The 71,101-nt window shown below is 49.9% G+C and overlaps 2 long non-coding RNA genes and 1 other non-coding gene across 3 annotated transcripts in view; 2 read left to right on the forward strand and 1 right to left on the reverse strand.

Annotated features, from left to right (window-relative positions):
• LOC141413669 (uncharacterized) overlaps window positions 1-1,914 on the forward strand; it is a 13,190-nt gene extending 11,276 nt beyond the window's left edge. Inside the window, exon 3 of the long non-coding RNA XR_012438418.1 lies at window positions 913-1,914. This is a non-coding gene — a long non-coding RNA (uncharacterized lncRNA). The remainder of the gene's footprint in view (window positions 1-912) is intronic.
• An 11,406-nt stretch (window positions 1,915-13,320) lies between these two features.
• Window positions 13,321-13,508, reverse strand: LOC141414467 (small Cajal body-specific RNA 16). The gene has a single exon (XR_012439495.1).
• A 5,380-nt stretch (window positions 13,509-18,888) lies between these two features.
• LOC141414031 (uncharacterized) lies at window positions 18,889-30,997 on the forward strand. Its single transcript, XR_012439135.1, has 4 exons — window positions 18,889-19,029; window positions 23,931-24,031; window positions 29,693-29,734; window positions 30,831-30,997. It is a non-coding gene; the product is annotated as an uncharacterized lncRNA (long non-coding RNA).
• The last annotated feature ends 40,104 nt before the right edge of the window (window positions 30,998-71,101 follow it).

Consider the following 71,101-nt stretch of genomic DNA (forward strand, 5'->3'; position numbering starts at 1 on the left):
GATGGGTTTTTTCAAGATAGAATCTTGCAAACTATTTGTCCAGGCTGGCTTCCAACCAAGATCCTCCTGATCTCTGCTTCCTGAGTAGCTAGGATTACAGGTGTGAGCCACTGGTGCCTGGTTTCAGAGATTCTCTTAAGGAATTAATTTGCTGCACACATGGCCAAGCACCATCCAGACTGTGCCAGGGAAGCCAATCACCTGGATCCTACCCCTCTACCTGCCTGTCCTTTCTCGCTCATACAGGATGAGCCAACACCCCTGATCTGCAGGCAGCTGGCCACTGGTCTGTAGACCTGGTCCAAGGGTTCACTGAGCCTTGAAATCCCCCAAGAAATGTGGATCAAACTATTTGCCCAGGCTGGCTTCGAACCTCGATCCTCCTGATCTCTGCCTCCTGAGTAGCTAGGATTACAGGTATAAGCCACCAGTGCCTGGCCCTACAGTCACATTTTCTGTGAACTCTTGTGTACTTGAATTTAAAAAAAAAATCAAGTCTTCTTTCTTGCTAATGTCTTTTGTCAGTTTAATTGACAGGCCCCCCAAACATTACCTTTTCCTCCTTGACCAGAGGGATCACCCCCATTTAATCCTTTGGAGTTAATCTGAATGTTCTCTAAAACATGGGAGAATGGGAAGATGGTATAACAAAAAAGAATGGTGAGCACAATTTGGTTAGTTAGTTAGTTAGTTGGTTAGTTATGGCGCTGGGCTAGAACCCAGGGCTGAGCAAATACTCTATCACTGAGCTACACCCCCAGCTGGTCCATATAATTTATTATAGGCCAACTGGGTACCAAACAGTTGACAAATGTTACCTCCTTGAACCCTTCACTTCACATGGGGAACGGACTCAGTCAAGGGCAGGGACAGCCCAAGGTCATGGTCTGGTGTTCACTTTCTTATTCACAGACACCGTGTTGGACACCAGGGACACTGGTGACTAAGACACCCACCACAGCCTGAAGTGAACTTTCTAACCGAGGGAGACCAAACCAAAACAAAGCAAAGACACAAAGAAGATGCCTCAGGCTAAGGCCCCTGTTCTGCTTTTCATGGGACTGTGTGAGGCTGGGCTTCCTGCTGTCAAGTAAAGTTGACAGGCGGCCAGTTTATCTGAGTGGCTGCCTGGAGCCCCAGAGGACCCAGGCGAACTTGACTCCCCCATCCGTGCTAAAGCTTCCTGTCACTGTGCCAAAACTAAGTTGTTATCTGACCTTCAGAGAAATCAGACAAGAGATAAGATCGAGTTCCCAAGAAGGCTAATCTGACCTCTACAAGGAAAGCGACTTTGACAAGAGACTGCTTGCTTCTTCCAGCTGGAGGCATTCACTGTTCTCCCAGTCACTTCCAAAGAGTTTGGAGGGGCGCTTGAATCTTGACCATTCTTTGCTCAAACAATCTTTTAAATTTATTTTGTCAAAAGCTTTTTTTTTTTTTAATTGCTGCTTTAGGTTGGGAGGAAAGGGAAGACCTCACTGGTGTTGTAAGGGGAGGAATGACAGAGGTGACACCATTTTGGATGAGGGAGGCACTTTAGAAGCAGACATGTAAACAGGGAGTGAAAAGCAACAGGTTTCTCAAAGAAATAACAAGTCTCTCACCAAAACAAAATGCAGCTGCAAGATGTGGGTTCCAAGGCCAGGACGAGCTGACCAGTCCTTCTTGGAATGCCCAGATCGATAAGGAGAAGGACAGACAGGTGGCCAAGTTCACTGAGAAGCTGACTCAGCACCAACCACTTAGCACCAACCAATCGCAAACGTAGTTTCAAGGTTCACTAGTTGAACCCAAGCCAGTCACTGCCCTATATCATCTCCTAGACTTCAGCCATTGTTCAGCTTAGCTCTTTCACTAAGACCCATTCATCAGAGTGCTTTGCTATCCTTTCAATAAACTTTGTGCTTGCATTACTCTTAACTCCTGGTCTGGCATCATGAACTCAGGATCAACAATCCAGTATCAGTGTCTGAGCTGAGATGAAGTGCATGGAGAATGGAAAATGCCCTCAGATGGCCAGGACACAATCAGAGGTGGCTAGGGGACCCAACCCAGCACTGCCTAACTACCATGTCTGTTGTCTTTCGGCCCTGTGCTGAGGCCTCTGGGCCTGCAACCCCAACACAGCATGGCCCTTTTGCTGCCCATGTCAGAAAACACATCCAGGGCTGGTGGAGCAGCTCCGTGGTGGAGCACTTGCAAGGTCCTGAGTCCAAGCCCCAGCACTGAAAAAAAAGAAAACTTGCTGGGTGCCAGTGGCTCACACCTGTAATCCTAGCTACTCAGGAGGCTGAAATCATGAGGATCATGGTTCAAGGCCAGCCTGGGCAAATAATTCCAGAGACCTCAGACAAAATGGCTAAACTAGCTTCAGCCTGGGCAACCCCATTCCCGTGAGAGCCTCTAGGAGGGGTTGTGTGCTGGCTCACATGGAGGCTGAGCCCAAGTTCAGGATCTGGGGAAAGGGGAAGTTTCACAAGCAAGTATTTTGTCCTCATCAGTCAGTGTGGACAAGCAGTTCCCTGAATGATTTTGAAGGGTGATAAGCGAGTAAGCAGGTGGGCACATGGGTATCTTCTAAATCTCAAATCACAGAACTGTTTCTAGAAGCCCGAGGGCAGAGAGGTGTTTCCTGACCACCACCCCTTCCCAGCCCCAAGACAAGTAAGATTCACTTTGGCCAGCCCTCTATCTGTTCCAGGGGAACACTGTGAGCAACTCAGAGCAGGGCAAAGCTGTTCTCAGACCCATGTGAAGCCGAGAGCAGCAATTCCTCAGAAACTTTGAAAATCATTTAGATTTCACTGAGTTGGTGTTGCTGGCTGAAATACAGAACCAACCAATTAGATTTTAAATCTCAGATAAATTTTTCAAATATAGGCATGCCTCCTACCATATTTAGGACTTACACTACAAGAATTACTCATTGCTTATCTGAAATTCAAATGCAACTGCATGTCCTGTAATTTTGTTTGCTAAATCTGACAATCCCTCACTGAATTTGTGACAGTTATCCCCAAACCACTTTTTAGCCTTCTGTTCCTGACAGCCCTCTCCTCACACTACCATCCCCAGCCCACCCTTCCAACCCTACAGGACCCCAAAGCTCCTTCCTTCCCGGCCCCTGGAACAGAATGGGGAGCCCTAGCTCCTCCTTCACAGCCTCTTCCTACTTAGATCAGGCAGTCAGGGCTTTGTTTTTGGTGGAATACCTGTTTGTTTTGTTTCGTTTTTTGAGATAGCATCTTGCTCTGTAGCCCAGGCTGGCCTCAAACTTGTGACCCTCCCATTTTACCTCTAGCATGGGCAACTACTCCTAATTTGGGAGAATTTTTTTTTATTGGTGCTGGGGATTGAACCCAGGGCCAAGGTACATCCCCAGCCCCTCTAATGGAAAGATTTTAGGGAACATAAATGAATGTTTTACCTTTTTTTGTGCTGGGGATGGGACCCAGGGCCTTGGGCACGCTCAGCAAACACTCTACCACTGAGCCACACCCTCTGCTCCTTGCCTTTTGCTTTTCTGAGAGCCCCACCCCCTTTGGTAAGCATTCCACACATTTTATCTTCGAAGTTCTCACAATAACTGTTGAAAACCAGGGACACTGAGCCCATCTCACAAGTGAAACGGAGACTCAGGTTCTGTAGCTCAGGGTTTCTTATCTGGATCTGTAGCAAAACCAATATTTGAACTTGGACTAGACTATTGTAGAGTCTATCATAATCTGGTTAAAATACAACGCATATATGTTATCCACAGAACTAGTCCTAGGGGTGATCGCAGTGACACAGGCCCTTGCAAAGTCCCTCCACCTTTCCTGGCAACGTTGCTACTTACATAGGCTCCATGACAACTGCCCTCCTTCTTACCAGGATATAATTAAGTACATCTAATCTGTATCCTTGTTTGTGCTATAAGTGTCATGCTGGGGACAGGACTGTACTTCAAAGAGAAATCCTGGGTCCCCAGCCTGACAGATAGTTATGTCGCTTCTGGCAGGCCAGGGATGGCAGTGGTTCATGGACTCAGGGGGTAAAAGGCAGGTAGGACAAAAAACACCTACAACAATTCTGTCTTCTAAAGACTTTACTCTGGCTTTAGTAATCATATTGTGTAAACCTGAAAGGTTTCATTCTCCATGTTGAGCCTAAGGGGAAGACCCCTCTCCATTCCCACTTCTTTCTTTCAGAATTCTCTCCGTCCTTGTCAAATTTGTGTAAATTTTTTCAGTGGCTAAGATGACTCTCTCAGGCTCACCACTCAGAAACTGTTCCTCCAGGACCCTAGAGCCACCTCTGACCTGCTATCCCCAGAAAGTCATTCCCTGGGAGAAGGGCACAACTTCAGCTGTCATCGGACTCCAACTGACACACTGAATGGCTGTGTCCACTCAACCCCTAGGAGGAAGTCTCTGTCTCTGCAGTCCCTGTAGTGGGTTGCCTGTGACACGTTTTTTTTTTTTTTTTTTTTTTTTTTTTGTAGTACTGGGGCTTGAACTCAGGGCCTTCACCTTGAGCCACTCCACCAGCCCAATTTTTTTGTGAATAGTTTTTCAAGATAGGATCTCTTGAACTATTTGCCTGGGCTGGCTTCGAACTGCGATCCTCCTGATCTCTGCCCCCTGAGCAGCTAGGATTACAGGTGTGAGCCAACGGTGCCCAGCTCCTGTGACACTTCTTAATGTTTATTCAGCAATAAAGTTTTCTTTCTCGCTGACCTTTGTGGAGAGGTTTTCTGGGGTGGGAGGAGATTTTGTTAACGCTATTTCCCTGACATGACACTCCAGCTTATTAAGTAAACAGCAGGAGGTCTTTACATGTTCATCCTTGCCTCTTGCTGTACCTATGTGAACAGAAGCCCAGGGAACTCACTGTGTGTGAAGCAGAAGCCAGGCAGACAGACTACAAGGAATTGTGGCCACACAAGGCCTCTGCTGGGAAACTCTTCCCTAATTCAGGAAACATCAATGTGTCCATCGATAGGATGAGCGGGCAGGGTGCTACATGTGTCACACCTGAGAAAGTGCCACCACCTATCAGAAACAACAAGACAATCCTGGTTCTGAGCATGGCCCAGAGGCTGGTAAGAAATGCAGAACCTTGGGCCCACCCCAGACCTAAGCAAAAGCTGTGTTTCAGTGAGGTGCCAAGGGCATACCTTTGCACATTCTATTGATAACACAAGATGGACCGCTGGACCAAGACAGATTTAACCAAGACAGTTATTAGATCTGGCTAAAAAAACTAGAGAATAAAAGACTGGTTCACACCAGGCTTGCAACAAAGTATGTCCTACCTGGTACCTGATCTGATTCCTAACTTCTTCTGGGAAGAGACTGGCCAGATGTGAAAGTTTTCAAAGAAACTGTGAGGACAGTAGCCGGGGATTGTGTTTGTATTTAGCCTGACAAAGCAAGTCCAGCCTTTATAATTTCCTATTAAATATTCTCGTCGAAAAACCAGCTTCAGCATTGTTCTACAAGAGCCATGCTCCTTGCACACAAGGCTGTAACAAAGCAAATCTTTTGACACGTACCCATAACTAAATTGTCCGAAGCCTTCTTTCACACACCTAAGAAAAAACTGTAGCCGGGCTCCAGTGGCTCACACCTGTTATCCTAGCTATTCTGGAGGCAGGGATCAGGAGGATTGCGGTTCGAAGCCAACCTGGGCAAATAGTTTGTGAGACCCTATCTCAACAAAACCCTTTACAAAAAAGGACTGGTGGAATGGCTCAAGTGGTATGTGTGGCTGACCTTGTAAAAAGTTAGGCTGCAAGACCACTGGGAAATGAGGGAAGAATGAGGAAGAGGGTCAGAGAAAGCCCAGCCAAGAAAAAAGCAAAACGGAATGGGAAATGAGGAAGGAAAATAAGAGGAAATGCAGTGTGCGCTGCTTTGGTAGGGGGCTGGTAATTTTTAAATACACAAAATAACCTAAACACCAACAGCCTTTTGACAGAAAGCCTAAGCTCCTGGGATGGCTGCATAGGGAGGGTGGGAAGGGGAGCCCTGGGTGGTCAGGAAAAACTCAGGCCAAACCCCCCAGAAAGGAAGTTAACAGGTGAGGGCAAGAGTCAGAAACAGAAGGCATTGCGTGGAAATAAAAAAGAAAGAAAGGCCAAGTCAGAAGTGGAGACTTTACTTCATTTTGACCTCTTAATACTTCCTCATTATTTTCCCCATTAACATTTCAGAGCCCACAAGTCATCGTGGGAAAACATGGCAGCCCATCTTCCAGCAGGTTCACCCATCTCAGGCACATGCCCAGAAGGGAGAATGGGGTTCACAGAGCCTCTCCTGGAGCCCACACTAAAAGCCCAACCCACACTAAAGGCCTGGTGAGGAGGGGGCTGTTGAAAGAAGGCAGGAGTCTTGTTTTGACTGAACGCAAAAATCTCAATGTTTTTCCGACCGACCGTGGCTGCAGTCGACCAACATTGCATAACCATTACATAACTCTGCAGCTGACAGTCTGGGGACAAGTGACCTTCCAATGACTTACACGGATCTACTTTAATTATACTTGTAATAACAGAACTATTTTCTGCTGTAGCTGCATAATTGATCTGGAAGCAAAAAACAGAGCAAATAACTGTTTCATGTGAACCACGCAAAGCCCAAACAGGCAGATTCTAAGAGAAGGTGGGGTTTTTTTGTTTTTTTTTGTTTTTTTTGTAGTCTTCCTGTTAACAATTTAAACAACGATTTAAATGAAACGAACAAATCTCTTCTTTGTTGAAAAGCCAACCAGCCTTCGAGGGGCTGGTGCAGAGGTGGGAACCATGACAACATGTGGGGCGAGTTCTAGGATGGTGGCAGGAGGTCTCTGGTTTTGTACATATGGTGAAGGGACTGGGTCTTTACATGGACTCAGCTGTCCTAAGAACTTCACCGTCTTGTCCACGTTTGGTACCGTATCAATCATCTCACGGTCAAGAGTGAGCTGCCTATGCACACATGGGCCTGGGGAATTCTCAGCAGGCAAGAAAGGCTTTCAACATAAAACTGCTTTAACAGGGAAACGTTCGGCCCCTCAAAGATGAGAGTAGAGGGAAGTCTGACCTCCTGATGTCACTTGAGGAAAAGGTTCAAGCCCTCCATTTTTCTACCCATTAGGACCTACAAAACATGATCCTCCAAAGCCTTTCTCATTAGCTGGGCATAGTGGTATATGCCTGTAATTCCAGCTCCTCAGGAGGCAGAGGAAGGAGGATGGCCAGCTCCAAGCTAGACCAGATAAAGTTAGTGAGACCCTGTCTCCAAAACAAAATATAAACAAAGGACTAGGGCATGGCTCGAGTGCTAGAGCATTTGCCTAGCTTGTGAGGCTCTGGGGATTCAGTCCCCAGCATGGCCATCCCCAAGACTACAAAGCCCTTCTTGTGCCTGCTGCATTGTATGGCCATCCCTCTAGGGGACACTCTTCCTGCCCCCTCCAGGCTTACTCCATGACCTTAGGATTTTGCTGAGGGTCACCTCCCTGGGCATTTCCTGGCCATCCTATCCCAAATTGCCAACTGTCCTGGTTGCTTTAGTACTCCACACAGTCTGACCTATTTCCTGTCTTCCCTGCATGCAGTCGAAGCTCCCTGAGGGCAGGGAGTTTGTTTTGCTCTGGCTATAGCTTATGCAGCCAGCAGTAAGTGTTCAGTGAAACGTTTGTTGACTCCATCAGAAAGCTTTACCCAGGCTCTGTGGATATCCAGTACTCTACTTGAAATGACATTTCAGAACTATGACCCCCCACACAATTAAACAGCATTTTCTTAGTGGGTACAAGCCATCAGCCATCTAAACCACACTGGCTCTGTAGAAACTTCACTTTCAAGCTCAAGCAGTGTTCTGGCCACAGACGCACCCACAACCTTGCACACTGTCGGGGGCTTTGCGTGCTGGCACGCGTGGCAAGGGACCCCTCACTGACGAAGCTTCCTGAGGAATAACCGGCCAGCTGGCAGCGTTACTCATCGGGAGCAGCTCTGCGTGGAGGGAGGGCTTAGAACCTGCTCTCCTTCCCAAGTGTGAGTGCCCAGGCTGCGATCAGCTGCTGGAGGACAGACAAGCACCTCCCAGAACCCTGTACAACTGGGACCAGGGACAGATTCCTGAGCAAGAGCCCTGCCCTGCAGCTGTACCTCCGGCATAACTTTCTGGTGAAAAACGTCTTGGCTAACAAAAGAGAAAAAAAGAAGAAAAAGCACTTTGAAGTTACAGAAGAGCAGTCTGGTGTAGGATTACACCCTCTAGTGTACAAAGACAGAAGTTCAAAATCTTACAGGCTGTAACTTACTCTTTTTCTGAAATAGGCATTTGTGTCCCACAGTGACCTTGAACATTTAAAAGGGCCTAACCACAGACTTCATGTTCCATCCGTGCCACTGAGAATACGATTCCTTTTAAAGACAGGGCTCCACCCACTTCCATCCTTTTCCATAATCCAAAGGAAAAGTCGCAAAGGCTCAGGACCAGCTAGGACACACAACAGCCTCTTTTTTTTTTTTTTTTGGCAGTACTAAGAATTGAACTGAAGGTCTCACGCTTGCTAAGTGAGCACTCTACTGCTTGAGCCATGCCCCAGCTCTTTTGCTTTCAGTCTGTTTTTCAAATTGGGTCTCAGGCTAAGTGGGACCCTCTTGCCTCCGCCCTTGCAGTAGCTGGAATAACGGGCGTGTGCCACCGCACGAGGCCTCCACAGCCTATCTTAAACATGCATGTGTTCTCTGGTGTAAACAAGTCCACTATCACCACATTCAGGTCAGCAGGGGTGGAATCCATAAAGGAGCTGGAACGGAACGGCAGAGCAGGGGTTAGCTTCACAGAGTGTTCTCGGGTCTCCTTTAGTAAAGTCTCGATTCCTCGCCTTTCACCCAGCATGCTACAGTCACTGCAACCCATATCTGTGCAGAATTGATGAAGACTATTGTACAGTTACAGTATGGTGACAGAGCAAGGGAGAGGCAGCTCAGTGTCAAGAAACCACTGGGGGCCAGCACTTTGGCAGATGGGAACAGGACGGAGATAGAGGTTGCAGGCACCTGTGGGCCACAGGATTCTCAGCTCCTGCCACCTTCACTTTGCCTTGCCATTATCACTCTCCAGTACAGTCTCAGCACAACCAGAGGCCTCAAGACCCTCAGGCTGCCTGGAGGAAGACACTCCAGCGGCCCTACCAGCCTCAGCTGCTTCCCAGAGGCTGCTTGGAGGAGCGTAGGAGCTGGTGCCCCATTAAACACCAGACCTATGGAACCAGCTCCAGCAGCTGGGCCCACCAGCAGACTTGGGTTCTGAAGACAGACAAGGCATTGCCTGGAGCCAGGTGGGGATGTCACATTCTGAAAGCCAGAAAAACACCCCACATCAGAATGAGGCACGAGAAACTGGCCACCAAAACGGTCCGTTTCAGATATATATATATTTTCGCATCTTAACATTAATTTCGACAATCAACACATGCCTTCCCTCTACACACAGGCACATACAGGATGATGGTCAGTGTTCTTGAAAATGTCCTGAATGTGACCCTGAGGACATAGCTCCCACCTCAGCCCCCTCCTTGGTGGCACGCGGGCACCTTTCTGTGACAACAGTGCTTGCTGAGACTCCAGGACTTTCCCAAACTGCAGCTCCCCAGAATCTCACAGCTGGAAACACTGAAGATGCTCTGAACACCAGGGGAAAGTGTAAATGACAAGGACAAGGCTAGCAGGCATAGGGCCCCAGCCCCCATTCTGAGTGCTTTATAGATTGTTTTTAATTTTGGGGGTATTAGGGATTGAACTCATAGCTTCCTGTTTGTTAGGCAGGTGCTTTATAGTTGAAGCCTCCAGCCCGTTTTCAGGTAGGATCTCACATTTTTGCTCAAGGCTGGCCTCGGACCAGGGGCCTCCTGTCTCCCCTGCAGCTCCAAGAGCCTTACAGGATTTTTTCACTTCACCCTCAGGAACAGCCACACTGGGAGGGTGAGGACTCAACATCACTGTCCATGTGACTGAAGTACTTCCCGTACAAACAGGGAAGTGACCCACCCAAGGTCACAGGGCAGGCTGGGGCGGGAGCTGGAGATTTAAGTGGGAAATGTGGATGCTTCCACCTCTGTGTTGAGGAAGCCCTTCCTGGTCACCTGAACTGAAGGGCTGTGTGCACCAAACTTCCACGGTGGCCCAGTCCCCCAAAGCGGTAGGTCCTACTGGCTGTCAACACTCCGTTGTGTCCAAATTACTCCCCTGGCTTTCAGAAGAGATGGGCTAGGCTAGGCGAGAACATGAAAAATAGAAACACAGCAGTGACAGGCAGGTGGAAATACCAGACAGCCTTTCTGTGGCAGCCTAATCATACAGCACAGACATAAGTGGCCAGATGTTTGTGCGCCGTGAAAACCACGTGTCAGATAGAACACAGGCTCCAGGAGGCACATCTGCTTTGTGCACCTAAGTAGATGGCCAAACATTCCCAAGCTCCATGTCCCTGATCTCCATGACAATGTCCCCTTGGATGTGTGCATCTGGGGGGGGATGGAGATACTGGCTGTCCCTGCTGAGGACCTTGGGCCCCGGGTGGAGGGACCTTATGGGGACAGGGTAGCAAATGCATGAAGGACCTGAGACCACTAAACAGTCACAACCTGACAGCTCCCCAGGAAGGGGGTCACTCATTCCTGCAAAAGGCTGGCAGGGCTCCCATTGACACGTGGATCCCCAGCTAGCAAGCTAAAGATGCCCATGTGGAGCTAGAGACCTAAAGACCTGGGGCAGCCCAGTACCCACAATGCATGCTGTGTGACCAGACTCGAGAGGAAGTCATTTTCTGGCCATTCCTATCCAAAGTGAAGCACTAATACCACCCAGAAGTGTGGGAGCCACTCCTTCCTGAGGATCGCAGAGACTCAGCCCCTCCCCACTCATGCTGACATCTTCTAACAGGTCGCACTGCTTGAGGATTGACAGTGCCCCCAGCGCCACCCTTCCCACAGAGCTGTGCAGTGGCTCTGCACGTCACTCCAAAGCTGGAAGCAGCACTGCCACGAGTGTCACGCAGTGGAGGCCATCCATGGCTGCTGGGCACAGGAACCATAAAGAACACAAGAGACTCCTCGGGGTCACTTCACATTTATTTACATCCACACAGAACAGACTTCAGCAGGCCAGCACTCAAAGAGCACATGGGTAAGAATTAAACCAGCAGACCTGGAAGTGCCTAAGCCACAGCAATGACATACCAACCACACAACCAGCAGAAAGGAAGTCAGCCTTCACCCAGCACACAGATCTTCTGGTCAAGTGACCTGCAAAGAAAGCACACACATCAGCTTTCACCCCATGTCACCAAGTACCAACATGTAAACTGCCAGCCCCAAAACTCTCCCAGTCTACTTTCCACCCAGAATGCAAAGTGCACGGTGCCCTGGGATTTTCCCTGTGGGGACCCTGCTTCTGTTCATCCTCTGTCTTTCCAACTCTATAGGCTGTGCCTGAGCCCAGGGCTGGTCACCTATTTGAGGTGACCAGAGTGGCTTCCAGACCACCTCTCTTCAGGCTGTAACTCAGAAACCTGCTGGAAACAGCATGACAAACCTGACCTCTGTCATCCAGAGCCCCTACCCCATGACCTAGTCCAGTCTGCTTGTTTTCCTTCTTTCCCTCCAGTTATCATGTCCTCGGCATAGACCCCCGTGGGAGTGCCTACATCCCCCCGCCTGCCCCAAGTTGTCTCATTTCCTCATTAAAAATAGCCCTTCCTCCCTTCACAGGGTCACCCCCCAGCCAGGTCCCCTGGAAATGCTCCTTCCTGTTACTCCACAGAGCTTACTGCCAACTGCACTGACAGACTCTAAACCTCTCAACACCAGGGGCCTCATGCGTGCTCAGCACCTACCCACCACTGACCACATCACACCCCGTCAGCACCACACTATTCTTTATGTCCCTCCAAGGCATCTGACACAGGCTTGGACCACTGTACGCCCTGTCTTGGATGTCACTTCTCTGCATTGATAACGAAATGGACAGATGCTGAGGGGAGATCAACAAAGATTTTCCTGAAAGCAGACACTATTCTTGGCCTTTACAAAGAGGCACAGGTGCAGATTTGAGAAGGCACCTGTGTACCAAGTGTCATCGCCACCTTAATGTGTGCTAGATCCACGCTGCCTAACACAACGACCACTGGCTACATTTACATCTCAGTTAAAGTACAAAACCCAGTCCCTCAACTGCAAATGCTCAATGACCACATGCAGCTTGTGTCTGCTCTGGACAGCCTAACTGGCCACTTCTATCATGGGAAGTTCTGTTGGCCAGCAGTGTTCCATAGATGATCTTTTGAAACTGCAGCTTTACGCACACCTTCCTTTAACACCCATAATGAAGGGCCAGGCACTGTGGTGCACAACTGTAATCCCAGCCATGAGGGAGGTGGAGGTGGCGGGATCTTGGTCTAAGGCTGGTCTCAGGACAAAAAGTGGAATAGCCTACCTGAGCAAAAAAATGTACTGGATGTGTGGCTTGAATGGTAGAGCACCTGCCTAGCAAGCGTGAGGCCCTGAGTTCAAACCCCAGAACACTGAAAAAACCCAAACGAAGCAAACAAAAACCCCCATAATGATACCCTACTATTCTTAAGAGAAAAACCAAAATCCTTACATAAGCCACAGGGCCCTGTGTGGGCTGGCCCTTCCCCACTTTTTCAGCTGTTTTACCCCACCCTTCAGCCTGCTCTCTGGGATACAGTGGTCATCCTTCAGTTCCTCCACTAGCTACACTTGCTCAGCCACTGGGCCTTTGCACATGCTGTTTCCTGTATTTCCCAGCAAACTCTTACTCATTCATCAGTCCAATTCAAGTGTCTCATTCTTGTGACGTGTATTCTTACAGGACTATGCTTTCCATCAGTGTTCATCACCTTGGTTTGAATTACCTTTTTTTTTTTTTTTTGGTGGTGGTACTGAGATTTGAACTCAGGGCCTCATACTTACTAGGCAGGCACTCTACTGCTTGAGTCACTCCACTAGCCCAGGACTGGGGTTTGAACTCAAGGCTTCCTGCTTTGCAAAGCAGGCCTCATCGACAGTCCATTTTGCTGTAGTTATTTTGGAGATAGGGGTCTTGCAAGCTACTTATTTGCTGAGGCTGATCGCAGCCTCTCAAATAGCTAGGATTACAGGCATTAGCCACCAGCACCCAACCATCTTAAGTGTGGTTACTTAATCTTGTCTCCCCAACAAGGCTGGTGCTCCCTGAGAACAGGAGCCACCACTGTTGTGTTCATCTGTGTCCCTACCACTTGGTCGGGTGTTCAACGCGGCGTATAGTCTCTTGGCAAGTCCTGTTTGCAGTGTCATACATGACCATCAAGCTGCTGCTGGAATGCTCACACCTGTTACTGCAAATCCAAACCCCGGGAAGGACTTCCCTGGGAATTTACTTTAGGTCAAGGTCGGGCTACCTGGTTACAAGGCTGCACCCACCCGCTGGGCAGGTTCAACAACACAGGAGCTCTTCCCCAGACCATCGTCGCCTTGGGACCCTTGGTTTCTAAGATGCTCTGACATACCTGGGTCACCCGAATTGAGGCCACTTTGAAAACACTCATCAGAGGTCGGGAAGGAATCGACGCGTGCCTCCACCCAATCAAGATCTCATTTCCTGGGGGAAAGCGTAAAACAAAGTGCATGGGAGGTTTACCCGTGCAGAGGGACGCCAGGGCCACAGTGTCCTCTCCCACCCCAACCCCCTCCCGCCGAGGTCGGCGTCTGCGCGCGGGCCACCTCCCTCGCTCTCCTCCCGTCCACGCCCCAGTGGCTCCTGGAACAGATTCTAACGGAGGGGCGTCCGGCCCTGGGGTCCCGCGGGCCCGAGCTGGGGTCTCAGCGCTTCCGGCCTCCCCACCCCGGCAGAGTTTCGCCATCACCGCGGCCAGGGCCACCTCGTGTCGCCCCGCGGGCCAAGGACCCGCGGCCAGCACGAGGCGAGAGCGTTTCCTCTCCCACCGACGAGGACGCGTCTCCACTGGCTTCCCCGCCCCCTGAGCGGAAGCAGCTGCGCAAACGCACTTCCGGCCGGAAGTGACGTTTACCATCGAGACGACAGCTAGAGCGTAGCCCGCGACTTTGAGGCTAGGTCCTCCAAGCTGTCTTAAAGGGGCCGCGGCCGGCGAGGTATGGTTTAAGCGGACAAGAATCGTGGCTGGAGGGTGAAGGCCCTAGAGGAAGGGAGAAGGGACATCCCATTTCTTACCAGACTGCTAGAGGTCTGGAGCCATGCATGCATTATTCCTTTCATCTTCATGCAGCCCTGTGAAGGAAGTAGGTCCAATGTTCACCCCCTTTTCAGATGAGAAAGCTGGGGCTCCAGCAAAGCCAGCCAGGAATCGCAGAGGTGGGTTCAAATTCAAGTCGTTCTGCCCCAAATCCAGGGCTCTTTTCACCACCCTAGGTGGAAGGGAGTAGAGAGGCTACATGAAGATGAAGGTCACAGAGCCTATTAGGGCATCCACGGGGAAGGTCCTGGGACAAAAGATGAGAGATCACGGGGAGTGAGCTGCAGAAATGCTGCCCTGGGTCCAGTCCCCCAACCAAGAAAGAATTTGCTGGATCTGTGAAAATGACAGACCCTGGGAGATGTCAGATCACCGTCCTCTTTGACTCACAAGTGACGCCTCTACTGCAGTGAGGGTCACAAGCCAGCAGTCTGGCACCACTTGTCAGAGGGGCATCTTTGACCCACACAGTGTTGGGTTTTTTTCATGCATTAGGCAGGGCATGCCCTTTGTTGTCTAACCCACCGCTTTGGACATGTAGAGTATCTCTGTGAGTTAGTCAGCTTTCCCTTGCTGTGACAAAATACCTGAGACAAACAGTTTAAAAGCAGGAAAGGTTTATTTTGACTCATGGTTTCAGTTCATGGTTGGCTGGCATCATTGCATGGGCCCAAAGTGAGGTAGAACATCATACTTCAGGGGGACCAAGAAGGAGAGACAGAGAAAGATATGGGGAGAGAGGCTGGGGACAAGATAGAGTCCCCAAGGGCACACCCACAAGAGCCCACTTCCTAAGTTTCCATCACCTAATAACCTATCAAAGTATGAATCTATCATTGGATTAATCCATTGATGGGTAGAAAGCCCTCATGATCCACTCACTTCCCCAAAGCCCCACCTCTGAACACTGCTGCACTGGGGACCAAGACTGCAACCTATGAGTCACTTTACATCCAAACCATTACTCTGTGGTCCTGTGAGCAATTCTGGGGTCTCTGGGCTAAAAACCCCTCCTTCCTAAGTCATATTCAAACTCTTCAGAGAGCACACTTATCAGGGCACACTCCACTCCCAGTCCAAATATGAAATTCCATGAAGAGCTCGATCTCCCAGCCTGGGCTATGTCACCCCATAGCTGGGGCGTGTTACAGTACAGTTCTGCCCAACTCTGATTGCAAGCAGGTTTATCCCCAAATCAGTTAAGGAAGGAATAAACAAACAAACAAAAAAAGCAGATACTATATCCATTTTATTTTAGTGTAAAGTGGGGAAAACCTTCATTCACCAATCTTTTTATATGAAGTGAAGGTTTTTCTTTTCATTTCTTTTGGGCTGAGAATTGAAGCCAGCTCTGCCTCTTAGCTACATCTCCCAACCCTAAGCCTTTTATTTATTTATTTAGTAATTTTTGTGGGCCTAGGGTTTGAACTCAGGACTTTGTGCTTACAGAGCAGGCACTCTACCGCTTGAGCTACATCTCCAGTCCATTTTGCTCTGGCTATTTTGGAAATAGGGTCTCGAGAACTATTTGCCCAGGTTGGCTTAGAACTTCATCCTCCTGATCTCAGCCTCTCAAGTAGCTAAGATTACAGGCCTGAGCCACTGGCGCCTACCTAGGTCTTTTACTTTTAGTGTGAGTCTATCTGATGAAGTCTTGAAGACACTTGTAAAATAATAGAGAGAAAACTCATTTGGATTTTCATGACTCCTCCCCTTCTTTCTCTTTAGAGCTGACCTGCTCACACCTAATTCAACAGTGAGTATTCTTAGTTGTATCTATTGTGCAATATTCAACTTAGGTTTTTTTGGTTGGGTAGGAGCAACAATTCTGTATTGTCTTACCCTATTTCATCAGATTATATAATAATTAATTAGGCTGTATAATGACAGAACAAGTTTAACCAGCACAAACAGGTTTGGTAACAACACAAGTGACTTTTGGCTGGCATTGGGGTCACTTGGTAGGAGCCACAGACACCAGTCATTGAGCTTCCTGGAGGGGATGGGGCCTTCCCCAAGCTGAACACCAGAAGGTGGACATCTGTAAAGACAGTTTTGTACCGGTTTGGTTTAGTTTTGTTTTTTGAGACATAGTAGGGTCTCACTGTGTTGCCAAGGCTGGCTTCACACTCCTGGGCTCAGTGATCTTCCCGCCTTTCTCCTGAGTTCATACAGATGCATCCCGGGGGCGCCTGGGTCTACCGACCTGTTTCTGCCACTTGTGGGGTTGGGGAGCTACCAAGAAGCAGGGACTGGGTCTGCTCCATGGCCCCACCTGTGCCCCCTGGTGGTGACTCTTAGCAGTGCCGCCAACAACCTGGGCAGAAACAAACCAGACCCACACCTGGCAGTTTTCTTTTTCCGGGCTGAATAGACTCCAAACTATTGCTTTCCATCCTCTTTTTCCATTTCTACTTCGCTAGAAAGAAACAAAACCCAACGCGTCACACGATCCCAGTGCGTCCAGCAGCCATGGAGAGGCGTGTGAGAAGTTCATAGGTTTTCCCAGCCCATTGAGGCCAAGCTAACTGGTGCAGCAAACACACCTGAGGCACCTGCTGCCCTAGTGTCATTTCCACATCCACTCACCTGCCCTGTTCTTCTGACCGCCTGTGTCACCACCTTTGTGTCCTCGCAGACCCCTACTGTGGCCATTCTGGTCAGCTCTGCCTGACACCCTGCAGGTTCTCACCTTAGCAGAACCTACCTGTCTTCCAGGTCCCCTCTGATTGCAGGTGAGGGTTTTCCCTGGGACATGATTTAGTGCCAATTTCCTGTCCTGCTTACCTGACACATCCCACAATACCTAGGGCTGTTTGTTGCACTTTTTTTTTTTTTTGGAGGTACTGGGGTACCTACTCAAGGTAGGCACTCTACCGCATGAGTCACTCCACCACCCCTTTTTGTGTTGGGTAGTTTTGAGATAAGGGTCTCTTGAAGTATTTTCCCTGGATGGCTATGAACCATGATCCTCCTGATCTCTGCCTCCTGAGTAGCTGGGATTACAGGTGTGAGCCACCAGCTCCCAGATTGTTACATGTCTTTTGATGAGTCCCCTGCTGAGTGGGACTGTCCTCTATAAACAGAACAATATGAGATCCTCAGCCTTATAGAGAGGGGAGCTGTACCCCAGGAGAATCTCCTGGATTGGGGGAAGGGCTGCAGGCACTGAGGCCCCATGTCTCATCCCTGATCAAACCGCAGACTCACCCTGACACCGCCACCAGAGAGAATGTGGTATGAGGGTTCTTGAGAAAGACTTCACAGATGTCCCTGAGGGAGGGGGGTGGTGCATGCTGTCACCTGGGGAATCCCAAGGCTAGGGTCTTCTTCAGTGTCCTTTGTCTGGAACAGATACCATGGGTCTGGGAGCAAAAGGACAGCTGCTGTTGTGGGCTCAATAATGGTCCCCAAAGATGTCCACACCTGTCCTTGGAACCTGCCAATATGTCAGTTATATCACATATGATGGTGTTAAAAGCATTGAGAAGGGTGTCCAGGTGTCTCAGGGTCACCAGGTGTCCTTAGAAGAGATGTAGAAGAGATGGGGGAGGTGGAAAGATTGGTAGAAAGAGAAAGAAGTTTGAAGATGCTGAGCTGCTGAACTTGAAGGTGGAGGACAGGGCCCCAAGCCAAGGAGTGCAGGTGGCCTCACGAAGCTGGAAAAAGCAAGGAAGCAGATTTTTTTTTTTTTTTGGCAGTTTTGGGGCTTGAACTCAGGGCCTACACCTTGAGCCACTCCAGAAGCCCACCCCAACTTTTTTGTGATGGATTTATTTTAGATAGGGTCTCACAGACTATTTGCCTGGACCGACTTGGAACTTCGATCCTCCTGCTCTCTGCCTCCTGAGTAGCTGGGATTACAGGCGTGAGTCATGGCACCTGGCTGGGAAGCAGATTCTTACCTGGAGCTTCCAGAAGGAGGCAGGCTAGCCAGTGCTTCAGTCTATGACACCTAGCTATGGAAGGGCTCTATCCAGCTGAACCTGTAACTATGTCACCTCAAAGGTGACAGCAGGGGAGTTCCCACAGGGAACACCCTGCCCCAAATAATCCTGAGATGGGGCCAGTGGGATTCCAAAGAGAGACGCCTTCAGTGCCAGAGTTATCAGAAAAGACATGTGCCACCCACGTGCATCTACATCCAGGGGTTGCAGAGTTGAAGGAATTTGCCCTGGGGCTGGGGCTGGTTTCTCTCTTTCTCTGTCTTTTTTGTTTTGTTTTGTTTTTGGTCTTGCTATATAGCCCAGATTGGCCTCAAACTCACAATTCCCCTACCTCAGCCTCCAGAGCACTGATATTGTAAGTGTGCACCTCCACACTTGGTGGGGATGGGGTTTCTATATGTTTAACAACATGTTTGATTGTTGTTTCAATCAATTATCTAAGCAAGGCCCTCACTTGGGTTGAAGACTGCAGCTCACCTTGCAGCCGGTCAGGTCACAGAGTGGTCAAAGCACCCGTTTCTCTGTCAGGACAGAGAAAGCAGGGTGGAAGCAGGGTCCCTGTTTCAAGGAAATGGAGGTGCTGTCTCTGCCACAGACACGGAGTGCCGCTGTGTGGAAGGGACGAGGTCCAGGCGTCAGCTGGGCTCCTGAGCACTGCCCACTGGAGGGCAGATGGGGCCTTTTGTGCCTTTTCAAGGCATCGCTCTGCACACGGAGCACATGCACACTTGTAATGGGGACTCTGCAGGCTGGCCACGGTCCACTGGTTAGGGACCCTTCACTGCGATGACAGATGACATCACTGAGCAGTGCCACAGCAAGCACAGGTAATGACTGAGAGCAGGAGCTGCCCCAGAGCGGGCTCGGGGCTGTCTAATCGTCCTGGGAGATTCTGCTCACCTCCATGAGGGCTCTTCATCCCCCTTTAGCCGAGTGGCTCAGGGAGGCCCAGGAAGCCTCTGGCAAAGCCCTTTTGTTCCTCTGAGTGTCCTCATTCAGTAATGAACAAGCCCTGAATTCCGATGAGAAGGGAGGGAGAAGGGACTAGACGCTATCTTCCCCAGCTGGCTAGGAGCCTGGCTTTGTGCTGTGCCTATCCTCACTCCATCTCATTTCCCTTCAAAGCAGCCCTGAAATCTGGGGGTGAGTGGCCTGTGTAGCCCAGCCTGGTCAAATTTCTCCTCCTGCCTCAGCCTTCCAAGTGCTGGCATTACCCAGGCACCAGCTGTACTTGTTTTTTCATAGGCTCAGTGTTGAGGTCATCCAGCGAACAAGAAATGGTAAGATTTCAAGCTTCCATCTCCCGTGGTGTGCTGGGCTCAAGGTCATCATTAAGGTCATCCGAGAGGCCAGACTCCAAATTGGCCACAGCTTCCTATCCCCTAACCCCCTCTGATGCATGAACTTGCTCAGGGTTTGGATGCTAGAAAAGCTGACCATTTCTAGCGAGTCCTGACTGCCCAGACTCTTCTCCTGAGGCTGCTCCTTGGGGTCGGGCTGGGAGGCTGAGGGTTTGTGCTTGCAGCTCTCCCCAGCTGAGAGCAGGGACATCGCTATTCTTCCTGTAGAAGAACCCCCGGAACTGAAGCCCTCCCTCTGCCCTCCATGGTACCTGGATTTACCCTCTTGCCGGGATGCACATACGGAAGCCCCAAAGTCCGCCCACGTCCTGGTTACAAGCCTCCGGGCCGCCAGCTGGCTCCTTACCATTAAACCTGTTTATTTAGCTGTGCCCTTTAAGAGGCCTCTGTGATTACTGTCACTCTGCAGGACAGCCGGATTCAATTTTCTGAGGATGATAAACTTCTCATTTGTTGCTGTCAAGCTATGGGTTCCTTCTGTGTCCTGGAGCAAAACTCCGTCAAAAGATGTCATCTGCTGGGCATGGTGGGGCATACCTGCCTGTAATCCCAGCTACTGGGGAGGCAGACAGAAGGATAGCTATTCCAGGCCAGGCTGGGCCAAAGCAATCAATCAATCAATCAATCAATCAATCAAAGAAACAAAAAATTAGCCAGGTGTGGTGGTTCACTGCTGTAATCCCAGCTACTCCAGAGGCAGAGGTAGTAGATTTAGGTCTGAGACTGGTCCCAAGAAAAAGCATGAGACCCTATCTGAAAAACAAACAAAAGGAAAAGGACTGAGAGAGTGGCTGAAGTGATAGAGCACTTGCCTTAGCAAGCACAAGGCCCTGAGTTCAATCCAGAGTACTGCAAAAAAAAAAAAAAAGCCAAAGATGCCATTTCCATCTCCTGGGATGTCCCTTTGGGAAGAGGTTGCCACTCCAATCCAGCCACTCCCACAAACTAGTAGGGAAATTTCCAGAAGCCCCAGCAGCTACAGCACCATCCACTAGGGCCTGGAGGGAGCAGAGCCCAGAGTAGGACTGTTGGCTACTTAAGCCTCTTCTTTATAAAATACACAGCCTCAGGTAATTTGTAACAGCAACAGGAACCAGACTAATACAGATGTCCTCAGAGCAGTGGTTTTCACCTTTGGTTGTGCATCAGAATCACCTGGGAACTTTAAAAGACACTGAACTGGATACCACCCACAGAAATTCTGATTTTATGGATCTGGGGCATGCCCTGGGAATCAGGATATCTGGGAAACCTCTGAGTGACTCAGTGCACAAGATTCGAGGTCCACTTCGTGGTCCTACAGGTGTGAACTGACCAAATTAGTCCCTGTCAAGAGAAATCCAAGACTTGCAAATGAGCAAAACTGGAGGACTGGATTTGCTTTTGTACCTGGGAGTCTTTTGCTGGTACTAGAGTTTGAACTCAGGTCCTTATGCTTGCTAGGCAAGCATTCTACCACTTGACCCACTCCACCAGCCCTGTTTGTTTTTTAACAGTACTGGAGTTTGAACTCAGGGTCTTCACCTTGAGCCACTCCACCAGCCCTTTTTTTGTGAAGGGTTATTCAAGATAGGGTCTCTAGGAACTATTTGTCCAGGCTGGCTTTGAACCACAGTCCTCCTGGTCTCCGCTAGGATTACAGGTATGAGCCACCAGTGCTCGGCTTTGGTTAGTGTTTGAATAGGGTTTCACGTTTATTCCCAGGCTGACCTGGAAGGGTCCTGTTTATGCTCCCTGAGTAGCTGGGATGACAGGCACAAGCCACCATGCCCAGTTTTATTGGTTGAGATGAAGGCTCAGGCTGGCCTGGATTCCTGTCCTTTGATCTCGCCTTCTGAGTAGCGAGTGTATCTACTACATCCCAGGTGACAGCACACTGAGTGACAGCACCTTATCAGTGCCTTGGGTGTGCTTTAGAAGGCCATTCTACCTTCCTCTGAGTTCAGATGTTTCCAGATAGTGGAATATAAGGTAAAACCAATGGATCTCAAAGTTATGTGCCCATGTCATACCTAGGCAATTTCCTGAGAGAGCCCAGCTCCTAAGTGACAGAGATTCTGCCGTGGAGGCTTATTGGGACACGGGGAAACATTTTGGGGTGATAGTCATACAGTATATGCATTTGTCAAAATTCAGTGAATAAGCAGTAAACATCTGGGTCAGTCAGATGTAAATTTGATCTCCAAAAATGCAAATTAATGCAGAAGTCTAGGTAATGATAGGCATTTGAATTATTTAGGGGAGCTGTCCTGATGAGAGCAGTTTATTTTGAAATGCATCAAAAATAAGGTCCATGAGGCTGGGCGTCGGTGGCTCAAGCCTGTGAGCCTAGCTACTCAGGAGGCAGCGATCAGGAGAATCAAAGTTCAAAGCCAACCTGGACAAATAGTTCATGAGACCCTATCTCAAAAATACCCTTCACAAAAAAAAAAGGGCTGGTGGAGTGGTTCATGGTGTAGGCCCTGCAAAAAACTAAAGATTAAAAAAAATGAGATGCACAAATGATGACTAGATCTATGATAAAACAAGAATGGTGGAATGGTAACGTAGAATCCAGCTGGAGGATGTAAGTGTTTCCTGTCAAATTTTCCCAACTTTGCTGTGTAACTGAAAATATTCACAATAAAATATTGGCGGGGGGTAAGAGTGGGAAACAGTTGAGGGCAGCATCAGTAGGGTTGATTTGGGCTATGCCAACCCCCCCACCCCCGGAGGGTCACTGTGAATGTGGTGGCTGCAGGCAATCATCACTGGGAGGACTTTTTGGTCTTGCAAAGAAAGTTCTGAAGCAATATAAATTGGCTGAATTATGTCCACTTGGAGATAAAGTGTTTTAACCTACTCTTGTGGGAGGCCGGGAAAGGAATGAGAAGCAGAGTGTGGGCCCAGACAAGTGCAGCTTCCATCCTGGCTTTGTCACTTAGGAGCTGGGCTGTCTCAGGGAGTTACCAAACCTTTCCATCTCTGCCTCAGTTTCCTCCTGGGCAGCACGGGCACAGCTACACCTGCCTCACAGGAAGGTCAAATGGGATGTCTGTAAATGTCCTGTGGATATTTGGTACAAATGTGTTCTACAAAGGCTGGTTCTTATTCCTCTTAAGCAAAGACATTTGCCCAGAAACATTTGATTTTATTTGGAGCATCATTCAGAATAACACTAGCCCTAGGGGTTCGAACCCAGAAAACATGGCATCCAGCACAATATTTCTACTTTTTTTTTGTGGTTCTGAGGTTTGAACTCAGGGCCTCACACTTGCTAGGCTGATGCTTTACCACGTGAGCCACTCCAGCAGCCCGAGTACAATATTTCTGACAAGCGATTATCCAGAGCCACTGTCTCTTAGCTGCTCGGATTGCCAGTGACCCTGAAGAGAGAATTTATTCCACCCCACACGCCACAACATGTCAGAGCTACTGTATTATCTGCTGCGTTTCTTTTCTTCCCCTGTCTTTCTTGGAGCACTGCAGCTGCAGGATGTGTGGCACGTCCATGTTTTATGACTCTTTCCTCTCTCCCGTTGATTTCTTGGCAAGTGTCTGGTTTCATTATGACATGGACAGGGGCCGGTGGAGTTGCTGGGATGCCTGGGTGTCAGTCAGCACAACGGATCCTTAGTGGTTCCCTTTGTGTGAGGTTCCGTATCGCCCAGCTGCTCTGTAGTGGGTCCGCTCCTTCCCATGCTGGTGAAAAAAACCTGCAGGGGGGAATGGTAGAATCTCGTTCTTCCATTTTCTGCACATCTATGAGGACTTCAGACACAGGACTCCTGGCTCTGAAAGCAGCTCACTGCAAGAATGGCTACTGGGTAGTTGAAATGAGGGTCTCTGGAATTTCTCTATTTCTTGGGCCTGTGCACTCGGTAATGGACAGTGACATTCTGGAAGAATGTATTGTGCTTGCAAGGCCTGACTGAGGCTTTCAGGGTCTTCAGAAACCACTTTGGTTTTATTTATGATGTAGGCTTTATGGGGTACCTGGAGATGGTGATGTGTTGGGATGGAGTCCAGTGGTGCCCAGGATGAGCCCTTGTGAGTGGAGGATGATGGGAGAATCTTTCTGTCTTCTTTTTCTTATTATTCTTTTCCTGTACCTCATAGTTTACTCAGGATAGAAGTCAGTGTAACAAAGAGATAAGATGCAGACTCTCAAGTCAGATAGCCCTGAGTTCAAATCCTGGGTCAACAAGATCCTTGCTTCCAATTCTTTGCTCCTTCCCATTGTCAGAATGATAAATTCTCAACTTTGGCATGTGACTATGCAGAATGGCAGAGTTTGTGGGTCATGGGAGGAAGTGACCATGAGCTGGCCTTCAGTGGTGTCATGTGTTTCTGCTCATCTCTCCTGTACCTCCTCCATCTGTCACCAGAAGACTATGTCCTGGGTAGCTGCTGTCCCAGAATGATGGAGATGGAACCGACCTGATCCCCGCCTGCAGCTTGTGGATAATCGCAGCTGACTCGGCAAACTGTGAGTGAGAAGAATAAACATTGGCAGGGTTAGCAAGCTTCTTCTACAAAGAGCCAGAAGTCTCTGCCACCCGCCTGTGTTTGATCAGACTTTGTTCATGGACACTGAAATTCGAATTTCACACCCGTAATTACAAAATTTATATATATATCTATTTACAATTGATTTTAGGGCCTTTCTCAACATGCAAAGTGTGTGCTGTACCACTGAGCTACACCTCCAGCCCCTTTTTGATGTTTTAACCACTTGGAACATAAAAACCTTGCGCTGGGGTTGGAGCTTTCCTTCCAACTCAAGCCAAGGGAGGCAGTGCTTTCCTCCCAACCCCACACACAGGTAGGGCTCCAAGGTGATAGTGCCTAGAGACAGAGGTGCCTGTCAGGAAGGGGCAGCCAACTGGCTTCCAGCCAGTGTCTCTTCTGCCCCTGTTCTCAGGACAGATGGGCATAGGGAGGTGTGCCCAGAGGAACCTGGCTGGGGTCTTTGGGGCACACTGAGTATGTGAGCATGGAATGGTGTCTGCTTCCTGCCTGGAGCATCAGGCTACAGGAATTTGGCTGGGGCAGTTGGTGATGGCTGGGCAGGTATAAGTGCAGACTGTGGTGCAATGTCCCAGGAGAAAGGGCAGGGGATCCAGCACCTAGAAGGCACTGTAGAGGCCTCATTGACGCCCGTGGCTACAGGTGAATGACATGATACAGAGGAAGGAGTCATGGACTGTACAGGCTGCTCGCACGTGAACGACACTGCTAGGATTTGAATGTGTGTCCTTCCAAAACTCATGTTGAAACTTAACTGCCACTGTAACAGTATAAAAAGAGAGACCTTTAAGAGATGGTTAGGCTATCCAGGCCTCACCCTTATGAAAAGATTACTGCTGTCTTTGTGGGGATAAGACAAACCTCTCCCTTCCACTTCCCACTGTGAGGGGAGCAATGACAGAGGTGACTCCATTTTGGATGAGGGAGACATTTTTAGAAGCAAACTTTTGAAGAGGCATGAGGAACAGGCTTCTTAGAGAAATAAAATAACAGGCCTCTTACCAAGATAACAGAATGCAGCTGCAAGATGTGAGTGGTGGGCCCCAAGGCCAGGACAGCTGACCAGACCTTCCCAGAATGTTCTATTTGATAAGGAGGGGGATGGGCAGGTGACTAGGTTCAGCGGGAAAATGACCAATCACAAATATAGTTTCGAGGTAGAATAGTTTGACCTAAGCTAGGCAGAGTCCTATGTCACTCCTAGACTCCAGCTATACTACAGCTTAGCTTTTTTTCCTAAGTACCTCCCGTGTATGTGGGAGTTTTGCTGTCTCTTCAATAAACCTTGCTCTTGCTTTACTCTTAACTCCTGGTCCACGTCTTCAGTCATCAACCTCATCTGGAACCTGGGATCAGGGATTCAGTGTCGCCACCATGGGATGACGCAGCAAGCAGGCTCTCGTTAGGTCCCAGGCCCCAGAACCATGAGCCAGTCTGTTGCTGCTCAGTGTAAATTATCCAGTGTCAAGTGTTCTGTTTGAACAGTAAAAGTGGACTGAGCAGACATTTTACCCAGAGAAGGTGTAAAGGGCTTGGACCACTGGCAGAACAGGGAAGGAGACCTGGACATCCCTTTTGAAAGTGTCCTCTGTCCTGGAGATGTCCAGTGTGAGTCTGAATGTCACTGTAGGAAACACAGGGACCGGGGGCGGGAGGATAGCATCACCATCTCCATGGAGACAAACTTGAGAGCAGATGCTTCCTGGGGCAGATGGGACCAGGCCAAGGCAGAGAGAGGTGCATAGCAATTCCAGTTGCTGGGCCGGTGCAGGGGGGTGGAACCCTGAAAGCTCTGAACTGAACCTGAGGTTGTGACTTAAAACCAGAATGATTTCCAATGACTGAAAATGATTAGGAAAAGCAAAAGACCTGCCTGAGACTCCAGGTGGAGAGGGAAAGTGAAACTGGGCAGAGCACAGCTAAAGGCATTGATCAAAGAAGACACAAAACCACCGAATGGTCACTTCTGCTGAGTTGGAGATAGTTTGACACACTGGTTAGACTCTTGGCTACAAGCCTCGTATTTTCCCTGTGTCCCATCCACCCAGCTCCCCTGCCATTGGGGAGATGGTACAAGCTGGTTTCATCTTTTTGTTGAAGGAAAAGAAAGAAAAGAGAAAGGGAAAGAGAGAGAGACAGAGAGAGAGGTGGGATGGATGGCTATTGCAAAGACACTTTTAGGCCCAGCTGCACTGTGTGTTTCTGGAACTGCGTTGAATTTGGCAGGTGTCACCACTGTCACCTTACTGCCCCATGATTGCTTTGGGTTGGTAAGATTTCATTTAGGATCCACGTGCATTATAAAACCATGAAAACACAGCTTTTCACCACTGTGAGAAATACCTGAGGCAATCAACTTATAAAGAGAAAAGGTTTATTTTGGCTCAGCTTTGGAGGTTTCAGTCCATGGTCTGTTGTCCCTGTCACTTTGGGCCTGTGGTGAGACAGCCCGTCATGGCTGGAGCACAGGATGGCACAGCCTTGCTCGGCTCTTGGCCAGGGCACAAAAGAGAGAGCAAGGAGGGGCCAGGGCCCCACAATCCCCTTCGAAGTCCCGTCCCAGTGACCCAAAGCCCTCCCCACAGTCCTACCACCTAAAGGTTCCACCACCTCCCAGTAATGCTACCCTGGGGACCAAGCCTGTACACACAGACCTTTGGGAGACCTTTAAGATCCAAATTCTACCACAGCCAAACAAATAAGTGCTTTCTTTCCACACCCCTGCCCTGTGTTTCACCTTGAAAATGCCCACACATCACATGACGCCCAGTTGCAACCTTGACCTTCCCTGAGGCCTCCCAACCCTCCAGGCACTTGGCTCTTCCTTTCCTAGCTTCTGTTAACACTTATTTTGGATGCAGGAGGGAGCTGTTTCAGCTTTTATACATTGTGTTGGGCTTCCTGTTTTATGATTAAGCTATAAATGCATCAAGGGCAAAGAGTTCACACCTGTGAACCCGACTGGTTGACTCTCACCAGAGAGAGCAAGACTCTCTTTATCCCATCTCCAACTTTCAGATTTGTGACCGTCCCCGTTACTAGACTCCAGGGGAAAACGACACTCTCAGTATCCACTTGTTCTATTCTTTCAGGCAAGGTCAGAAAGGCAGACCAACTCAATCAAGGTCAAGGTCAAACCACATCAGGAAAAAATAGCCCAGCAATAAGGAGAACTCAGAATGTCTTCTCTTGTGCAAACAGTGCCTTTCATCTTGCAGGAAAGTAACTTGATCTTGAAACCAAAACTTCTCCGTGGCACAGAAGACGGTGATCTGAGAGCCCAGATGGTTTTATGTTACTACAATCTCTCTTCTCTTTCCAGGCTGAGTTTTGCCAATAGCTTCCTGGGGTCTTTTCTGTCTCTGTCGGCTCCTATCCGTTCTCCACACTGGCAGACAAAGTAAAAGGTCCTCACTCTCAGCTGGGGTTTGGGATGAGTAGGAGGAAGTGGATTTCAGAGGCGTTTGTTTAGCTGGTAGCCTGCAACGTTTGTTACCATATCCTTACTAATTCATTTTTATGCCTGTGTCCAGTTTTCCCCGCTTAGAACATAGTCAAAGAATGTCTATGTTTTTCAAAAAGAGATGAGCTCTTTATTGAACACAACTCAGCTGTACCTGTATGCGAACAATGTGCTAACTTTAACAAGGTGTGAAATGAGGGTTAGTTTCCACCTGGAAGTTCAGATTGTACAGGTTTAGGCAGTGACACCTGTGACAACTTGCTGGGTGATAAATTTCCTTTTGTATTTTCTTTAACTGTCACGTTAACTTCAGGACAAGAAAATATGTCTCTTAGAAAAGAAGAGCTTTGAATATTAAGGATGTTTCTTGTGAACTAAAACATGTACGTACAGCCAGGTGCTGGTGGCTCGTGCCTGTAATCCTAGCTACTTGGGACGCTGATCGGAAGGATTGTGGTTCAAAGCCAGCCTGGGCAAAAACGTTTGGAAACCCCCCCCCCCCCAATTTCAACAGAAAAATGGAGCAAGGTGGCGTGTGCCTATCATCCAGCAACTGTGGGAAGCCTCAAATAGGAGGCTCTTGGTCCAGGCTGACCTCGAAAAAAAAGCAGAACCCCATCTCCAAAATAATCCGAGCCAAAAGGACTTGGAGGCATGACTCAAGCAGTAGAGTGTCTGCCTAGCAAGCGCAAAGCCCTGAGTTAAACCTCAGTACTGCCCATCCCGCAAATGTGGGGGGAAAAGACATTTAGGGGAAGAATGAACAGAAGTGAGTAACTATGGGATTTGGGTGAGGACCAGGTGGGAAGTGGGAAGAAGGACAATGGACCATGGGCTGAGAGCCAGCTGCCCAGTACCCAAGAGAACCTGCTCTTCCCAAGTGTTGGCCTCCTCAGGCCAGAAAGAAAAAGAGAAAGTTGAGGGAAGGTGACCTTCTTCAGAACATTGTCACCCTCTGGCTTAGCTCTCTGTAAATTACTCTCCTGTTAATGGCGCTGGTATGCCTGTGATCAGAAGACTTCCAAATTCCTTGTGTCCAGTGGGGAAGATCCATGGCAAGACATGTGGGTGCAAATGGAGTTCGTTAAGAGTTAGGGAATTGCAAGAGAGCATGGTGGGCGCGGGTGGAAGATGCAGGCAGAGACATCGTGCTTCTGCCCTCCAGGTGCTTTGAACATTTACTAATCTAGGGGAAGGGAGGAACCAGGTGATTCCCATCCAGTAATCAGTGGTGAGGGCGGTTCCCGAGCATCGTTAATCTAAGATGTAATATGTTTCTATGAGTCACGAGCTTTCCCTAATTTAGCCTGCCTCAGTCCTGCACAGTCTGCCCTCTGCACCTCTCCAGAGGTAACTGGAAGTGACCAGCTCACTTTCTGAGTCATGTGTGTGTACAACAGGAAACAGACAGTGCTTTGTTCATGTAACCGCACAAGGCTCTGTTTGCTGCCACCCAAAGGAGTCTATGACTAGAAGGGCAGAGTGACAGAGAGAGAGCTTAACAGGGAGCTGACGTGTTATAAGATGCAGCCTGTCCTTTCAAGGACTATCTGGACCCCCTTTTCCTTAAGGGAGAAGGTTTTTGTTTGTTTGTTTGTTTTTTGGTGGTATTGGAGTTTGAACTCAGGACCTTTCACTTGCTTGGCTGGTGCTAGCCACTTGATCCATGGTCCTAGCCCTTTTTGCTCTAGTTATTTTTTTTTTTTTGTAAGAGATCTAAAGTTTTGACTAGCCAAAAATTCTAAATTTTACTCCAAAAAAGTTAATTAAAATGTACTTATGTTCTCCAAATATATAAGCCTTCTAAAACATAAAACTTAGATGCTCTCCCGATTAAAACCGTTGATGATGTTAGACTTTTGCCGGCTGAGTCCGGAACACTTAGTGTCACCTCTTTAATGCTGTCAGTCAAAATGTCTGCAATGGGAATAACTAGATGTTTTGACAATTCCTAAACTACTTTTCAATGTTTTAACCATGGTTATTCTAAGTCTTGTCATTCACAGCCTGGGTCCTTCTCTGGAACATTTGCAATCAAACCCCCACAAATGACTTTAACAAGTACCTATTTTTCAATTGAATCAGACTTTTAGATACATGCTTTTGTTGGCTTTTGTATTCTCCTTGTAAAACCTGTTGTGTGTTGACATTCTGCAGCATATCATCTAAAGTCCAGACAGAACTAAAAATGGATGCCAGGTAAGCCCACTTCTTCTAAACCTCTTTTGTTGCTTATAATTTGGCCAAATGGTTCTTAATTGGCACCGATTCCCACCTGACCTGCCCAGTGCTTACCCTTTAACATGGAAAACATCAGGGACAAGCAATTCCTGCACCAAGGGACTTTTATTCACCAGAATGGTTAATTGGCAAAATCTTCAGAGGTGACTCTTCAGAGATAAACAGTTTGGAGACAAGAGGGGAAAGCTGTCATAGTCCAGATGGAATCACCTGTGCCAGACCTCACAAAAAGTTACTAAAGCCAAGAGGTTTTAAAGACGTGATATTACACGGGGCTACTGGACATCCAAGCCCTTGGGGACACCTCTAACAGAAGGCAAACTCATATTTTTGGCCAAGGCCTTCTATTTAAGTAAAGAACAATTATTTTTGTGGGCTCCAAACGTATCTTTTCAGTAGTCCATGCTCATGGGTTATTTTCCCCACGAAGTCTGTTTAGCTCGGAGTATTCTTTTACTTTGTATTCTACTTGATAAAGGTGTTTCTAGTTTTAGACTTAAATAACAAGCATTTAGACTTAAGCTGCTTTTGCTGAAGGATGAAACGCCCTCCAGATAACTCTGGAACCTCTCCCAAAACAAAAAGTGGAATAATGTTCAACCAGGCCACACCTGTGACTGGGACCGTTTACTGTGCATACCTTTGTCCCCTGCCCCCAGTTCTTTTGTCTACTTAAACCTATGGCCAAGGTCTGTACCCCAAGCTCCCTTGGTTTTCCTTCTCATGCTGATAACCAGTGGCTCACGAGTATTTAACCGAATGTCTCACTTCATCTCCCGAAGGCTGCATTCCTTTATACTGGTTGCCACTCAAAACCTTGTCCAAAGAATGCTGATTTGTGTCAATGCAACTTTTATGTCAGCCAGTCCAGGATTGTTCATGGTTCTGCTAAGAGACTTCAGGAACGTGCTGTCAATCTCCACTAATGAACAACAGACAGCTGGGAACATGGTCTCCCTGGGCTAAGTGGATGCCATGGGTCCCCTCTGCTGGGTTCCCTTATTTTTTTTCCAATGTGACCTTGTCTTCTTCACTTTCTCGCTTTGTTTTCCAGAGGCTCCAGGCTTTTGTCCAGGACACTACTCATAAACAGATCAACTCAGTTCTATTCCTCCAACAGGCCTGCTACAGTCACCTAAAGCAAGAAGACCCTGCTGATGCCCCCTCCCCTTAAGAGACCTCGATGCCCCCGTTCAGCAGGAAGGAGATAGAGGAGCATGCAGTGCCCCATTCCCTTTCATATATACATATATAATATATATTTATTCCCTTTTTATGTGTGTGTGTGTGTGTGTGTGTGTGTGTGGTAAGGATGGGTGGACAGAGGGAGGGAACTCCATAGCTGGAGCATTAGGAAGATAGTGATGGAATGACCCTTATGGACCCAGTACCCCAGATCTGACCCCCTCTACCAGCATTGTTTAAGGCATTGCCCCCTTACTAACAGAATTGAGGCCCCACCATTTCTGTTTGAAATGCAGATTAAGTTACAAAACTAAAGACATATTCCTAAATTTGCTGACTTGGAATTATACCTGTTACACCTAGAATGCTTTCTCTACTTCAAGAATCTAAAAATAGCTGAAGTCGTGGCTCAAGCAGTAGCGTGCCTGCCAAGCAAGCGTGAAGCCCTGAGTTCAAACCCCAGTGCTGCCAAGAAAAGAAGCTAACAATGTTTATCCAAGTTTTCTTCCACTGGTGCCAGCACGGTTCCATTTTTACATGGCCATCTATCATCCAATAGAATTAATTCAGATGTAGTACAACAGCTCTCAGCTTTCCTTCTTCATCTGGCATCTGGCATCTGGTCACATGAGTGAGACCCACTGTGAGCCTGGGTAGGGCTGAGCGGACCTCTGGAGACTCAGGTGACAGGAGAGGATGCAGACACGAAGGAAGGACCAGTCTCACAGAGCGATAGAGGAAGGCAGGAGAGAGAAAGAGAGAAGGGGTCAATGAAGGAAGGACTCTCTAGATAATAAAATAATTCTTGCCAGAGGCTTCATTTCTCAGCTGTCTTGGGAATGTCTGTGAATGTCAGTGCTCACATACAGTTTCAGGGTCCCTTGATCCTGCAGTGCTGGTGCCCAGTGACAGTGACAGCCGGTGTGTGATGACAAACACCCATCTGTTCTGAACAGGTCCCTGTCATGCATCACACATCACTCATGGTTGCAGGGAGCAGAGGGTCAAGCCCCCTGCCAATGGCATGTGCTGCTTCTCTCCTGCCAGCTGCACCGGCCTCTGCAGGCAGGACACAGTGGATCCAGGGATCCAAAGAATAACTGAGACCTGACAGGCTCACTAGATGCCATTCCACCTGGAACAGGTTTTCTCTGCATGGGCACCCACAAAGAAAGTATGGTACCAGGGTGTATCAGGGGACCCTCTCAACAGTGGCTGCTTCGAGCCCTCCTGGAGACATGTCTGCCCTTGTCATATTGTCAGAGCCTGTATTCAGGCTCTCACCTTGGCTTCCTAGAGTAATGATTGTTGTATGATACAGGGTGGAATAAAATACAGGTGGACAATGTGGAGGGGAAAGGGAGTGTCATGTGACACCAGCCCCAGAGAGTGTCTGTGTTTCCTTAGCTTGGATAGTGGCCAGGCAGGATGCACTTCTATTCACTGGTATATATTAGTCTGGTTTTGTTACTGTAACAAAATACTCAAGGCAGGCTAATTTCATCAAGAGGCCTATTTAGCTCATAGTTCTGGAGATTCGAGGGCATGGTGTCACCATCCTCACTTCTGGTGAGGACCTTGTGCACAGAGGATGGCAGGAGGGAGAGCTCACATTGCCAAACAGGAAGTCAGAGACACACTGGGCTCCCATAATCCACTCCAAGGCCACACCCTCAATGGCCCCAGGACCTCCCACTAGGCCCCACCTGTGAAGGATCCACTCTACCTCTTAAAGCTTCCCGCACACGGACCTTGGGGGACAAACACCCAAGTAATAGCTATCACCAAATGGAATCAGTGTGAACTTTTTGTTAAGTGTCCACCCCTACAGAGTATGGGTTCCATGAGGGCAGGGAAGGATTTTAAAAATAATATGATCTCAAAGAGAAAAAAAAAACAAACCATCATGAGGGCAGACCCAGCAGAAAGTGACACCAAAATATTTTTGAATGAATGAGCAGAGGATGAACAAATGATGACAACAAATCCTTCTAAAGACATCACAAGACAAGCCCAGTGGCTCAGGCCTAAAATCCGGCTACTTGGAGGTGGAGATCAGAGAATGATCACAGTCCAAGTCCAGGCCTTTGCAAGGAAAAAAAAAAAAAAGAAGGTAGCAAGACCCCTATCTCAACAGATGGGGTGCTGGGAACGCTTGTGCACACCTGTCATCCCAGTTACTTGGGAGGCATAGGAAGGAGGACCACAGTTTGAGATGGGCCCCAGGTGAAAATGCAAGACCTTATCTGAAAGATAACTAAAAGCAAAAAAAAGAACCGGAGGAGGTATAGCTCAAGAAATACAGCACCTGCTTAGCAAGTGTGAAGCCCTGGCTTCAAACCCCAGTACTCCCCTTCCCCCCAAAAGATATCACAAAGCCATTGTTGCCCAACATGGTTTATGTGACTGCACAGACACCAAAGGTTGACACTCCCCCTTAGGTCATAGCTCTACTTGGGACGTCTTCTTTATCTGCCTAAGCAGCTTGGGTGACCTCTGAGGTCCCAGGAGCTCAGACCATCCATGAGGCTAACTGCCACTGTCACCATCTCCTTTATTCAGTTTTGGGGGGGGCAGCTATGCAAAAGGAGAGGGAAGGCTTAGCCTCCCCCCAGCCCCCGCCATGTTCCATGGTGAAAGGGGAAGGGAAAAGGGCATTTTAAGCAGAGAGATATGGCTGGCTTGGCAGATAACATTGGTCACAGTTGAACGAAAATACAAACGCAGCCTTAGCATCGAGACAGCAGCAATGCTGAGACACAGTGAGGCACAGATGCAGAAGCTTGGGGACAAAGGGCTCTTGGCACCCCCAGCTGTACCCACCCTTCCAGCATCCCCGCTTCCAGGAGATGAGAGTGGGGACAGACAGGTCCTTGTATCTCCACCTGCCAAGCCGTGCTGGTCTCCCCCTCACCAGGTTTGCATGACGGCTGTGACAGTTTGCACTCTGATCACTGGCATGGATTATGGGATTCCAACCCCGTGGCTATTGGAGGGATGTTCCTCTCCTGGGCGTCCCTCAGGACCAGGGGAGGGAGGAAAGATGAGGAATGAGTCAAATGAAAGGGCTCTTTGCTTCCAAAGATTGGAACCATATTTGATGAAAATAGCGTGCCTTGGGTTGTGATAAGATGGCAGAGGAAACTGCTCTAGATGTGTTTTAAGGCTGCGTCTTCCACTTACCTTTTTGTGCCCCTGTCAACTGCAGACAGTGTTTGCTGCTGATTGAGGAAACCCAGACTACAGAACAAAAGCTGTCTTCAAAACACGGTCCCCGAGAACACTGGCCCGTTTTTCAAAGTGTTTAATCCCATGGTGTCAACACATCCGGCCGCCAGTCAGCGCTGCGTCGCGCCTGCTGGTCCATTGCCCGGCCTTCCGTGAAGCCCTGGCGGCACGTTTTCCAAGTCACTTGGCTTCTCGGATGCTGCATGTTTTGTTTGACGGGGACAGTCTTGCAGATCAGTGTTTCCCCAGAGCCTCATGCCATGGCACCAGGAGGACACATGGCCATCCGCCTGTGTGCACCTTCCTGGTGGCTTTCAGCACAGAAAACGAGTTACTTGCTGGTATGAATTGACTTTTGTCTTCCTTCCTCAACATGCATAGGTTAAAATCCTAACCCCCTGGGGCCTTTATCGAGGTAATCGAGTTAAAATGAGGACATTAAGGTGTATCCTAATCCCATAAATGGTGCCCTTATAAAAACGGGGAAGTTTGGACACTGAGACACTCCTAGAGCGACAATGATCATGAAGAGACACAGTGAGAAGATGGCGTCTTCAAGCCAAGCAGTGACCCCATGGCCCTCAGAAGGGACCACCCTGCCCATACCTTGACCTTGACCTTCTAGCCTCTAGAGCTGTGAGAATAGAGTTCTGCTGCTTAAGTGCCCCTCTCCTACCCCTTCCTCCACCTTCCACCCCTGCCACCCTTTTCGGTACAGCTATGGGAAAGCCTGAGTGGCTGGAGCGTGCTGAAGGCTGCCTCAGTTTCCCCAGCGTGGCTGAGTGTGGATGAGGTTTAAGAGACGAGGCTGAGACAGTGCTAGCTTTGCTCAGCCTCGTTTCCCATGGCTGTCCAAGCACTGACCACTCACCTGACTCACACCTGGGCGGATGCACTCGCCCCAGCCAGGTAAGTCCGGGCAGCCCTCTCGCTGGCATTGCTCACTGAGTGCCAGGTCCTGCAGCCTGTGTGTCCTGCTCTGGCCATCCTAGAGCGCTGGACATCCCTGACTGTCTGCTTAGGGAAAATTACAATTTAGGGAAAAATTTTCTTCTTTCTCCTTTTTTTTAAAGTACAGTCTTGGGAATTGAACCTACAGCCTCATGCACGCCAAGGCAAGCACTCTACCACTGAGCTGCATCCCCAGTCTGAAAAATTTTTAACAGACTATAAAAGGCTGACTACAAAAGCCTGGCTTTCTAGAATATTCTTCTGCACATAGAACAGTTGTCTGGACAGTGGTCTCTTAGAGACTCACGAGAACTTTCCATTCAACTGAAGGGCTCAGGGTCCCTTGTGCTGACCTTGGAACTGCAGCTGGTGACCAATGCCTGCACATGTCCAGTGGCTGGCCCAAACCCAGAGACCGTGGAACACTTGTGGGGCAGGGACTCCTCTCACCCTTTCCAGGGTGGGGAGCGATGGAGCTTAACATAGGAGGGGACTCTCAATGTGATCCAGGTTCATGTGACCATGGCTCTGAGGTGGGAGTGGGCGAACCCACTGTGGAGGTCCTGAAGTGGGCTTACTTGGCTGGGCCCAAGCATGAGGGACCTGCAGTGTGTGTGGGGGGGGGGGTGTCAAGTCAGGGTGGGGTGGAGGACAGGGCAGGGGAAAGTGACTCATGCTGTAGTTTTGAGGGCTCTTGTGGGATGAATTGTGTTTCTCTCCTAATAGCCAGTTCTAGTCTAGGTTCCTGCAAATGTGACCTCATTTGGACATATTCGGATGTAGTCAAGTCTCCTAAGAGGAGATCAGACTGGAGTAGGTGGGCCTAATCAATGTCACTGGTGTCATTAGAAGCAGAGAAGAGAGGCTGGGCACAGTGGCTCACATCTGTAATCCCAGCTATTTGGGAGGTGGAGATGAGGAGGATTAGATTGCGGTTCAAGGTCAGTCAGGACAAAAAATTAATGAGCCCCTCATCTCAACCAATAAGCTGGGTGTGGCGCTGTGTGCCTGTCATCCCAGTTGTGCAGGAAGTGTGCATAGGAAGATTGAAATCCAGGCAGGCTCAGCCATAAATGTGAGACCCCATCTGAAAGATAACTGAGAGTAAGGCTCAAGTGGTAGATGCCTGCCTGGCAACCACACGGCCCTGAGTTCAAACCCCTGTAAAAAGGTAAATTAATTAATAAAAATAAATTTAAAAGATAGAAAGAGAGAAAAGAGAGAGAATGACATGTATGAGACAGAGGCAGAGATGGAGTGGAAGAATCTTCAAGACCAGGATACCAAACACTGTCCTTGACACCAGAAGCTGGCAGAGGCCTGGGATACTCTCCTTGAAGCCTCCAGAAAGAGCCAGCCCTGTTGTCACCTTCATTTTGACCTCCAGAACTGTGAGACAATACATGCTGTTGCTTTAAGTCACACTGCTGTGGCCATCTGTTTAAGACAGATGTCAAACAGGAGCCACCACACACCAGGCCTCCCATTCTTCCCTGTTGGATCCCGCAGACAGCCTGAAGTGGCAGCTCCATTTCTAGGTGCACTGCAAGGTCAGGACCCCAGCCCAGGCCACCAGAGTCCTCAAACAGTCAGCCAGGGGTTTTGAGCTACTGTTCACCTGCCGGGCAGACAGCTCCACCGTTCACTTCCCTCAGATGAGACCTCTCAGGTGTCCCCTTCTCTGTGACACATTCCTCCCCTGGTGAGACCAGCCCTCTCCCAACTGCATCTCTCTCTCCCTCCATCCATACCACGCTGCCCACTACACCATGATGGGCAGAGGCAGAGCCTGGACGCCACTGAGAAGGACATGCCAGCCATGTGAGCCTGCACACTTCCTCCACAGGCAGCATGGCAAGTACCTGGTCATCTTGGTGAGATATCCAGCCCTATGCAGGCCACCTGACTACTCAGTCTCACTGCTCTCCCGAGGCTGGCCCTTGGCTGTGTCCAGGGGAGGGTCTGAGGCTGGATCAAGCTTTTAAATTAATTACTTACATTAATTAGTTAATTAACTTATTTGTTTATTTATGTTTTTGAGAAAGGGTCTTGCTCTATAGCCCAGGCTGCCCTTGAACTCACGATCCTCCTGCCTCAGCCTCCTCAGTGCTGGTGTGGCAGGAACGCAGGGAGGGGGAAGGGACTTAATGAGTGAAACAAAGAAAACCCAGAGTTGGGGAATGTTACCTGGGACAAGACCAGAGAAGGGTCACTTCACCCCAGAGGTTAAAGTGGCCAATGAAATAACATGTGACTATGTATGGGACAAGCTGTCCCCTCCCCCCATTTTCTGTAACCTGCTCTAAAAGGTATACAAGGAAAGCCCCCTTTGTTCTCAGGGCTCAGCCTTTGATGAGTCCGCTGAGTCGCTACTGGCTTGATTAATAAACTTGCTTCCAAAAAACTTTGGTGCCCTGTCTCTCTGTCTCAGCTGTCCTACAACACTGGGATTACAGGTTTGCAGCACCACACCCAGCTGGACCAAGCTTTGGGAGTGGAAGGGATCAAATGATCTTGGGGGGGTTGGCTGGCAAAGAACAAGAGCTTCTGGGTTCATTCAGTGGAATTCTATGCTGCCTTTAAAACGATTCCAGAGAAAGTTGGGCACAGTGATGCATACCTGTAATCCTAGCAGTCGGGAGGCTGAGGCAGAAGGGTGACAAATTTGAGGCCAGTCTGGGCTGTATGGTGAGACCCTGTCTCAAACAAACAACAACAAAACCCATGCCAGAGCGTTCAGTTATAAATCACGTACCTAACTTGGTGACGGTAGCAAGTTCCCTTACATCTAGTGACTCCATATAATTAGTTCTTGGCAGTGAAGCTTTGAATAAATGGCTGCCCCAGGTAAACCATCTCCACATCCTCTGTCCCCTCCTGGGCTAGGACAGCTTTGCCAACCGGAGGCTCCTGGGGTTGGCAGGAAGGCATGGGGCTTTCGGCTGGGATCTACTGGCCTCCTGCCTCAAAAGGCCTGTGAAGCCCAGGCCCTTGGGTCACCTCGTGCCCTCCAGCGCAAGTACCGGCTCAGCTGTTCCATGAGTGAGGCTGGGGTGCTGACTGCACTTGAGCTGGTGTGACGTTGGGGCTCATTTGTTACTGCAGAGCTGGATCTGCCTTCCCGGCTCACTTCATCTGCTGTATCTGCCACCTGGTCTCCCCACACCGCTGACGGCTTGTCAAAGGACAGGGCTGTGCTCTACTTGTCTTTGTGGCCCTGGCATCCAGACCAACACTTGGCAGAGAGGGCTGCTTAGCCCATTTGCATGGCTGACTGCCCAAGTGGTTCGATAAGCGCTCCAGCTTCCAAACCTGTTTCCTTTCCGTGGGAACGGCTCTGAGTCCATGTCTGTTCCTGGGACGTGTTCAGTTCAAACAAAACAGGACCATGGCGCTGTACACACAAAACCAGAATGGGTGAGACCTGTTTGTTCAGGTCTTTGTTTGACATCCTGCCCAGGGGTCCTAAACCTGAGTCACATCAGATTTGGCTAGGTGATCCCCTGGATTTGGGCACCCACTAGGATGCCATGAACCCCCATAAAGGAGGTAAACTCTTTCCTCAGGAGACTGAGCCTGAGCTCCTGCCCAACCCTCAGACCCTAGCAGACCCTCCTTCAGGCCTCTGTTTTTAGAGCCCTGGCTTTCTCCAAAAGCACCTCCAACCCTTACCCAGTTTTTTTTTTCCTAAGGCTCTAGAAGAGGAGGGTGAGCCCCTTTCAGAGGCCAGGGGAGACACCCAGACAGCCCTGTCTGCTGCTCTTCCTTGCAGGGAGCCCAGCAGCCACTAGATGGCAGTGACTGGCCAGGCCTGATCCTAAGAGGGTGGTGGGCACCATCTGGGGTGGGAGAAAGACCCTGAAGACCCTTGCGGGCAGAGGCGCTGTGGCCCTTTGGGAGGGGGCAAAGGAGGGAACCCAGGCCAGCCATGCTTTGAGGGTCCCAGGCAGGAGGATCCCAGGGCCGGTGTGCGGCTGAATAGCCGGGAGCCGAGTTGAGATTTGAAAGATGGAGCATGTTACTAACTCCGATTTAGAAAGAGCAGAATGCTGCAGAGCTGGTGCTTAGCATGTCTGAGGCCCGAGGCTCAATTCCAGCGAAGAGAGAGTGGACTCCTTGGGGAGTCCACTTGGGCTCCCCGTTTTGAAGGAGGTGGCTTTCCAGAGCCCAGGGCATCCCTTAGAGGCTGCTTGGTCAGATGGTGCTGGTGTCCAGACATCAAGGAGATCCAGGGAGATGGGAGGTGGGGCAGCCAGTCAGTGTGGGTCCTCTGTGGGTGGGGATCGGGTGCTTGTGGATCAGGTCAGAGGCCTGTGAGTCCCTTCCATGGGCAGCTTTGTGCACCGTGTTCACTTTCAAATGTAGGACAACAAGGAGGTAGGGAGGAGGGAGAAGGAGGAGGAGTAGGAGGAGGAGGAGAAGGACAAGGACAAGGAGAAGGAAGAGAAGGAGGAGAGAGGAGAGAGAGAGAGAGAGGTGGAGAGGTGCCTGGTCTCTTTGAACATAGTATTTCCCACACAGACAGGATCCTTCTAGGCTAGTTAAGCTAGAGTCTTGGAAACTCCTGCAGAAGCATCCATTCTCATTTGCCTGCAAGCCTGACCGTACTCAGTTTTCTGAGACAAAATCTCCCCTGTCCTGTAAGGTGCTTCAGGGCTTTGTTCCTGGTGTTAACAGTGATGAAAAGTCAAAAAGGGAAGGTTCCTTAAATAATTACTATAACATCACACACTGATCAAGTGCAAGTGAAGAACCAGCATTTTGTGTGTGTTACCTGATTCAGATCTCCCTCTGAGCCAGGAAACAAGATGAAGAAGAAACCTCGGTCAGAGAGGCTCAGAGACTTAACTGTGACATTGTACATCAGAAAGTCCTGGAGTCAGGGCTCAAAGCAGGCCCCGGCTCTGACCACCTCGCTCTGTGTAAGAAAGATGCTCCCCACGTGTGCCCAGCTTGACGTGAGGACAAGAGATGAGGAGCTCAAGTTATTTTAGGACTTTGGATGAAAGACAGAAAGGTTGGGGTTGAAAGACTGCTCAAGCTGCAAGTCTACTTTCCCCAATCTGTTTTGTGGAACTTTTAAGAAGGATGGTGTTAAAAAGCTTGGGACAGGCTGAGTTAGTACAGGATGATGGCTTCACCATAGAGCTTCCTGGAGACACGAGTCTCTGAGAGGAGGGAGGTGGGCAGAGGGGGCTCGGAAGCTCATTGACCACAGACCCCTCCTCTTCCTTAAGGATCTTGCATTGGTGAGATGTGGGTTCCAAGGGACCCACTTAGGGAAAAGCTGTTCCACTAGAACCTGGAAGGCCAACTCCCACTGTGGTTGGGACACACCCGTTAGTCCCCAGGACCTGTGACTGACTGCTGCTGCCCGAGGGCTGTGCAGTTGTAGGATAGGTGCTGCTGGAGTGGCCTGGCCACTAGCGTGGTGCCTGGGACGGGGGGTCCTGTTACTGAATGTCCTGCCTGCTGAGAGGATCTGTGCTGACCCAGGTCTTGGGCCACTGCACCAAGTCCATGCTGAGTATGCATGCCCTCGGGTGGGGCCGTGGGTCTCTTGGGATCAGCTTGACCTCTGGAGGGTCTGGAGACTAAGGTCAGCCACCAAGACCCAGTAAACCTCTGACATCACATCTTGGGTGAGCTTCCTGTTGGCATCCCTTTCTGAATGTTGCCACTCCTGGTGCTGAGTAAGCAATGTCCTTGTGACTCCCCTGGTAGAAGACAAGGATGCTCCATGCTGGTCTCTTGGCCCTGTCCCACTGCCTCTTCCCTGGTTGATTTTTTTCTGGTGGAGGGTGGGACTGGGGTTTGAACACAGGCCCTTGTGCTTGCTAGGTAGGGCTCTGCCACTTGAGCCACACCCCAGCCCTTTGGCTTTAGGTATTTTTTGAGATTGGGTCTTGTATTTATCCCTCAGCTGGCTTAGACCATGATTCTCCTAGTTGTGCTTCCTGCCTAGCTGGGATCACAGGTGTCTCCCCTATGCCTGGTTTATTGAGCGAGATGGGGTTCACTAACCTTTTGTCCAGGCTGGCCTTGAACCATGATCCCAATCTCTGCTTCCTGAGTAGCTAGGATTATAGATGTGAACCACTGTACCTGGCTCCCTGGGCTTACTTTTTTTGTGGGGGGAGGTGGACTGGGGTTTGAACTCAGGTCTTCATGATTGCAAAGCAGGCACTCTACCACTTGAGCCACACCTCCAATCCATTTTGGTCCAGTTATTTTGGAGATGGGGGCTTGCATACTATTTGCCCAGGCTGGCCTTCAACTGCTATCCTCCCAGTCTCAGCCTCCCTAGTAGCGATGAGCCATTGGCCCCTGGCCTTTGTCTGATTGTAGTCCATGTCCTTTCACTGAACTAAGCCGTAACTGTGAGTTTAACAGATTTTTTTCTTTTTCTGTGTTTGGTGAGTCTTTTGGGCAAATTATCAAAACTGAGGGTCTCTTGAATCACAGGGTCTCTTGCATTTTGCAGATGGCAAAATGGACTTTGCTGCTAAAATTAAGGTTAGAGAACTTCACATGGAGTGTTTAGGGTTATTGGGGGAGAGTCACACGAGCCACACTAGAAACAGAACTTTTCCCCAGTGAAGTCAGAAGAGGAAGACAGAGAGCTTCGCAGCAGTGTGCCAGGGACTGGATGGCCACTGCCGGAGGGGCTGCAGGGAAGTGTGAGAAGGAACATCCTCAAGGAGCTGGTGGACCCAACTCACAGCCAGCAGGGGAAGGGGTTCACTCAGTCCCCTGACTTCAAGGAATTAAATACAGTGGCAACCTGGTGACCATGGGGATGAACTCTTTCCAGAACCTCCTGATAAGAACCAGCCTGGTTGACACTTTGGTTTTGACCTTGTAAAACCCGACTCACAGAAAGCAGCTGAGCTAGCCTGGACTTCTGACCTGTGAGCTAGTACACCTGTGATGTTTTAAGTCACTGAAGTCATGGCCATTTGTCACAGTAACTACAGGAAATTAATAGACTCATCTATCAGGGCTCTCTTTCCATTCCTAGACAAAATTGTCATCCCCAGCCTTCTTGTTGCAGTGTCCCAAGCTGGGTGACTCAGGGCCTGTCACTGTCTGCCCCAGGCCACGGGTGAGGCCTGAGGGTTACAGTTCAGAGGTCCTGTCAGGCACGGGTGGCTCACACCTGTAATCCTAGCTACTCAGGAGGTAGAGATCAGTAGGATCAAGGTTCAGAGCCAGCCTGGGCAAATGGTTCACAAGACCCTATCTCAAAAAAACCCATCACAAAAAGGGGCTGGTGGAATGGCTCAAGTGTAGCCCCTGAGTTCAAACCCCAGTACTGCAAAAAAAAAAAGGTCATTTTGAAATGCTCTGTATCAGCGGCCTCTGCCACCTGGAGAGAGATGAAGGGGATGTAGAAGACTCCTGACTGGCCACACAAAAGCTATTTTGAAAACCTACATGAAGATTCCAAATCTAGAAGCCTTCTCATCACACAGCCTGCCTGGAAAGTGAGAGTTGCTTAAAAATAATTATTTGACTTTATGCTGAGTTAAAGGAGCCAGACATAAAAGGTGCGTTCCATGGGATTCCATTTCTGTGACACTCTAGAACAGGCAAAACTAATCTATGTGACAGAGTTGGAACAGTGGTAGCTTCTGGGGCGAGGGCAGGGGATTGACTGACAAGAGGTGGGAGGGAACTCTGTGGGATGAGAGGGGCATTCTGTATCTTGATAGGGGTGTGGGATACACTGGGATATGTACTTGTCAAATTCTAGCATACTGTCTACTTAAATATATGCATTTTGCTGGCTGTGGTGGTACATGCCTGTAATCCCAGCTACTTGGGAAGTGGAGGTAGGAAGATTGCAGTACGAGGCTGACCCTGTCTCAAAAACAAACTGAAAGCAAAAGGGCTGGTGGAATGGGTCAAGTGGTAGAGTATCTGCCTAGCAGGCGTGTGCAGAGTTCAAACCCCAGTACTGCAGAAGAAAAGAAAGATCCCTGCAATTTCAACGTATGCAAGTTGTACTTAAATTGTAAACTAGAAAAAAATGTAAATAAGTAGCTGTTTAGAAAAATAATTGAGTGCTGGGTACTGGTGGCTTCTTGGGAGGCTGAGATCAGGAGATCCAGGGTCAAGGTCAGCTGGGGCAAATAGTTCATGAGACCCCATCTCCAAAATAACCAGAGCAAAATGGACTGGAGGCATGGCTCAAGGGGTAGAGTGCCTGCTTTGCAAGCCCTGAGTTCAAACCCCAGACCCACCAAAACAAAAGAAAAAAATCATTTGGTATGGTGAGTCACAAGACACCTGCTTGCAGATAACAGAAACAAATTTCTCTCCAGCCTCTAAATGACACGCACCTCACCAGGAAGGGTTGGCCTTGGGGGTCCAAGGGTGACTGACAGGCACAGCTCCGGTCCTCAGCCTCTCAGCCACAGTGAATCCAGGGGTCCAGTAAGTTGACCGAGAGACTCTGGGAGATGCTGGTTATGGATGTAGCTCTGCCAGTGTAGGGGTGGCACTGTGACCTGTGAGGGGACTCACCACAGCATCTGCCATCTGTACTTAGGAGAGGCTGTGGGCAGTGAGCGAGAAAGAAACCCTTCTTAGCTAATGGGGCTTTTCCTGGAGTGCTGTACTTTAGGATTTTCTCTGCTAATAACAGTTGGGGGGTTGGCTTTGTTAGTTTGCTTGGGGTGAGGGGGTGTCCCTCCAGGGATGGGGGTACAGAGAGCTCTGGTGGTCCTGCCTGCAGCTACTTGGAGCCTAATTCTCATTACAAGCAAGAATGGACTTGGCTTTGGGTGGAGACCCTTTCTTCTTATTTTGCAGTGCGAGAATAGAGCCCAGTGCCTTAAACATGCTAGGCAAGCGCTCTACCACCACATGGTGGGGTTCTGATAATGGGGAGGGGGTCTGGCTCGAGGTTGTGTGATGTAGAGCCCAGTGGGACCCAAGACCCCTGGGCAGACCAGGGCTGCAGGGCCATGACCCTCACCAGTCCTAAAGGCTCAGGAAGGGCATTTTGTAGGGCTGGGTTGAAAGTTGGCCAAAAGGGGGCAGGGGCCTGGAGCCTGGGCCTGGAGGGCTCCTGAGACCATGGACCCTTTTAAAGAAGCAAGCCACGGGCGCTTGAACTGGCCAGATATGAGTTTCCTACTGAGAAGAATTGGTTTGAACCCAGACTGGCATTTGGCATTATTAGTTTTTTCTTTTTTTAACTTTAGACCTGCGGGAGTGCCTGGTAAATTTTAACAGTTGGCTTCCTAGGGGAGAAAAGCTATGATTTACAGTACTTACCAACTGCCCTGGTATGACTATTGCCACTGTGGTAGATTTCAAGCTGCTAGGCCGACACTGGTCATCTGAGCCCACAGCTGTTTCATGTGGTCTCGACGGTCCACCATGCAAATGCCACAGGCAGAGCTCGGCCTGAGAGCACGGAGAGGACGGCATGATCTGAGTACCACAATTAGGAGGTGATGAGGGTCAGTGTGGCCTGGCTTTTGTTATAATTTATGTCACTAGAAGCTTACATCATTTATTTTTTAATAACGGCCCTGTGTAAGAATCCCTGGGAATTTAACTATCTTATGAGCTGGTGTGAACTGGCTCCAGAACCACCCTTGTTGAAACAAGCCTGAGAAAGACAGCGGCCACAGGGTCTCTGAGCAGTCACTCAGCTCACCGTGAAGGTCCAGCGAGGAAGAAAACCAGGCCTCTGACTGGAACGGTCTTGGTGAGTCCTGCCGTTGAGCACTGCCAAGGCATTGGGCAGGTGGGGTGGAAGAAGGGGTTTTTCTAAAACGCTCCCCACTGAAACAAAACAGCCCTCTGAGAAGCAGGGATGGAGGAGGCCCTCAGGAGTGGCCTCCATCCCTCGGCCTCCATGCCAGCTCCCCTGGATGTCTGCATGACTCTCATGCCTTGTGTCTCACGCCCTGCCTGCCAGCTTTGTTGCTTCATATGGTCTTCCTGATGGTCCTGCATCCACGATTCAGACTCCCATCAAACGTCAATGTAGAAATTTTGTTTTGGTGGCACTGGGCTTTGAACTCAGGACTTTCCAGTTGCTAGGCAGATCCTCTACCACTTGAGCCATGGCCCAAACCCTTTTTTTGTCTTTTAGCTATTTTTGAGATAGGAGCTCACATTTTTGCCCACTTCAGCCTGGACCTCAGTCCCCCACTTACACTTCCCATAGTAGCTGGGATGATAGGCACACACCAGCATACCCATCTTGTTGGTTGAGATGGGGTCTCATTAACTTTTTGTTCAGGCTGGCCTTAAACCTCCATCCTCCCAATCTCTGCCTCCTGAATAGCTGGGATTACAGGCATGAGCCAGCTGCGAGGCTCAGTGGTAGGAGTTTTAAGCATCCTGTGTCCAGTTCGGTGGGTCAGCAGTTTTGGGCTGAATCCTGAGATCCACCTGAGAAGCTTTTAAAAATGCCAAGGCTTCACCCCACCACACACTAAGGTTCAGAATTTATGCAGCCGACACTGGGTGATTTCAAAGCTCTCGGGTGACTCTTCCGAGCAGCCAAGTGTGAGACAGGATACACAACAGTTAATTCCAGCTTTCACTCACCCATCAAACTCTGACCAGGCAACTCTAGTGTCCAGGTCCTTGGTAGGATCGAGGAAACCATTGTCTAGACCTCGAGGAGCCCAGAGAGGAAGAAAAGCAGGCTAGTGACTGGCTGGAACAGTCTTGGTGAATCATCCCCTAACATCCATTGCAAAAAGTGGCCCTGACTTCCTCCTTCCTGTGTGTGTATTTTGCGATGTGACTACAGATTCTTCTACCAAGAGGTGGGGTCTACTGTACACCCCCTGGACTTGGTCTGGCCTCCTGTCTTGCAGTAGAATGGGCAGATATGATATGTACCGGAGGGCAGCCAACTGCCAGTGGGAGGGCATCACCTCTCTCCCCCCAGCCCCCAGACTGCCCTTACTTCACACATCAGCTGCAAGGTCAGGAGTCCCCAGATGACTCTCACTTCAGATCAGCTGGTTACAATTTCAAGGGTTCCTTTGCCCACCCTCAGGCTTGATAATTCCCTAGAACAACTCACAGAGCTCAGGAACTCACTCTACAGGCAGCCCTCCGTATCCATGGGTACCATATCTACGGATTAAACCAACCTCAGTCAAAAATATTCAGGGGAGAACAACCTGAGTACTGAACACATACCAGCTCCCCCCGCCCTTGTTATTATTCCCCAAGCAATACAGCACAACAACTAGTTCCACTGTGTTGACAATCAGTTAGGTATTTAGAGTAAGCTAGAAATAAAACACAGGAGATTGTACGGAGGGAGGTCTAGGCAAACACTATGCCATTTTGCATGAGGGATTTGCATGTCCATGGATTGAGGTATCCATGGGGTCTTGGAACCAATCCCCCAAGTTACCAAGGGACGGCTCTACTTATGGTTACAGACATTTATCAAGGACACAAATTAGAACCAGCCAAGAGACAAGGAGCATAGAGTGAGGTCTGGGGGGCCCCCAAACATGGAGCTTCTGCTCATCCTCTCCCCAGGGAGTCCTGGATGCCTTTCCTCCTCCTCCTCGCTGTGACATGCGGCAATACTCAGATGCACGTCCAGCCAGGGAAACTCGCCTGGACCCTGGCAGCCAGAGTTTTCGCTGGCGCTTCATCACAAGCTGCCTGTGTGGTCAGCCTTAGTGTCCAATTGCTCTGGGGGTTGGAGCTGATGTGTCATGTCACAAAGCTGCCACCGTCACTTTGCTTCCCAGCACATTTCACAAGGGGAGACCACTTTCCACTGTTTGAGGATTGAAAAGAATTCTGTGGCTGCTGTGACTTAAGAAGACAAACAGACCTCATCATTGGATCAGCATCCTGGGGCAGTGACAGCGCTCACTTTTCCTTCAGGGTTTCGTGACCAAGACAGTAGAATCTCAAAACATCTTGGCTGCCGTCCAAGCCTTGCCTTAGGGTCATTTGGGCTTTTTGTTCCCTTTGGTCAGAGTCTAAAAATAAAAATAAGGTCCAAAGACTTCAGCGAAAGCCATTCAGAGCCTACATGGTGACTGGAGATCATTTTGCAAGTATAGGTCCTGGAATAGAGCCAGGGAAGGAGGGCGGGCAGGAGGATGGGGCAGGTGGAGACCATGAAACATTTTCCCCAATTCCATCTCCCAAGTAGCTGGGATTACAGGCATGAGTCATCATGCCTGACTGACATTGGCTTGCTTTTTTTTTTTTTTACAGTACTGGGGTTTGAACTCAGGGCCTTCACCTTGAGCCACTCCACCAGCCCTATTTTTTTTTTTTGTCGGGGGGGAAGGGTTTTCTGAGATAGGGTCTCACAGAACCGTTTACCCGGTCTGGCTTCAAACCTCGATCTCCTGACCTCTGCCTCCTGGGTAGCTGGGGTTACAGGTGTGAGCCACGGGTGGCCGGCCATTTCTGCTTTTTAATTGAAGTAAAATTTGCATATCCTAAAATTAACCATCTTAAAGCAGATAATCCAGTGGCACTTATTGCATTCACAGTGTTAGGTAATTGTCACTTCTATCCAGTTCCAAATATTTTCATCACCTGAAAAGAAACCTCACGCACATTTAGCAGTCACTCCCCTAACAACCACCACTCCGCTGTTGGTCTCCGTAGATTTTGCCTCTGAAGGATGTTCTTTTAAAATACATGAATCATAAATGTGGCCTTTTGGGTCCGGCTGCGTTCACTCAGCAGTTTTTCAAGCTCATGCATGCTGGGGTGAGAGTCAGAGCTTCACCCCTCTTTAAGGCTGCATAGTGTTCTGCTGTTGGAACCCACACTGTTGATCCATTCACCCCTTGATGGTCACTGGGGCTGTTTGTGAATAGCACTGCTGTAAATATTCACGTACCTGTACTTGTTTCACTTCAGTTCTTTTGGACAGATTTCCAGAAAGTATGAGTTCCCCTAAGCATGTGAGCACACATCTGAAATATCAAAGACAGGGATTAAAACGAATATCAAGGGCTGGATTAAAAGCAGCCCCACAACTTCCTACTACAGGACTTGCTTATTCAGTAATAGCAAACCCCTTCCTCCTCCCCCCACCACCAGAATGGTCAGGTAAGTAAGAGGACATTCACAAGATGGAATACAATGCAGCCGTTAAGAATATTTTCAAAGATGAATGACCTGGGTCATGAGGTTACAGTAAGCAGGAAAGGCAGAAAGCAGACGCAGGCTGCGCAGTGTGACCTCTCTCTTGTTAAAATTCCCTCTGCACAGATGAAGAGTGGGGAGGAAATGCAAGATGGCGTTGCAGGCTCTAGTTTCTTTCCGTGTCATTTTGTATTTTGCAAATCTTCTACAGTGAAGTGTAAGAAGCATTAAGCAAGTCAACGTAGCCGAAAGAGTAAGACAGGGCTTGCTGCCTAGGAAGAGCGACGTAGGTCTGCACTCCCGCAAGGTCATTTCTGCCACAATCAGAACACTTGTAAAGGAAAAATTCTCCTTTCTTTCTTCCCTTCCTCAGAATGGGAGCACAGCGCCATGAGCGGACGGTAAGGTCCACCAGGGCCCGGGAGGGCAGGGGCTGGCTACGTGGCTACATGGAAACACTTTCTGACTCTAGCAACTGCCCATATGGGTCAGAGCCCTTCCCACTTAAACATCCTGCAAAGAAGGCTTTGAAGTGTCCCCAGAGGATGGCTGCTGTGACAGGCGCAGCTGGAGTCCAAGCAACTCCCCAGGACAGGGGAGGTATTGTTTCTGGGAGGGCTTTACCTGGTGAAAGGACCCAAATGCAGGTTTCTTTCCTTAATACCAGGACTCTGAGGGGCAGGGGGAGAGGAGAGCCAGCAAGGGGCAGGAAGGGTGAGGTCTTGCTGCAGGCTCCCATCCCCCTTTAAGGTGTTAGGAAGATGGGGGACCCCAGGTGTGCCAGGCGCTGTGCCTGTGTGTCTTTGCCACAAGGGGGCACTCCAAGCCCCGCTAGGTGCTCAACGTGTCACCTGGAAGAGAAAAAGGGAAACCATCTTTCCTGGCAAGGGCGGTGGGTCATCCTAACGCGGACCCAGGAGTGGATGAGGGGTGGATTTGGAATCTTTTCCCCCTACTGGGCCCTGAGAGTGGAGGGAGGCTTGGCTCATTCTGCAGGGAAGTTTGCCCTCCCTGATGGAGCTGCACTCTGGGCATGCTGCAGGTGCTGGGAGGCAGGAGCTGAAGTTGGGGTATGTCCCCTCAGCCAGACCCCAGCCCAGCTGCCTGGAGGCCCCATGAGGACAACCAGAAAAGCAGCGGCAGGATGGCAGCGCTCCCAGGGTTGGCAGGAAAGCAGGGCCCAGGGGATAGCTTAACAGTTGAGTCTTTGGTCTCCTGCCTCATAGGGCTGAAGACTGGAGCGTGTGTGTGTGTGTGTGTGTGTGTGTGTGTGTGTGTGTGTGCACCCAGCAAATCTCATCTAGTACTTGCCAGTAGACACGGAGCCTATGCCCAGAGCTGTGAACACACACACATGTGCATGCCTCTAGGCACAGACACACACAGAGAGGCACAGAAACATAAATAAACAGCCATAGATACATACAAAGATGTGCAGATGCACAGAGATGTGCACACAAAGAGAAGCTAAAGCAGGTACCCACTCCTCTATAGATTAGAGATGCTAAAACAAGACACTCCAGGATAAGCAAAAAAAAAAAACCCTATACTGTGTCATACTGTGTCTAAACCAAACCTCCCAGCTCCTGGTTACCTGTAGTCACCTCCACTGAGTCATGACTGAAGCAGAGAAGCTGTGCTTTGCCTGTGACAGCCTGTGTCAATTGCTCCTACGAGGCTTGCTGTGCTTTTCTGGCAGCTCAGCAAAGGCAGAGGAGCTGGGTGGGAGGAGAGAGGCAGCTGGGTGAGGCCAGGGCGAATGTGCTGGGGATGTGGGGACAGTTGGAGACATCCAGGCAGCCACCCAATGGGATGATGCTTGGTCCCCAGGTAACCAGCTATCTGCTCTCTCCTTAGCCTGCAGAGCTGCACCTTAGCCTGGCTCTGTTAGGTGACCTTCTGACCTTGAAAGGGCGCTGGGAGGTCCTTGTTTGCTCCTGGGTGCTGTGGCACCCCAGCCTGGGAAGCTGCTATATGTGTTGGCTTCTGTGGTTTGGAGACTGGTCTCCCTTCTGGTGAAGCACTCACCAGCCTGTCTTCCCAACTTTGTTCCCCTTGGCTCACCCCAAATTCTGCTCTCCAGCCGTGGACACACCCCTCCTGTGCCTCTCTCCTGGGCTCTGTCTGTGCAGGCCCACGAGCACACAGCTGTGGTCTGAGTGCAGCTGCTGGAAGCTTGATCCCTGATGCAGTGTGGAGAGGTGTGGTAGCACACAGGCATGGCTATGGGTTCCTCACATGCTGGAGTGAGTGATCAACTCCTCCAAGGACAGGAGAAGTGAGGTGGACAGGAAGGCAGTGACAACCAGAACTAGCTGACTGTTTTGAGAGGAGGGATGGTGGTCAGAGGCGGGTGGAAGACAGATGACTGACAGAAGTGAGGGAGCATGGCCCTGTCCTCTGGACGGCATGAGTGCAGGGTGGTCAGCAGTCAGACACTCTCTGGGGATTTTTGCACTATGGAGAGAGCCAGGGAATCAAATGCAGACAGAGATGCAGGCTTGCCTGGGCCTGGGATCAAAGCCTCACTCAGGATCCCCTGGGGCTCCCCAATGCCAGGTCACTGTCTGATGTCTCCTAGGTTCCCTGTGTCCCAGGGCAGGAGAAGAGGGTGCCAACAGTGGCATCAACCATTCACAGGGGTGGGAAGGGAAGAATGGTGGGAGGAGTCGACGCTGGGTGGGCAGGTCAGACCAGCCTCCAGAGGTGTCCACTCCAGGCGGTCAGGTGGTAGGTGGGAAAGGTGCCCAGCCATTCAGCGAGAGGCCTGATGGCCAGTGAGTGGCTGCACCTACCCTTCAGGGAGCCCTAACTCCCCTCATCAACATCACCTCTGGCTCACAAAAGGAAGCCTGGCACCCCGATACCATGCTTGCTTTGGGGCCAATGCCTGAGTATGTCCTGTGCTTATTCCTGTGACCAACTCCACACAATAGTAAGAGCAGAGCTAGGATTCGAACTCGGGCTCGACTCCAAGCTAGTATGATGCTGGGGGCCATGGGGTACTCACCTTGTGCTGGACTCCATACGGGCACTTCCTCAGTCTCCAGGTCTGGTCTCACACAGTCGTCAAGCCAGGCATTATTCCTATCACTGTCTTGTGGATGAGGAAACTGAATCAGATCTACAGAATTGGAAATGAGTGCCTGGTGGGGACAGCCAGGAGATGTGGTGGCAGCCCCCCTCAGCAGTCGATCCCAGGAGCCAGGACCCAAGACACTGGGGGGAGCTGCCGAGACAGGGGAGCTCCTGGTGCTAGCCCAAGGAGCTTCTGGCACAGAAGTGGTGTAATTGGGAAGCTGCCAGCAGGAAGGACTCAAGTGTCACACTAGGAATTTGGGCACTTGCTGTGAGCCCTGGGGAGTTACCAGAGCAGACAGACACCTTCCTCCCCACGCCCACCAGCCTCTGCACCTCGGGGATGGCATGTTCCTTCCATGGTGCGAAGAGCAAAATGACAATTAAAGCCCTAAGGCACCGGTTCTGTGGAGAGAGGCTGTGGAAAAGGCCTGAAAGGAAGACCACAGTTAAGTGCAGTGTGAAGCCTGCTCTGCTCCTGCTGTTGGGGTTCTCCAGTCAAGCCACCTCTCTCAGGGGACTGGAGCAGGTCCTGCTTAACCCTGAATAATGGCAGCAGTTTCCCGCCAGTCTGGGAAATCATTCAAAAAAGCCAATCACATCCTCCTGCGGGAAGCCTCACCCTTTACTTACTACTAAATGTGTTTCTTCACGCTGTTCTCAAGTGCCACCCCCATGCGGATGTGCATGGCATGCTACATCCTTCTACCCCCAAGGTGGCAGGACGTGTGACCAACAACCCACTGACAATCACATCTGCCTCGTGGCTGGTTGTTCAGCCACCCCATCACCCTAGGATGGGGACCCCTCCTTGCCAGTGAGATGAAGAGAACGTAAGATAGACACCATCTTCCCTGGGTAGGGGACTGGGGTCTTGGTGGTAGAGGAGGCAGGAGGAGGACTCAGAGCTGGGCAGGGCTGGACAGTGAGGGCAGGGAGGCTGTCTCCAGGAGCCCATCCTGGACCAGGGCCAGAGAGTCCTGGAGGAAGTGGGGGTGTCCAGATGAGAGGTTTCAGGTGCTCAGGGATGGTGGGAGGGGGGCCTAAAGCAGGAGAGCCATGACAGCAGCAAGGCAAGGACTTTTCCCTAGGCTGTCCAAGGAACTTGAGGGGAAGAATGATCGGAGCTGTCTGTCTGAGTGCAGGTTTTCTGCAGGAAGAACCACGCCTAACTTTCAGCCTCACCCTCATAGCCAAGTGCTTTTACTCCCATGTTTCAGATGAGAAAATGGTGGCTGGAGAGGCTGGTCCCCTCACTGTGGACACAAGCCTAGTAGACGAAGGAGTTGGGCTCTGTACCTATATCTCTCTGGCTGCCATGATTCCACACATAGCTCCTGGTGTGTTGCCTCCAGCAGAACAGGGCCTGGGCAAGGGAATTTGCTGGCTTACTCCTGCCATGTCCTAGTGAGTCCTAAAATTGGCAGAGCATCTACAGGAGAAGTTTCTCATCAGAGCCCCTTGGTGGGGCCTCTTATAGAGGCTCCCTTGAGCAGCTGGGGGTGTGACTTGGGATGGGCATTGGGCCTGCGTTCCTGGGCCCTGACTTCTTCTCAGGGACTTTTTTTAAACCAAGAGGGCTGGCAGTGTAGGGAGACAGTCCATGGCTTGGTCTGTGAATCCTAGTCACCTCAGAGGGTGTGTGGGGACATGAGGAAGGCTTGAAATCACCTGCTGTCACTGTTGACACTTGAAGAGCTGGACCTCAGAGCATGAATTGGGGAGGCTCCATTTTCAGTTCCCAATTCCTGTTTTGCCATTGCCCAGATGTCTGGAAGTTTTAATTGTTCCAGTACTTCTGAAATATTTGATGGTGACGGGGTTGGCATCAGAGAACAGGTGAGGGGGGGGCACCTGAGAGACATCCTTAGCAGGGTTGGTTGGGGATGCTGGAACCCCCTGTGTCCTGCTATCGTGAATGGAACCAGGGCCACAGTTGGAGTCTCTGGTCCTGCTTGAACGCTCATTTGTCTGCTTTCAGATGTCTGGATTTCTTTGAGGCATGTTCTCTTTCCCACTTTTACAATGAAATTCAATGTGAATGTTAATATGCTTATAATTGAAAACATCAAGTAGTAACAAAAGAATTGTAGTCCCAGCCCTCATCTGGTCTGCTTCCCAAGTTTGCCCTCCAGGGGTAGCTACTTGCAACTCTTTTAGCTGTGTCTTCTGGATTTTAACTCCATAATGATATTTTCTCTATATCCTATGCTAAGTGGGTGAGAACTTAGCTGTCTCAGACTCTGACAACCCCCTCTTTCCCACAATCCTAGGTGATCAGTTTTGCATTTTTATCCCTATATAAATATTGACTCTTCTTTTCCTCTACATTTTTTGTTTTCTCTGGTGTTAATCATTGCCTGGGTTTTTTTATTTGCATAGTTTTCAACTTAGCTTTTGCTAACGTTTACTCAAATGCTTTGAAAAGATTTCAGATGCCCATCAATAATATTTTCCAAATGCTCAGAGACATTGGGTAATATATCTGTTCCATTTCTTTCTTGGAGCCCTCTTTTGACATCAGTCTGGAGCTATGACATCCATTGTCCTAGGACTTCTTCACACTGTTTTTCCTTTCACACTGGCTGGATTTCCCTTTACTCGGACCCTGTGTTTTTTTCTAACTTGACTTCTGTCCTCATTTTGCTGGAGTGTACCCTCCAGTAGCTTCCACAGAAGGAGTGAGCAGGAACTGTTGTTCTATGGGCTCTGAAATCCTTCTACGACAGAATGCTACTCTGCTCACTCTTCATGTGGCTCCTTCTATTACCCAAACAGACAAAGACATCCAGAACTACGTGTCAGGCCACAGTTCTGATGTCTTGGAGTTCCAGGTGTCACAAGAGGAGGAGGACAGGCTGCAGGCCATCAGCCTCCAGAGGAGCCCTGGCTCCTGCACCTGCCAGAGGTCACTCCAGCTGTCTTGCCTGATAATGTAAGGCTCCAACCTCATGTCTATAACCCCCACAAGAGCCCTTCCAGGTGCTTGGGTACTGACCTGGGGTCCAGTCTTAAAGTGGCAGGTAATTTTTATTGTCAATTTGATAGAACTGAGACGCTCAAAGGAGATTATTAAAGCACCCCTCTAAGTGTGTCTGGAAGGGTGTTTCCAGAGAGGATAGCACTGTTCCCATAGGCTGAGAGCCCAGATAGAATAAAAGGGGAAAAGGAGAGAGCCCACAATATTGCTGTTCTCTCTCTTTCTCTCTCTCCCTCCCTCCCTCTCTCCCTCCTGCCATGATAGATAGAAACTCTGAAACTGAGAGCCATAGGAATTTTTCTTCCCTTAAACTCTCTCAGGTATTTGATCACAGACACAAAGTCTGGCCAACATCCTTGGGTACTAGCCTGGGGGTAGTACTGTGAGGCCTCAGGTGAGCCTCACAGTGACCACGTTTTCCCCAGTCCCTTTTTTTCTACAGAAAAGAACAGCACCTCCTACCCTCAGGCAGCCTTCCCCTACCCCCTGCCCCTCACTGCACTCATGGTTTGTGTCAGAGGCTCCAAGCTCAGGGGGAATTGGAACCTTGGCTTTCTCAAAACCCAGCAGCCATGAGCGAGCCCCTCAGCCCCACTTTTCAGACCAGGAAGTGGAAGTCCAGAGATCAATCAGTGCCATGGGAGAACATACGAAAAGGGTTTTCCTGGTGTTAAACACCATGGGGTTAGCATCAATCGTGAAGGAAGTGAAGTCATTCCTGGGGCGGGGGGTGGTATATCAGTTAGTTTGCCAACTTGCTGAGATTTTCTGGGTCACTTTTATCTGAGAGCATCTGTGACACAGAATGAGCCAGAGGGACCCAGAGTTTTGGGGCTTATTTTATAACAACAACAAAAAAATAAAAGCATTAGAGCAGTGATTCCATCTTGGCTCAAGGCTAGACTCAACTGGAGATTTTGTGTGTGTGTGTGTGTATGTGTGTGTTTTTTGGAGACAGGGTCTCACTATGTAGTTAGGCAGGCTGGCCTCGGACTCCAGATTCTCTTCCCTCAGCCTCCCAAGTGCTGAGATTACAGGTGTATGCCACCATGCTGGCTACTAAAGGCTTTTGAAGGTCCTGCTGCCTACGCCATACTCCAGGCTGTTGGATCAGGATTCTGGATGGGGTCCTGGCATCAGTTTAAAGCTCCCAGAGAACCCCAACATGCAAACTCCTACCCTGGAGGCTGCCAAACTGGGCATTCAGAGGGGGACATTAGAAACCATTCATCCCAGAGAGCTGGGTTTATTTTCTCAGGGCACAGGTGGTCCAAGGTGCCAGCAAGTAGAGGACCTCTCCCCCGCAGGCCCCTGGAAATCAGCTGGCAGGGTTGAGAGTGGGTATCTTGGGATCCTGGGAACCTTAGGATGTAAAAGCTGCCTCCCTGGCAGAGCCAAGGCAGCTGCTATCCCTCTGGGTGCCGGCTCTGCCTCACATCTGCTGCTGTGGTTCTTTCAAACCATTTCCCTATCACCATCCCTGCCAACATGCCAGACCTCGAAAGCCTGGGGTAGGCTGCAACAGAGGACAACCTGCCAGCCCAGCTGGACGTACTTCATGGGAAAGTGAGAAGGGCCTGGCTGGGGAAAGGGAGTGCCTGCAGGGACACTGCGGGTGGGTGGGGGGATGCTCCACCAGGACAGAGGTCAAGCATGAACCTGGAGTCACTGAGATGGAGCAGGAATGTCTCTATGAATATACCGTGGCAGGGGTTTGGGGCAGGAACCTTCAGAGTGGAAGTCATCCTTTCCCTTTTCCCGGAGAGAGTCTAGGGACGGACGGCGGGTCTGTCTCCTGCAGAAGCCTTGCTCATGGTTGGGGGATCGCTTGCTCACTGTCCAGGTGTGCAGAGCAGGCTTGTGAGACTTGTGAATCTGGTCACCTGCAGGTTCACAGGTAACTGAAAAGCAGCACAGTTTGGATTTCACTTCTGGATCACTAGGAGGACACTATCTCAGGCTGGTCCTTTTGCGAAGCATTGGACGTGCTCTCCCTGAATTAATGGGGTGAGTGCCAGGCATTGGGGAAAACCACCTTAATTCCTGGACCATTCTGTTTTAGGGCCTTCAGGGCGTGCACACACAGCACACCTAGTTTCCAGAAGGAAAGCGCCCATTAGGGCGCTATGTGCTTTTATTACTCACTGTTGACTCCAGACTTTGGATGGCAGTCTTCTAGCTTGTCAAATGAGGTAACGGTTGTCCTACTTGACAGGATTTTGTGAGGCTTGGATGTGACAATGTGAGCGGGTTGGCTTTGGAAAGCACTTCCAAGGCACATAAACGCCAGGGTTTATGTACAGGGCACCATCCCAACCGCTTGGCCGTGCTATGCAGCTGTGCGCACAGCCCGGGGTCCCCCGAGGGATTGAAGATGGTGTAATTAATCGCTTCTGGAAACTCAGTGTGCTTCATGTTCATGCAGTGAGGAGGAGTGGGGGAGTCTGGCCTTTGCCTTTTATGGCAGCCTGGGAACTTGAAACACTTCAACCCGTCGTTTTCAGAAAGCATTTTATGGTCCCTTGGAAGTTTATGTCTCTGCAGAGTCACACAGCACAGGTATGCAGCTAGATGGGGCCCATTAAATCATGAGGGAAGACAGGGCTAATTGAATGCTTCCAGTACTTGTTACCATCTGCTTGGGTTGGAATGAAGTCAGAAAGTTCTGTGTGTTTTATTAAAGCCTTTGAGTTACCGTTCTCCCCACTTGGGGCTGGGCTCGCAGCAGCTCAAACCCCAGGACAAGAAACACAGAGTCAGAAGATGCATTCGATCCTTTACTGATTTCCATTTTAAGATACAAGCTGTGGGGATATTGCAAAATTACTTCAGTTAATTAAAAAAGAGAAAAGCTTTGAAGTCATTTACTAGTGTTTATGCATTTTGTCCCAGAGTGGCCTGTGGGATATGCTGAATACTAGGACCATGTCCCTGACCAATTACATCAGGGAAGAGACACCGAGAGATGAATTATCGACACTGGTTTCCTTTGTCATCACACGAACCGCTCCGTAGCTCATAGGAAGTTTGTTAGACAGGTTTGGAAAATTGATCTACTGGTTTCTCCAAAGTAGCTCTTCTCCTCCTCCATCAGCAAACACATGACATACCCTTCCTGCAGTTGAAGCGAAGGTTGATTTGTCACTATGTTCCTCCGTCCCCCTCCCCATGCTGTCTAAGCTTTCTTGGTTAATTGATTTTCATGTCTGGGTTCAGTTCTAGGAGAAAGAAATTAGGAGCTTGTTATTTGAAAACAGTGGTCTGGTGTAGGGCGTGGTGGTGCACATCTATGATCCAGGTACTCAGGAAACTGAGGCAGGAGAATTCAGAGTTTGAGGCTAGCCTGGGCTACATAGCCAGACCCTGTCTCAAAAACAAAAACTAAACAAGAGACTGAAAGCCAGTGCTTTGTCACCTCTTCTGGGTGTCTAACTTTTCCTTAAGACTTGTAGGGGTTCTTGGGGTAGCCCAGCCATAATTTTTCTGTCATCCATCTTTGCACATGTCCCCTTCACCCTGTGGGCTGCCAGTCCCCAATCAACAACCATGGACAGCTGCTCGGCTTAGAAAAAAAGACGACCAGGGAAGAGCACTGAGGAAGGAGTCCTCCTGACACACTGAACCTGAGTGTGACCAGGAGGTGCTTATTCACCTTCCCACCCACAGCCAACACACAGTGGGGAGAGCCACACCAGAAGGGAAGAGCCACACCAGAAGGGAAGAGCCGTGGGCTGGGGGTGTCTACAGGACCAGTGATCTTCCCGCTCAACAAATAACTGCAGTTAACTAAAAGAAACTTGAGATAAAGACAGAGCAACTGCAATGTTTGAAATTGATTCAAGTAAAACTCCAGAACATTTAGACATGTAGGAACATTTGAACGCTGGCCGGATATCTGCCATTGGGAAGAGATTAAGATGACTTTGTTGCAAGTGGGAAAATGACGTGGGTTTTTTGGTGTTTTTAAGGACCCTTCTCTACCACCCATGCGTGCCAAAGTACAAAGGGCAATATGGAAGAGTTGTTCCAATGAGATCAGATGAAGGGCAGGAAATTGTGGTAGAATGAAACTAAATTCACCAGAGTTGATGACTATTAAGGCTAGCTGATAAGACATGTGCAACGATTTGAAAATTTCTACAGTAAGAAGGATTTTAATGCAAGTGGTTTGCTTCAAGCCAGTGTTGAAAGGAGCACCGCTGGAAGCTTGAGGCATCAAGTATCTCAGCTTCCTGTGTTCCCTGGCTCCACGCACCACGGGACTGCCCTGCTTTCCATGGGTGTGAGTTTCTGGTTGCCTAGCGATGGTCAGCCACAAATCAATGCCCTGCTCTGTAGTGCAGTGTTCAAATATTGATTATTTGGGTTATTTGAGGATTCAACTCACTGGATGAACACATTTTTTTCCCCTGTGTAGTTGATCAGGATCACAGCACGGGGTGAATTGAGCAACAAGACATTACAAAAAAGGTCTGGGATCAGGAGAGGAGATAAGCAATGAACAAAAGAGTTGCAGGGGTTGCAAGCAGCTTTCTGATGCTGGGAAAGTCGGGGACGTCTGCATACTCTGCAGAGCCCTTGAGCTCTGCGTTTGAGCACTTGGAGAAGACTGGATCTCATTCAGCACCTCTGTGCTGGACAGCACCTCTGGTGACCCAGGTTTCCAAGTGTAGATCTCACACTACATTCATTCCCCTGTTACCAGCTGGTGACAGCTGGCTAGACCATGATGTTAAGGAGGTCAAGGTCTCAGCTTTGAGCTTGCCATTGACCAACCAGTTTCAGCAGCTAGACTAGCTTAGCTCTACTCATACCATATGGGTAAGTATGGTCATTTGCTGGGGAGCCTAAGAAAAATAATGGGTATGGTTCCTGTAATGGGACTGTCATTCCTGGCAAAGCTTCCACCTTCTCATCCTCCTCCTCCTACTCTCCCCCTCCTCCTCCTCCTCCTCCTCCCTCCTCCTCCTCCTCCTTTTCTTCTTTTGGTGGGTTAAACTCAGGGTCTCATGTTTGCTAGGCAGGTGCTCTACCACTTGAGCCACACCACCAGCCCTTTTTGTTTTTGAAATAGTGCCTTGCTTTATGTCTGGGCTGGCCTGGACTGCAATCCTCCTATTTATGCTTCCTCATGTAGCTAGGATGACAAGTGTGTGTCACTGTGCCCAGCCATTTGTCTAGATGGGGTCTCAAGAACTTTTTCCCAACTGAGAGGGAGAGGAGGGGAGAGGGTGAGGAAGGGGGGCAGGGTGGAGAAATGACCTAAACAATGTATGCACATATGAATAAAAAAATAATAATAATAAATAAAAATAAAAAATAAAACTTTTTCCCTGGGCTGGCCTTGAACTGAAATCCTCCTAATCTCTGCCTCCTGAATACCTAGGATTATAGGTGTGAGGCACCGCACCCAGCTCAAGTTCATGCTCTTCTTTGAGGAGTATTAGAAATGGGGGAAGGTGAGAGGAGGAAATCTAACTAAGATTCATTATAAGCACATATGCAAATATCGCAATATATCCCCCTGTACAACAATTACATGCTAATGAAATTTTTAAAAAAACAAATACCCATTGCTAATTTCACTGCCATAAGAAGAGCCAGGGAGAATATGGAAGGTTAGAAAGAAAGCTCCCCCTCCACCCCCAAATTAGCCAACTATCATTACATAACAAACAATCACAGATTTCTGTGGCACACGACAATGAGCATTTCTCACTTAGCTGCCTGGGTCCATGGTCTGGGGTTTGTTTGATGTAGGTGTGGTTGCTCACACCTGTAATCCTAGCTATTCAGGAGGCAGAGATCTTGTCTAGGCCTTGAGAGAGAAATCTGCAGCCTGTAAGAGGGTCCAGACTTGCTCTTGTGATTTCATCCTTGCTGGACCTGGAGTTATGCATGGGCACTCTTCTCAGAGTGGCTGGCTGGCAGGCCACTGCACACTTCCTATCATGTCTGCTAACATGTCATTTGGCCATCGCAAATCCCAAGGTCAAGTCCCAAGGTCAAGCTCCATATCAGAAGGGCAAGGAAGTACACTCTGCCCATGGTGTACACAGTATTTTCTGAATGATAATTTAATCAAGCGACCTCTCTCTCCCGGTTCTGAACAGTGCTCAGTGTACTAGCTTAGAGTCCAGAGAGAAACACGGCTGGGAGGGAGGCAACAACACAGACTGGAGCTCAGTTTGCACAGGTGCGTTCTGCCTCCATGGGTCCCTGAGGGTAATAACTAACCCAGAATGGCAGGCAACTAACTAACCCAGCAGCTGCTGGAGGGCCTTAGGAGGGCTGAGGGAACCCTGGGAGGCTGGGAAACTTGCCTGCAACTCTTTTAGGCTGAGCTATCTTGCAGCATCCAAAGTGCGCACATATGTGTGTGTGTGTGTGTGTGTGTGTGCACCTCTTCCTCTATTTATAGACTTCTGAGGGGGCAGGGATAAGGAAGGCCTCCATCACCACCAGACAAGGAAGGCAAAGGGATTGTCGTGTCTGTCAAACAGAAGCAGTCATGTTTGCACAGAAATCTCTGGTGCGTGTTAAAAGGCTGGGAAGAGCAAAGAGACAGGAATTAAAACACCGGCTGGCTAGTTACTAAATACAATGTTTTCAGGGAGGTGTTAGCAGCTGTTTAAATTCTAGAGCGTGGAATAGCACTGAGTTCTGTTCTGTCTTCCTTACATAGTGACTGCACAGAGCTCGGCTGGGAGCTGACACAGTGTAGCTGCAAGCAAATGCAAATGCATCCTACAAGCTCTTTGGTGTCAATAGCAGGTGGGCCCAGAGAGCAGCCAGCTGGTTCCCATGACTGAACCTCAAGCAGTGAGAGAGCCCCCCCCTCCCTTTTCTTGCTGGAAGAGGTGAGGATAGGTGACCTCAGTCCTGGCATACAGAAAAGCCATGCCCCTTCTCTGCCTCCCACCTGCCCTGAGGCTGCCAGAACTCGATGCTTTTTCTCCAAGCACAGGATCAGAGCCGTGATTGGCACAAGACCTCCCCACAGAGGTCTTGAAGTAGATTTAGGCCAAGAGGGAAGAATAAGGACATTCTGGGCTGAGAAAAAGGCAAGAGAAAGCAAGAAATAAATGAAACAAAACAGCAGTAGAGTATCCATATCTGCAATTCTTGCCACAACAGCACTCCAAAGCACAGTGACTTAATGCAGCGACTGTGTGTTCTTGCTCAGGTCTGTGAGTGGCCTGGGGTGACAGTACTCTGTGTGCACTCTTTTTGGGGACTTGGGAACAGCAGCTATTTACAAGAAGTCCTTCTGAGGCATGCAAGTACTGCAAAGGCAGCAGTTTGCAGGAGTGTTGCATACAGGGTGCAGGTAAGGAGGAGAAGGCATCGAGGAGACAGGCAAAGCAACAGCTGGAACCTTCGGCTGATGTCCTAGGAGCCTGGGCTTTTCCTCTGTGCCCACAGAGACTGTGATGGATTTGGCTCTACAGTGTGACCTGAGCAAGTCTGTGTTTTGAAAAGCTAACCAATTGACTAATGCAGGTGGGTTTTGAGGTGACAAGACTGTGTGTGTGTGTGGGTGGGTGGGTGTGTGTGTACGCACTCCCTTTTGGAGCAGTTTGAAGCAGGCTGTGACCATAAGAGAGACCATAAGAGACCATTGTTTTGACTGTGAAAGCAGGGCATGGCAACCAGAGGAATGTGGCAGAGCTGGTCATGTGGGTAGCCAGAGTGGACCACCTGGCTTCCAGAACAGGGACTGCCTGCACAGACCCCTCTTGACCTGCAAGGGAAGAACAGAGTTGATTCTGTGTGCAAGTGTGCACCCCCCTCCAGGCTTCACAGCTGTCGTTCCAGTGAGTCAGGCCATTGGAAGAGGAGGGCCTGGGCAGCCGTTGTTTCTCCAGAACTTTCACCTTTTTTTACCCATGATTCATGGGGCTTTTTTTTTTTTTTTGGTGGTATTGGGGTTTTGAACTCAGGGCCTCACACTTGCTAGGCAGGTGCTCTAGCACTTGAGCCACGCCTCCAGCCCTTTTCTGTGTTGGGTATTTTTGAGATAGGCAGGAGGTTTTCTGGCCTGTTCACTGCTGGGCCCTCAGTGGCACAAACTGTGCCCTGTATTCCACAAGCACTCAGGAAATGGTGACTGGTGGCAATCAGTGGGACCGTAAGTCTGCAGTTGGGGGAGCCCCTGGTCTGGAGCCATAGAGGGAGCCATCGAGATCCAGGTGCACATCTGGGGCAACTTTTCTGTAATTGTCCTGCATGGACCAGGTGCATGACTTCCATCTAGGTCTTCTTCACGGTGAGGAATTCCCGCTCCTCCACCTGGCCCACCAGCCCTCTGCCGTCCTTTCCTTGCTGCCACCTCCTACTCCCCACCCCAGGTACTCCCCATCTCTCTCAAGCCTGCACTTTACCCTGCTCTGTCTCTGTGCCTTCCCTCATGGAGTCCTCTTGGCTTTGAACCACTTCCCTGCTTGTTCATGTCCTGGAATGCTACTCTCTCTTACAACCAACTTCAAGGGCCACCTGCTCTGAGATTTTCCAGCACTGCAGCTCTGGAAAGTAGGAAACTCTGCCATCATGCCCACCAAGCTGGCACTTCCTACGGCCCGAGGCCTGACATCATGATGTCAGACACTGTTGAGCCTCACGTGGCACCAAACCAGGAGTCCCCAGCTCTTATCAGATACCCTCCCCAACTCAGCACATAGCAGGTTCCCTATCTGGCTAATTCCCCCATCTGCCAGACTAGCTGCACCTTCCTGATTTTCCCTCCCTGCAGAATCTTCCAAACAGGCCCAGCACACCCTCCTGTGGGAACCAGGGGCACCTCTCCCTCTTGTTCCTGCAAAATGTGCCTCCAGGGCTAGGAGTATGGCTTGGTGGTGGAGCACTTGCAGGGCATAGGTGAGGCCCTGGGTTTGATCCCCAGCACCACACACACACACACACACACACCCTGCCACCCACAGCCCCTGCTGGTTCATGGAGCTCTCAAGAGGGACCCTATGTGGCCCTGCATGTGGGGTGATGCCCACTTCCAGGAGTCCTGCTGGTAAAAGGTTATCATCAACCTCACCTGTCAGGTGTGAGTGCCAGCCATGTCTTGGTATTTAGTAATGGGGGTCCCTCTGTCACAGATGGGGCAACCAGGAAGGGAGCAGAGCACTTCCCTTCCGGTCTCACCAGGCTTTGGCAGCACGCCTCTGCCTTGCTCTCAAGGTCAAGGACTGTATGGCACCAGCCTTTTGCTTGGTGCATAGAAAGAGCTTGGGACATTTGTGCAGACCAGACAGTTCCTTTCCCCGCTCTCTCTTCCCACCCTTCTGTTCCCCCAAAACCCCTCCTCCAGACTCTCCACACACTCCTGAGATCAGTGCCATGATTCTGGCTCTGTCTTGATTTCTGCCTTCTTTGTTGACATGGGTGCTGAGCTGGGAGTTAGGGATAAACATTCAGAGGCCACACTAGTCCTTGCAAAGATGCCCTCCTGAATCCATACCCCAAGGCCATTTCAATATTGTCTGAAACCTAGCCAGTCCCCTGCTAAGTTCCCTCGCTCAGTTCCAAATGATGTTTAATTTTTCCTTAAATTAACTTGCATAATGTCACAAAACATTACTGCACCTTGGAACATTCCTATTCCGGTCTGTGAGAGGCTGACACACAAAGTGATACCATGATTTTCTCCAGGGACATTTTCCCGTAATGTAACTGATTAAAATATAGCTGACTGCAGGAAGAAGCTGAGGCGCTGCTGCTGGCCGCGGGTGAGCCAGCAAAACCCAGAGATAATGAATAACGGTTTGTGCAAAACTGATCATGCACGCGCTATTACGTTGACTGGGGGCTGTGGCTTCAGTTAATCGCGCTAAATTGCTGGGCTGGAGCTGGGTTTTGCCGGGCTTGGAGGACGCCTTCCTTTTTTTTGAAAATTTTCATTTGTCTGAAGTTGAGTTCTTGCTTCTTCCTCCTGCAGCTCCATGCAAATGAGCTGGCTATTTTTGCTGGTGGCCGCCTGTGGGAGCGTGCATCGTCTGGAAAGCAATGGCGCCGTGGACTCCATCTGTCCTGTGCACGCTCTGTTTCAGTGGAGTGTGGACCCTGGGCGTGCACTGCACCGTGGGCTGCAGACGGGGTCAGGCAGCTGCTGTGCCGTCTGGGTGCTCGTTGTCCAGCAACGTTGTCCAGCTCCTATAATTGGGTGCTGTACTTTAAAGGCAGCGTGTCACCAGAACAGGAGTCAGTTCAAGGCCTGCTTTCCCCACTTCCTGGCCATGTGACTTTGAGCCTCTGCTCCTTGTTCATGCAAAGCTGACCCTCCAGCACCCCCTTCAGGGTGCTATGGTACTAAGTGGGTCACATAAGTGCACCATTGAGCCTTGCGTTTGGCCCAGAGTGCCTGTCCACTGAATTGCCTTTGTTCCCATGATGGAGGCCCCAGGGCACACAGGAATAAATGACCAGCTACCTGGAAGGCTAGGGCAGCTTCTCAGAGGAGATGACACAGGAATTGTGGGAAGAGAGGGACAAAGGTCAGAGGCACGGAAACCTGGTGTGTCAGGCTGGCAGAGGGCTGGAGGGATGGAGATGGCCATCCTAAGGAGACAGCCTGTGTTAAGTGGCCTCCAAGGTCAGCCAGGATTGTGGGGCTCTCAGGGGGTTCTCGTCCTGCCCAGTGTTTCCCTGGCACATCTGCAATAGTCCATGATCAGAGCAGTCCTAAAATGCTGAGGTGCCACAGCCCCCGAGATGACCCTGGAACCCCAAAGCCTGGATCAGCAGCCTCCAGCCCAGGGGGCTAATCTGGGATGAGCTTGATTCTCAGGCCCCTGACATAACTTTAGTTGATTGTCTTTGCTTCCTGCTTTTGAGGAGTCTATCAAAGTGAGAAGGTGCACATTTCCTGTCCTACCCCAAACCAAGTCTACTCCCCGACCCCAGATCTCGGGAAGAAGAAACTCGGGACCCACAGCTGCTCTGTGATCCATGCAGAGTGTGGGCCGAGGTGTGAAAAGCCATGTCTAAGACGCTTTCTGGGTTAATGAGGGTGAAAGCATTCCTGCCCAACTCTGAGCTGCCTGGGAGAGGAACCAAGGTGACTCTCCAACTGTCTTACCATAGACCTCTGTGGTGCTGTCCTCCTCAGCTCCAAATCCGCCAGAAAGTGCCTATGTGGAAGAGCTGCCCACCGACTCCCCAGACAGACTGTTTCTAGTCCACGTGCATCAGCCATCTGTTGCCACAGTAACGCTGTGTAACAACACAGCCCTCAGCAGCCCCCAACACTGAGCATTTCCTTTTGCTCATGGAGAGACGACGGCTTGGTGAGGCTCTTCTGAGCCCCTGCACGCTTCTGCTGTCAGGTGGTGGCTAGTTCAGGACAGTCACGCTGGGCTCCACGTTTCTTCCATCCTTCTCCTGCCAGCCTGGACTTGCTGTCTTAGTGAGAGAAGTGTCCCAAAAGAAGGTGGAGGCTGAGGCTTAAACAGGCCTTCCTCCACTTTTGCTGCATCCTCTTGGTCAAAGCAAGTCAAGGAAAGGAGAGGACACAGGAAGACACTGAGTTGTCATGTTGCAAGGCTGTGAAAAAGGGTAGGGCAGAGGATGGGGGTCATTTTTGCAATCTATTGTCCCCACTGAAATGTGGAACAGCTTCTTGTAGGGAAGAAGCCAGGTCCAGTCCCTGCTGTATTCCTCCTTGCTGTGTGGCTTTGAGCTAGGTGTCAAACTTCTCTGAGCCTCAGTGTTACCTGCCTCAAGGACTCTTGTGTGGAGGAGGGGCAATTCATGCATTTAATGGGAATTTCTTGAATTATTCTGTGAGCTAAGACTTCTCTAAGCACTGAACAATATTAGTGACAGAAACCCAGAGATTTCTGCCTGCCTTGGTTACACTGCAGCAGGGGACAGACGGTGGACGAGAAGCATGTCTAGTGCATTAAGCAGAATGTTGGCAGGTGTGAATGCTAGTACAAAGTCAGGTGGGGAGGAGGTGGGAAGTGTGGGGCACGGTGGGGAGGGTGCAATCTGAAGCAGGATGTCAGAGCAGGCTGAGAAGGTGACTTTCAATCCCATGTGCAAGACTGAGGAGGAAGTTATGATGTGGATTTTGGAGGAAGGATTGGTTCATGTAGAGGGAACAGCCAGTGCAAAGGCCCTGAGGCAGGAGTGGATGAGGGGAGCGTGGGAGAAGAGAAGCAGTGTGATAACAGGCTACCATGCTGGGCTTCTGCAGAGCCCCCATGTGTGAGGAGTGGCTTCTTGTACAGAACCCACTGTGGGGACAGGGACAGTAAGAATAAAAGAAAGGAGACCAGTGAGGAGGTGATGTGGTAATCCAAGATGATGGTGGCTATGTGGGGGTGGCAGTGGGACTGGAGGGTTATGGAGGAAAAGAATGGTCCCACTCCAGGCAAATTCAGAGGGAGAGGAAATGAATGTTTACATAAGGCCTCTGTATAGGCCAGTGAGGCACGTAGACAAGCATCTAGTCTTGTGGGTCTGTGTTCGAATCCTGCCTCTTCTGTTTGCAAGCTGTGTGGTCTTGGTCAAGTCACTGTTTTCTCTGTGCCCCTATGTAAAATGAGGGATTAATATGGTGGTGACAGGGCTTTCTCAGGAGGTGCTGTGAGTCAAGAGTGAGCTCAGGTCTGCGGCACCAGGTACAGGGCTGGGTGCTGGTCCTCATTCAAAGCCTGACGCCTGGTGTGGATGACACATGACCATATGGCCAGGGTGCTTGGACCCCATGAGGTGCTCACTGGCCCCTCCACAGCCTCTGCTGCCTCCATCAGTGCACAGAGGAGGCAGAAGAACAGAGGCAGGAGGTCCTGCACCAGGTGCCCACAGGACCTCACATGTGGAGACGTCCCTTTGTGGGGGTGTCCCCATCAGTCTCCTCCTGGATCTGCCAGATGGGGCAATGGCTTGAAGCAAGAACCAGCCACGAGCTCTGGAGATCCCCACCCTCATCTTTGTGGTTGTTCACCTTCCCGGCACAAAGCTGCTTTTTCTCCACACCAGCCCTGTGGTCAGGTTTACAGGGGTGCCTGTGCTTCCTGCCCCTGGGCTTGCACTGGGAGGAGCAGATGTTGAGGGAGCCCCTCTGTCAGTCTCCCACGCCCATCCCTCTTCTGGGCCTGGCATTTGCCATCCAGGTCACTTGGTGTCCCCTGTGATTGAGACTTGGCTCTGCTCCCTACAGGGGTTCAATCCCATAGGAACTGACTGGTGCGCACACTGTCAGCCTTTTTATGTAAGAAAATGGCTAAGCGGGGAAAACAACTTTGGGCAGACCATCTGTCTCAATTTGAGCTTTGAAACATGTAGTAACCTAGCAATGGCCCCATGTCAGTCTAAAAAGGAGAAAGCGGGCAGGCCAGGAAACATCACTCACTCTCTGAAAGGGAGGGTCACCTGCTCTGCCTTGTGAGTCATCGCCTTTCCGGCCACAGCTGGCTGGGGCTGGGGCCTCACAGGAGGGGCTGAGGCCATTTGTGGGGGCGGGGTGATGAGCAGCAGTCCTTCTGCCTCTGGGGCCCCAGGCTGCCCACTGCTGTCTGCTCCAATACACGCGAGGTTTCACCAATGTTTCTGTGCAGCTCGCTGTGGCCCAAAAAGGCTGGGTTTAGAGGCATATGGTGGGCCATGGTGAAGTCATCCTTGCCATCCCCCCAGGCCACTGGCCCTCAGGATACAGAGATTCAGTAGTCTGAGGCAGCTTGGCACTGGAGAGACCATTGGGCACAAGGGACATGGAGCATCTGTCAAAGGGGGAGCGCACCACGGTATAGCAGCTGAGGAGGTGAGCCTGAACACAGCACAGGCCATGCAAAGACACAGCCCCGGCTGGACCAAATTCTCTTTTATAACTTGTTAACTTCGATGACCTTTTTCTCATGCTTATTACGTTATTTGAGCATTAACAAAGGTCTAAGCAGGGAATCAGAGAACACTCCAGGCATTTAAATCAGAGGGAACATAGCATAGAGATCCATATTGTCTTCCAAACTCTCACACAGTCCTGTAGAAATGGGCACGATGGCTCACGCCTGTAATCCTTGCTATGTGGGAAGCAGAGATCTCAGGAGGATCGCAGTTTGAGGTCAAGAAACGCCATCTCAACAAATGGCTGGGCACAGGGGTGTGCACCTGCCATTCCAGTTATGTGAGGAAGCACAGATGGGAGGAGTATGGTCCAGACCAGCCCAGGCATAAAGGAGATGCTAACTTAAAAACAACCAATGCAAAAAGGGCTGCTGAAGTGGCTCAAGTGGAGAGGCAAGCCAGCTGAACTTTTCCTAGGGCGACATGAATTGCCCTCACAGCACTGGACTTATCTCTCTCTGGGATTTCTTTTCCTGCTCCCCTGGATATGGACTTGGCTCTGCTCTGTGCACATCATACTGCACTAGCCACCCCACTGTCTCACCTGCTCCCAGAGAGTTGGGGACAGCAGTTTTGGCTGAAGGCATGTTTACACCATCACCTTGCTTTGGCTACCAGGCAAAGCTGCGCTGGTAGACCAACCAGAGTGCACTGTTGAGCCGGTCTTGCTGTCTCTGCCCTGCACGAGTGTGGCGTGGTCCACCCTCCACCTGTGCGAGGCATGTCTTTCTTGGTGGTGTCCACACCTCCTGTTGCAGGGAGCTCTTACCTGCAGGTAACTGCTTGATCACATTCATGATGGCTTGGATGGTAGAAAGGCTGACAGTCCACAGGGGCAGAGAGGCCACTGGAGGATGGCAGTGGTAGGACACTGTTGCCAGCCATAGGGCTGAGTGTCACAGGGGAGAAGCAGAGTTGCCAATATCTTGGCCCTAGGGTCACTTGTGGAGAACCACTGGTAGGGTGACATGGAGGAGACCCAGCCTCTGCAGAGGCCCAGGACAGGGCAGAGCTCCCCTTCCAGTCTCTCACCAGGCCTCCCATGGACCAAAGCCAATCAGAAGCCAGCAGATAAGGCAGCCCAGAAATAACAGGCAGGGGTCAGAGTCCCTGGGCACAGGGACAAAAGGCAAGGGATAGATGTGAGGGCAAACTGGCCCAAGATGGCCCAGGACACAGGGACACCCAGGACAGAACTCAAAAGGAGCTAAACTACTGCAACTCATGATATGAACTTGGAGCGTGAACATTTGTTGAACAGTTCCTTGGGAGGCCATCCGGGTGTTGGGAGGGATGCACCCCGTCAGGAGGCACTGGGGGACAATCTGTCTCCTTGCTGCTTCTTACTTCTACAGTGACTGCTTTCCCTGCATGCCTTGGCTGGTGGTCCCTTCCCCCATCCTCCAAGCCAGCAGTAGGCATTTTCAGATCCCTCTCTGCAGGGGTTCTCAGCCCCTTTTTCCCTTCTTATAGTCAGTTCACCCTGCCTCCTTCCTCTGAGGAAATCTGTTATTGTATTCAGGGCCCACGCAGGAAGGTCAGGATAATTTCCCAGTTTTGGGATCCTTGGCTCAATCACATCTGCAGTGTCCCTCTTGTCACATGGAGTTGTAGTACTGGCTCTTGATCTTTGAGGACCATTATGCAGTCTTTCGTGGGTATAAAAGTATATGCTTGTAATGACTACCTACTGCCGTGTAACAAATGATGCCAAAATTTAGCAGCTTAAAACCATCACCCCAGTTTCTGTGGGTCTGATGTTTGGGAGTGGCTTACCCAGCTAGTTCTGGGTCAAGGTCTTTAATGAGGTTGTTTGCCTGGGCTGCAGTTGTCTGAGCTTGACTGAGCCGGGGAATCTGTTCCATGATGGCTTCTCTCCTTGGCTGTGGGCAGAGGTTCTCAGGGTCATACAGACGGATCCAACCCCCGTGAGGGGGAGGACCACACCAGGGCGTGAATACCTCCCCTCACCACCAGGAGAAATTCTCACTGGTCCTTGTTTTAGGGAGGCTGTATGAATGTACAGCCATGCATGCGTGCTCTCTTTGCACATGGGTAAGTAAACGAGGTCTTGCTTTCTTTTCTTAGCAAACCCACGAAGAACTGCCCTCACTGTGTGAATGCTGCCATTATACACCTGGTCAGATGGGCTAGTTTTTTGTTTTTTTGGCAGTACTGGGGTTTGAACTCAGGGCCTCATACTTGCTTAGGCAGGTGCTCTTACTGTTTGAGCCACTCCACCAACCCTTAGTGGTAATGGGTTTATTTTCGAGAAATGGTCAAGAGCCTTGATCCTCCTGAGTAGGTAGGATTATAGGCGTGAGCCACCAGCACCCCAATATTTTGTTTATGTGATTTCCAATACAATATTATGACAAGCACTCAACATTTGTGACAATTCCCCATGTGGATGGATAGTTATAGGGAACTATAACTTCCTGAGGGAAGTTGCTAGGTCAAGGCTATGAAACTTGGATAGACATTACCTGGTGTCCACGCTGCTCTCTGGAAGGTTTTTCCCCTGTTACACTCCTGGACCAGTGCACCAGACGGCCTGTCCCTAAGCCTCGCTGACACCTTCTCACGCTTGCCAATCTGAGGGGTATACAGTGGCACCTTGGGCAGTTTTCTTTTTCTTTTAAATTGAGGCAAAATTTACATGACATAAAATTTACATGACATAAAAGAAACAACTCAATGACATTAAATACATTTGCACTCCCCCCCCCCCTATCTAGTTCCAGAACACTTTCCTCACCCCAAAATAAAACCCCATAGACATCAAGCCTCATTCTTCATGCTCCCAGCCCCAGCCCACAGTGTCACCACTGTCACCACTTTGCCCTCCGTCTCCATGCTCCAGCCTGGTCTGGACGCTTCATAGACACAGACTCGTATGATGTGCAGCTCTTTGAAAGGTCTCTCTC

The sequence above is a fragment of the Castor canadensis genome, chromosome 11 (genome assembly GCF_047511655.1).
Source record: "Castor canadensis chromosome 11, mCasCan1.hap1v2, whole genome shotgun sequence".
Classification (NCBI taxonomy): domain Eukaryota; kingdom Metazoa; phylum Chordata; class Mammalia; order Rodentia; family Castoridae; genus Castor; species Castor canadensis.